Genomic DNA, 72089 nt, shown 5'->3' on the forward strand with positions numbered 1-72089 from the left:
ATGAGAGATGTTATTTTTAAAGCAATTTATCAATTATTTCTCAATAATAAACTAAATTTTTTAATTTGAGCTTTTTCATCTTCACTATATCAGGATTAGGTTTAGAGTTCTTTGTTACTTAAAGAAAGGAAAAAGATAATGAGAGCAAAAATGAGGGGAAGAATGGCTTAAGTGGTTTATCTCAAATGTACAAATTCTTTTAGACTCAGAAAAACATTACTCATAGCTAGGGTATTTAATTCCAGCATTCACATTTTTATAGTAATGCTGAGATTAAAATTCTAACATGTATATGGAAAGTAAATAAATTTGTTTATAGTATGTGTATAATGGTTAAATAAAATCGTTCATGTTGATATCATATACACACAGTGCTATCTATGTACATTTGTAGCTAAACAGATGATAGACATACAGCTATGTAGCTAGTTATCTTCATATCATTTTGAAGATTATTCTGCAAAAGGAGAAAGCTAAGAATAATTGTGTAACATAGGAATTTTGAAGTGAATGTGTGAATAAAGGTGATATTTGGGTGTTAAAACTGAAGAACAAGCTGACAATAGACTCCTGGTAAGGTTAATATTAAAAAATGAATGCATAGGCCCTCGCTGGTTTGGCCTGCGGACTGAAGGGTCCCAGGTTCGATTCCAGTCAATGGCTCATGTCAGGGTTTCAGGCTTGATTCCCAAGAATTTTGTTTGATAGTATAAGTGCAGGAGGCAGCCAATCAATGATTTTCTCTCAGCATTGATCTTTCTATTTCTCCCTTTCCCATCCTCTCTGAAATCATTAAAAATATGTTTTTAAAAAAGAATAAATGCAAAAAGAGATCCATAGAGCTTCAGGATTAACCCTTCTACTTATAAACCACTCTAATCCTTCATATATTTACCTGTAATGTGTAATAAACTAAAGTATCTTCTCTAGAATGTAAAAATCGAGGCAAGAGTTATTTTGTTTTATACAGTGTTGCAGCCCAGAACTAGAACAAAGCCTTGTACATAAGAAGTGTTGAATGCACATTACTGAATAAATGAATAAAAATCAATGAATCAGTCCATCAATGGATGCCTTTCACAAAAGGATTGAGTTGATCTTTGCTAATCACTTGGTACTGTGCCTGCCATATAAGCACACCCACTAAATATAATTTCTGTTATAATTCTTACTAAGATCGTTAATAATGTAGTTTCTAGGTCTATATTATAATCAACCTAGGCTTTATAAAATTGGAGCTCCCGCCCTTTGCAAAACTTAATGTATTTTCCCTTAAAATTGGCCATGGGTTATATTCGAGATGATGCTAATGTAAATGCAGAATTTTGTTTGCTAGTATAAGTTACAAGTGCAGAGGCAATGTGAACAAATGTCTGAAGAAAACGAAGGGGTAAGATCTTCATAAAAAAAGTAGCTATCCTATTGTAAACATAAAGTGATAAATCTATACAAATTACGTCTGCACAGTCCTTTCTAAATAGTCTAGTTTGTCATACAATCAGTAATGATTCTTAAGCCAGTGGCAATCTGATAAATAGGTCAGTGCAACAAGAACAATTTGGTGCAAAGGAAGTAAAACATTTTTCAGCTTTTCAAGCGATTTGACATCTTATGTTAAAATTATGAACAACAAATGCATATTTATCAATAAGTGAACCTAAAAATCAAGTGAATAAATCTGAATTTAAAAAAAAGAATATTTTAAACTATTTTTTTGTTTTGTTTTTAAAGGGAACATCTTTAAAAAACATGATATGTATTACAAAATGTAAATGAGTAAGAGCTACATAAGCAATAATTATTATATTTCAGTGGATATTTTGTATTGAAATGTTCCTGTGCTTCACTCTTTCTATTGATTTGATAAAGACTTCTCCAAACAACCCTTATTGTCTTTCTTTTCTGAAACCCTGTAACACTTTTAGCCCCTACCACCCATATTCATCTTTTTTTTTAAATATATTTTATTGATTTTACACAGAGAGGAATTGAGAGGGACAGAGAGTTAGAAACATCGATGAGAGAGAAACATCGACCGGCCGCCTCTTGCACACCCCCCACAGGGGATGTGCCCGCAACCAAGGTACATGCCCTTGACCGTAATCGAACCCGGGACCTTTCAGTCCACAGGCTGACGCTCTATCCTAGGGGTGTCGAACTCAATCAGAGAAGGGGCCAAAATCTAAAATCCAGCCTAAATCGCGGGCCGAATGGTTTACTGAACAGTCATAAACTGACAATGTCATAAACTGACAGCGGAGTGCAGTGATGACAGCACGGTGCTGGCCACATTGCAAGGCCTGGCGGGCTGGATTTGGCCCGCGGGCCTTGTGTTTGACACATGTGCTCTATCCACTGAGCCAAACCGGTCCCGGCCCATATTCATCTTAATAGTGTTAAGTTATATTCATGTTTTAAATAATGACAGGAGGTTTTATTAATATAAGTAGGCACTGGCAGGCTGATGGTAAGAATTGCTGATTTAATGCACTAAAGACCATCATACCAACAACCCTGTGTTAGCAGGGCGCTCAGCCTAATTTTTCCTAAAGCACATAAACTTTAAATTTGATCATCTCTTAGAATTACAATGAGGCTTGCAAACTTAATGTGAGAATCCCATTTCAACTGCACTCAGTATTTTCAATTCAGAAGTAATTGATTTTTCATCTTCACTTGGAAGCATAAAGCATGAGAGAAAATAGATGTATTGCCATAAAACCAAGGAAGTGTATGGGAACATATTGAAAAGCTTGATAGGAATTAAGATAAAAACTTTGAAGCATTAGTAACTGCTTTGATTATGAAGGGCATCGTTTGGTATTTTATTGTTTCTTTTTTACTGTGGGTACAATTCTCAACACGGCTTCATTCTTTCTGTGGCATTTCCTGTACTAGAGCTATTAATTGATTAATTAAATATCTATCCAATAGTGAGTTATTAAGCAATGATTATTTCAAATCCCTGTGATAGCTTCTTGGCAGAGGTGACAGGATTCATCAAAATGAATGACATATGCTCTCCAGGCGAAAGAGCTGTTGTTCTAAGGGACAAGCAGACACATATGATAATACAGGATGACATATGGATTCTTATATAATCATATATTTACTTTCCAGTTTGATCTTACTAATGAATTTTGATTATTACCTAACACTTTTTATTATAGACAACAGATTGAATCAAATACCAATATTCTGGGCTATTTTATACTAATTCCTACATATTTTAAGATATGTAAATCTGTCTTATTTTCCAGTTTTAGTCTGAGCTCTGATTTCAAATATCTCTTTTTGATTTTATATCTGTTATCAATCTCCATTTGTATTGATTGACTTCTATATCTATTTTTACATTTGAACTATTATGCCGTTGTTAGATTATATAATCTGAGTAAAAATTGTTTAAAATAGGGGGAAAAAATCCTTGAGGTTAGTCAGAACAAATTGTTGAATATGAATGAATGGAATTGTATTTGGAAATATTATATTGTGAAAGCAGTCAGTTTCTGAAAAATATAATACTATACTTAATTTTTTATGAGTAAACTAGGTATCCAAAAGCTTAGCTCAATGAGAAGGGAATATAAAAGATAATGTGTGAAATACAATTTGTACTCTTTAAATTAAAAGTCACCTAAAGTTTAAAAAAACAAAGCTGTTTTACAACTTCATGAAAGCATAAATGCACTAGGGAGAATAAAAACTGACTTCCTTCAAAGGAAAGGAGAGAAGAAAATAAATGAGAATGTCACAAAAAGTGGAAATTGGGTTAGGTCTCATGGTAAAAGTCAGAGAAATGCTCAATTGTGTATCAAAAGAGAAGGTGTAGAATATAAGAAATAGAACAGTAATAGGATAGCATTTTTTAGTTATGTAATACCAACAAATCATGGATGGATAGTGTATTATCCCAATAAAATAAAAAAGTATAGGTAGCACAACACTTAAATATTTTTATTACTTTCTCACTTTATCATGATTTGCATTTTAATTAAATATCCTGAAAAACTATTAACCAGTATGTAAGATTGGAAATAGTGAATTAGGAAGAAACATGTATTAGATTTACTATCAACCTAACTCCAATTCTGCCCTGCTTCATTGAATTCAGTATTCTTTTTTCCACTTATATATATCTTCTTCATTCAGCCATATTTTTTTGGAAACTAGTTCACTGTGCAATATAAGCTTTAAGTAAATCCTCTAAAAGCTTTAAATACAATTAAATATAAATTTGAAAAGAAAAATTGCTCATTTGTTAAGAGGAAGAATCTAGAGGATAGGAAGAAAAATGAACAAATTTCCCAAAGTGTATATTTATTCCCAAATAGAAAAATACAGAATTTCTTTAAACCAGTCAGATTGATTGACATTGCTTCCCTCCTAAGAAGTCAACACCTGTCCTTTCATCTAAGATGGGCAGCTGTGACACTGGATTACCCCTTTTGGACCTCTGTCAACTTGGTAATGGATTGCTGACCTTCAATTCACTCTGAATATCTCCAACTCTCATGTTCACTGAGAGCAGATATGTGGCTTCCAATCAACCTTGTTGACTCTCCTCTGACCTGCTATGTATGTAGTGCCAGTGCTCTGACATTACTCATCACACTGTTGAGTGTGTTGCTTCCATTCTTGTAGAACCTGGCTGGCACAACCTTTGTACATGTACTGGCAGAGCACCAAGGTCACAGCATGGTGACCTTGCTATCTATCAACTCAGGACACCTGACTTAAAAAATAATAATAATACCTGTGCAATAATTGAAGCAGAGCAGGAAAATGTTGAAGTAACACTGTAACATGCAGACACAGGGTTTAGAATCTTCATTACAGTAAAACAAGAAGCAACAAGGGACCTAGATAAAATGATTTGTGCAAACAGAAAAAAAAAAATTAGGATCTTATTTGTCACTTTCTCTTCTTAATTATCCTATATAATAAAAGCCTAATATACTAAGTGTCCAGTCTTCTGTTCAACCAATCAAAGCATAATATGCTAATGGTATTCTAAGGCTGCTCAACTGGTCGCTATGATGTGCACTGACCCCTAGGGAGCAGACGCTCCAACTGGTAGGTTAGCTTGCTGCTGGGGTCTGGTCCATTGGGACTGAGTGAGATTGGCCTGACACACCCTGGAGCCCTCCTGCAGTCCCTCCCTGACTGGCCAAGCCCCCGCAGTCCTCCCTGGCCCTGATGGTGCACCTCACTGGCCTGTGTCCTCTCACAATCTGGGACCCCTCAGGAGATGTCAGAGAGCTGGTTTCAGCCCAATCCCACAGGCCAGGCCGAGGGACCCCTCTAATACACAAATTAATGGGGGTCTCTTGTTTTCTTATGTTGCTCTAGTACTTTTCAACTAGTTTGCTTTTGGTGCTATTCCCTTCTGATCTATGATTTTATACTCTCCTTCTACTTCATTTTGAAGATACTTCTAAGAAGGCTCTCACTTTGATCCACTTTCTCTCATTTATTTAATTCTCAACTCTACCACTATACTTACCCCCAACAATGGTTCCCAGGTTATGCCAAATGATACTCAAAATTCCTGTGAATATTATCTGGAAATTCTACTTTTTTCTAAATTGAAGGTTTTATATTCAGGTTTGAACTCCATTACCACCCATCTTAGAAAATGCGCACTGCCTAATTATTTTGTTCACTAGATTATATATTTTACAGAAGTCTTATAGCTATTTTAGATGTTTACATTACATCTGGTATAATAAAACTCTGCACAGGTCATTTTGTGTGGCTCATAATGGGTTTGAGTTTGTGTTCCTTATTATAGCTGCTTTTTTTCATTATTAGGATAACTTTTTTGTTGTTGTTGTATTCCTTTTGAAAATTTCTCCATTCACCATCACAGGGCTCACATTCCTTCACAGAACCAAACAAAAGCAAGAGTGACTGCTCATTGTAGACTTGTGTTCTGTAGAATGTCCAGCACTATGTATTTTTCATACAGCCAGACAAGATCCGATTTACATTCTCCCTGGTTTCTATAATTTCATGACAAGCAAAACATCTTTAACTAAAAGCTCCTGGAGTATAAGATAGTATTTGACACATTTTTAACAACAATAACGAAATATACACAGGCATTTGAAAACATTTGATAATATTTAAACAATGTGTATTTTGCCCGGTTTCCTACTCATGGGTTGTTAATTAAATTCCATCTTAAAATGCCAACATTTTTATTGTATTCAAAGTCCTGTTAATTGCACTGTTACTCAATAATTAACACATACATTTATTTTATGTAAATGAAAATCTCACAAAAATACAATTATTCTTTTTAAATGTTGCTTTAATGCATGCCTGCATGTATTTTTTATTATAAAAGATAGATATTTTTAAATTTTGCTGATATTTGAACATACAATTAAGAATGGCAGTAAATAATTTTTTTTTAAATTTTAAGAGGATGTTAAAATCAATTCTGTATGACATCCATGAAACAAAATTGGTGGAAATACACAAATCATCCCTATATTTAAATCCAATATAATTACCACCCCCCAAACTTTTGAATCTCAATTCACAAATATTTTATAGATGGGTTCATAAAAATTTAAACTTGGAATATATTTTCCAGCACCTTCAGTTCGACACTTATTTTAAAAATATTATTTCACAGAGGAAATAAGAGACAGAGAGATATAGAAACATTAGTGATGATAGAGAATCCTTGATTGGCTGCCTTCTCCTTGCCATACACTGGGGATTGAGCCCACAACCCAAGCATGTGCCCTGACCCGGAATCACACATTGACCTCCTGATTCATAGGTCAACGCTCAACCACTGAGCTATGCCGGCTGGGTAACACTTATTTTTTTAGGTAAGGACTTACATTCAGAGAGATTAAATAACTTGGCAGTAGTCACACAGTTAAAAGGCCGGGTTTCCTAATGTCCACTCCATTAAGAAACACTGCCATTTTACCTTTTAAAATATGAATCAATTAATAGTTCTTAACTGATTTCACATAAAGCAATCAATGAATAAATAGACAAATAGCCTTTAGGCTGCTATTTATTTACTTTTCAAACAGGTTGTAATCAGTTTCGACACTTTCTGATACTTTAATAAATTTGGAGAAATAATAAGGATATTCTGGCATTAAAAATACATCACATCTTATTTCATTCTCCATTTTGATCCAATATTGACTTGAACCAACAGCAATTTTGTAATAGATCATTTGTTTAGTAAGAGCCACTGTTTAATTTATTATAAGTTTTAATGCTATCATGTTGCCCTTATAGGGGAAAAATTTAAACAGATGTTCTAATGAGTTTCTGCTTCTATATAAATAAAGTGTTTTGATTAGTTGATCTTTTAGTATAAATAAAAAAATGTATAAAATTAATAGCAATATTACAGAAATGCAGATGTCCCTCAATCTGGCCTGTTGCCCCTCTCCTCCCAGCCACTGCCCCACCCCAGGCCTTCACCACACTGTTGTTTGTATCCATTGGCTATGCATATTGTTTATAAGTTCTTTGATTAATCTCTTCTTCACCCCACTCCTTTCAGATATATGTCAATCTGTCAAAATATTAAAATTATCTCTTGCCATTAAGTTGCACCATTTCAGCATATACACTGCTTGGAAATACACAAGTACATGTTTAATCATTGGCAATAAGATTTCAGGTATGTGGCTATCAGTTGTCTCATGGTCAGTTGAAGTCCATTAAGTAAATTGAAATATTTATTTTAGATAGCTCATAATACCAATTATTCATTCATTGTGATTGGAACTAGTTAACTACAAATGTAAGTTATCATAAGTTGAATGTGTATCTTATTGTTGTCTTCTTTTATTCTTGCTCTATAAGTTTACCTTCCCTTTTATCAATGTTATAAATCTAAAAGTAGGCAGGGGATTTTTTATAAACTCCATATATCAAATAAGATTATAATTTTCCTCTAGTTTTCTCTGCACTACTTAAGAGCCTTTGTGCCTTATTATGGGTGCTTCCTGAAAGATGAGCATTGTGACTGGGGTATTATAGGTACTTAAATACCCACTGAATTGCTTAGACAGCCAGGAAAACATGGGCTGCATTTTATAAATAATGTAGTACCTGCCCAAGTTGATCATTTATGAGTTATGAATAGAGAAGTTGTACTCCTTTGTAGAGGCTATGAATTTAATTATGCAATTCAGGAGAGTTTAGTATTTCTTAAACATGTTCATTGTTTTAAAATATGTGCTGATGTAAATAGTCCTATTTTCTGGCTTAGCCAACATAATAGTACTGTGAATACTAAAACATATCAAGAAAACATTTCTGGAAAACCCCATTTCTTATTCAGCAGTTAATGGTTATATCTGAGGAATCGTGGCAAAGAGTGCATTAGAACACATTTAAATAAATCATTCAACAGTGACTTAATTTTTAATAAACTTTTTATAAGTTAAATATAATACAGAATTATTCAAAATCATGTGTACAAGTTGATGATGAATTACTATAGAATTGACATAACCATGAATCCTCTAGATCTGGAAATCAAACATTAACAAAATCTTATCACCTGCTCTTTCACCTTTTCCCAATCACTCTTCCTGAGATAGAGACTATCCTGATTTTAAAATGCCTACATTAGTTTTCCCTCTCTCTAAACTTATAAAGTTATGTTTTATTTCAATATTTTATTTGTGAGATCATTATAGCTTTGTGCATTGCTGTATTTTATTCATTTTCATGTAGCATATTTTTCTAAAATATAAATATACCAGAAGTTATTTTTTAATTATGCTGTCATTGGATAATAGGGTTATTTCTTATTTTTTTTTTTTTGATATTACCATTATTTCATCTTTGACCATTTTGAACATGTATTTTGGTGAATATACCTGCATGCACTAATTAGGTTTATACCAGGTGTGGATTTGTGGGACACATGCTTTGGATGAGGTCATCTTTAGTATCCACTACCTACAAATGCTCCAAAGCAGTGGTTTTAGTTGACAATCCAAAAAGAATTGTATAAAACTTCTTATCACTCCACATCCTTAACAACATGTAGTATGATCAATCTTTTAAAATGTTAGCCATTTTGTTGCCTGTGTAGGAGTATAGTATTATATAAGCTGTAAATTTTACTGAAATTATATACACATATCTACATTTTCTCAGGTAATAGAGATGCTTGTAGTTTACAAATTAGAGATTAATTTTAGTTATTTTTTAAAAAATGCCAAAATGCTTTTTAAGGATATTTGGAGAATGGTTAGAACTAGGAGGCAGAATGGATATTTCTAAAACATTCCCCACTGAAAAATAAGAACACCTAAAGTATCCTTGTGTCCAATCTCAGAATTTGAATAGTAAATGCTCAGTAAGGAAAGACCAAAACCAGGAAGGGGCTATTAAACACACACACAAATCACCGTAATTCAAGCAAGTCAGAATGAAAAATCAGAGAATCCAACCAAGGAAAGAAATAATTGCAGGTAAACATATGTCAGTAAACAAGGGTTTAATTTAAAAAAAAATAAGAAAAAAAATAGAAAGGAGTAAGAAGAGAGCACTAAGAAAATAAAGGCCTAGAACCCAAGACAGAATTTTGGTACCCGAGGGTCAGAGTAGCAGTCAATATAAATAATATGTCAACCTTTGACCCTGAACTAACTACCACTGAACTTCTTTCATGTTTAAGGATGAAAGTGGAAATGTTGATAAGACATTGATCATACCGGAGCTAAGGATACTAAGGAAAGGAATCTGGCAATAGGGTTTCTCAGCCACTAATCAAAGTGCAGGAAAGAAGAGCCACGTTGTGGATTCACACAACTTTAGAGGTTGACAATGGTTTAATCATGGAGGCAGAACTCATTTCTTCTTCAAATTTATAGAACCCAAAGTTTCTCCCTCAGCTTCTTCTTCTTCATCATCAACAGAATGAGTCAATTAGAAGGTTCAACTTTGCAGAAAGCCCTTTGCTAAGTTCCATTTTAAGAATATTGAGTTGCCCTTGAAAGTTTTCTAATAACATAGAAATGTTATCTCATTCATGGGGATTATAGCAGTAAATGACTTTTAAAAGGCCATAACAAAATAAACAATGGCAGGTAAGAAACGGCTTTATTCTCACATGCCCACTGGGGTATATTTGAAATCCTTTTATAGCAAGATACTTGGCTCAGAAAATGAAACAAAACGGAATGTTTATGTTTCAAAAATTTCTATAGCATCTCTCAAGTCAGTTCTTAAAAGCCTCCTTTAGAAACTCAGGGATAATTTTTAAGTTTGGAAGGTTTAAATCTGTACTTTTTTCATTTTAGTCTTTTGACTATTACCTCTGGATAAAGAATGTGATGACACCAGATTGTTTTCATTGTCTAAACATAAAAACAAAATCTAATGTCTACAGAATACAATGTCATTCACAGCGAATAGTCCCATTTATACACCAGTGTGCATTATTATAATGACAACCATATAGATTTAAAATGCCTTTCCTTAAAATTATGGTTATGATAGAATCCCCACACCTAACAAAGTAGCTAAAAATCATAACACTGGCAATATGAAGTGCAGATGGGCAGCTGGAACACTCGTATTATCACTGGAAATGCAAAATAGAGGAACCATTTTGGAAAATAGTTTTGCAGTTTCTTATAAAATTAAGCAACAATTACATTTCCCAAAATAACATTTCTGAATGTTTACCTGAAGGGAAAGCATATGTCTATTTTTTAAAGTGTCATTAAAAGTTAATTTAAAATTATTACAGACTGGAAATAGCCCATATATCCATCAGTTGATGAATTGATAAGCAAACTTTAAAATTCATAATATAGAATAAAAATAATTAAAAATTTATTTGTATTTTTTTTCCTCATTGGTAAATCATGCATTTTTACTTCTACTTTTCTATGAATTACTTTCTGGTATCTGAGTTATTTTAAATTTATAAAAAATGTGTGAATATAGTTTTGTCACATCTGCAGAGATAAGTGTACTAGAATAGATGAGGCTTAATTATTCCGTTATGCCCTTAAATTAAGTTATTAAATGAAATGGGTAGGTGGGAAGATTGGTGTCTTTGTTTTAGCTCCAAAAGTACAAGCTAATTTGTCAAAGTCCAACTGAGTATGAGATAAAAATAGACAATGAGGTCGAATATCCCATTAATGAGATGTACAGAGTTAAGATTAACAAACATTATTAAATCAAGAATTTAGTTAAGACAGTCAAGAATTAATATAATGACCATTATATTTTATTCTCTTCTTTGACTCTTAGCAAATTTCAAAATTAATCTTCATATAAAGCATAGCTTATTCTTTGACTTTGTCACTAGATAAGATAGTAATCAGATGTAGACTTAAATGTTTAACTGTATTTAAAGACAGACCATTTGATTAGTCATAGATGTTGTTTTTTTATTGTCTTATCTAGTTAAAATAACTTGCTCAGGGTAAAATACTTGGAATAATCTAATATTCCTCTGTTTTTGTCATCCCCACGTTCGGTCTCAAATTCCTGTTGGCTCTATTCAAACTTTTCTATCAATAGAATACGATTACTTGTTTACACATTTACCACGATCATCACTCTGCCACCATCCACCATTGACCATTATATAGACTCCAACATAGTATTCCTGCTTTCACCTTTGCCATCCACAGACTATCCCCAACCTGACAGCCAGAGAATACTTTTAACATGTATAGTCATGTGATTTTCCAACTCAACACTAATGGCTTCTCATCTCAAAATGGAAGCCAATGTCCTTGCAGAGGTCTAAAAAGTCCAATGACCTCATTATTTCTTGGGCTCACCCTCACCCTCCATTATTTCTCTCCAGTCATTCAATCTTTTGACTGTTTCTGAAACATTCCAGTAGTTTTATAGCTCAGAAGTTTTCTATTAACCTTGATTGTTTTCCTTAGCATATACAGGGGTTGACAAAAGTAGGTTTATAGTTGTAACACAAATAAATAATATAATAAATAATACCATATAAGCTCTATTTCAGACACTCACTACTGTAAATCTACTTTTGCCCACCCCATAGGCACACAGTTTCCTTCCTGTCCACATTCAGACTGGACAGGAAGGAAACTGTGTTCATGTCACTTTATCCATAGATTAATACCCTAGTTGAAATTTAACCCACTCTCCACTAACACACTAGTAATGCTATTCCACTTTGACTTATTTGTTCTCCCTGGTACTTATTATCTAAAATACTGTGTGTTTTTACTTATTTATTAGCTCTCCTACTAGAATGTATTCTTTAAGATAACTAGATTTTCTTGTATGTTTTGTTTACCATATCCTAAGAGGTAAAACATTAGCTGCTACAAATAGACAGATGCTTATTTTACATTTTTGAATGTGTTTATAAACATAAATCTAACTAATGTGATTATTATTTTTAATTATAAAACTAAAAACAATTTCATATATAATAAATAGTCCTTAGTCTATACCTTTTTATATTACCTACAGTATCTACTTAAACCTATATAAGTAATGTAAACTAGAGTTCAGGGTATCTTAGTAATAACTGTGCTATGAAAAGCCATGTAAAAGAAGAGAATAAAGTTAAAATGAAAGTGAGCCAAGTAATTATTCCAGTCAATTAGTTGGTCTATATCAAATGCATGAATTATCTGCTAATGCAATTCTCTTCATTATGCTCATCATTAGAATTTTCTTTAATCCTAATGGGGGCTGGCCCAATATTCTCTTCTCCCTACATCCTTTTACGCAGTCTCCCCATGTTCATGCCTGGAAGGTCACCAAGCTAATTGCCTGATGAGTATTTAAAGAAGTTAATTCCATCTTATAATTTATCTGATTTTTAAAGTTATTTGGCCAAGGTTACGACATTAGCATAACCTCAAACCAAGAACATGTTTCTGGACAGGATAACACTTCCCTAGTCAGTAGTTCAACCAAATCATGCATTTTGATGTAATTGCATGAAAATCCAGCTGCATTTATCTAAACTGGAAAGTACAACATATGCTTTCCCAGTCATTTTTATGTTAGGCTTGTAACACTTCCCAAGACATTGTGATGTTACAAGGGTAGTTGATAAATACATATCATAACTTTGAGGGTTTTTTTTTAGTCTTAATTTACATTAACAGCTCTATATGTGTAGTGTTATTTTGGTTTGTTTTGCAAAACAAACCAAAATAACACTACACATATATAGCTGTGTATATATATATATATATATATATATATATATATATACACAGCTATATATAAAATAACACTCTCTCCCTTTTTACCTTCTAAATACAATTTGTTGAATACATATTAACTCATTTAATTCTCACACCAATGCTTGAAACATAAATTGTTTCATCCTCAGCGTATAGAGTAGTGCTCCAAGATTCTGAGTCTCATAGCAATTATTGTTAGGAATCTGGAATCAAAAATCATGACTTAGGTACCTTTACTCTTCTACACATGTTGCAAAGTCATACATGTAATCAAATCAAGAGCAGAAGATCAGTGAATCATATAGTGTATATTAATAAAGAAAAATGAAGAAATTGAAAATTTGCCGAGACTGGTTTGGCTCAATGGATAGAGCGTCGGCTTGGGGACTGAAGGGACCCGGGTTTGATTCCGGTCAAAGGCATGTACCTTGGTTGCGGGCATATCCCCAGTAGGGGGTGTGCAAGAGGCAGCTGATCAATGACTCTCTCTCATTGATGTTTCTAGCTCTCTATCTCTCTCCCTTCCTCTCTGTACAAAATCAATAAAATATATTAAAAAAAAAAAAAAGAAATTGAAAATTTAAGAGTGCATACTCGAAGGACAGTGATGCTAATTCAGTTCACTGCTGCCTTTCGGGATAGTAAACTCAGAAAAGGATTTTCCATATTAAGCCAGATTATAGATTTTTAAATATTCTGCACTTATTTATAAATGATGTGGCATATTTCTGACTGTATTCAGTTTAATTATGAAGTGTTGAGTTGAAAAGTTGCACTATACCATATTCTTCTTACTAACTTTAATTAAGTAGCTGATAATATTATTCTTAAAGCTGTCAGTTTCCAAGGAACCATTATCATCATAACTCATTACATTCTATCCTCTTGAGATCCTTCAGATAAGTGGTTTCCAAACTGAGTTCCACTTCACTCAGGCTCCACAGAAATGGCTGATGACTCACTGCAGGGAATGAGAGAAAACTGAGTAGTCGGGTTGGTGAACCCTTGACCCACTTCATCTAGTGTAGATTTTCTGTCTTGGAAAATATGACTTAAGAAATATTCTGCTGGTAAGAAGAAAACAAATTGGAAAATTAATGTCGAGTGCTGTGATTATCAGAACTCTACAATGACCACCAAAGTGTTAATTCATACTAGAATAAAAATAACTAAAGACATTGGGGACTTAGTTTTCTATTTTGAAATTTGTCATTACATGACCCCAGTGAGTTTAATGAGGAGCCTGGTTGTATCTCTTTGGCTACTTTTCCTACAATACAATTTAATGGGCTCAGAATTTCTGACATGTAGAGGATGCTTGGTTCCATTTTATTCAGTTGACTTAGCCTCTGTGTGAGGCAAAGCTGGAGTTTTCTCAGTAAGAATACTCTCTTCCTAGGAGTATGACTTAGCTAAGCTTGCTTCAGGATAGTTTCTGATCATGTGGCAAATTGTATTACGGGTCCTAATATTTATGTTTCCCACAAAAAATTTGTGTATCCTTGATGTCCCACCTTATGCTTTACTTTTAAGACCAAACACTGCTCTGTGTCCTATATAATGATACAAAATCCCCTTGCCTTGTCTGCTTCTCCATGGTTAAAAAGCGTGTATTGTTTTTCTTAGCTTGAAACACTATCGTTTCTAATTTTGCTTCATTTATACTTTTAATAAAGTTGACAATTATTTTTGTAATTTTCTATTTACCCAAGAAAATAATTAGTTATTTTAAGATCTAAATAAATGTTAAGAATCACATTCTATATTTTAATTATTCTGTAATTTTTGAATTGACATGTCGCAGTAATGTAATAAAGGGTTAGGTTTGCATTGCAATTGAAAGCAAAAAACGAAGGAAAACATTACATGTTTTGGTCAGATAAGTGACAAGATAAAGATATTTAAAAAGTGATATCATAGAAGTGACTTAAGAATGTTTTCAACATGGAGAAAAGACTGGGATAGATTCCTCCTTTTTTACCATTAAAAAATAGAATTGATCAAATTTTCCCCATTTTTTTTTCTTTTAGGACAAATTGATATTTCTACGTCATATCCTAATTGATCCTATGACTAATTTAAAACACTACACTCAGAAACTGCCCTGCCTCTCTTTATCTCTTCTGTATTTATTTCATTTGCGACTATCAGGACAATTGCATTTCCTATTCACATTCTTAGTTTCTATATCTCACCCTTTTCTAATAGTTTTCTCCAATCATCTTTTACTATAGCTTGCTGATGCTGCACGTCTGAACACCCTTTGGCCTCATCTGAGCTTTATGGAACCTGATTCTTTATATTTGATCCATATCCCTTCACTCTTACAGGAGAGAGACACACAGATTTATTATCTTTTTTAAAAAAATTTCTTGATTGATAAAGATATCACATATTTGTCCTCATCCCCCCATTCCCATCCCAAACCCCTCCCCACACATGCCCCTACCCCCCTGTTGTCCATGACCTCTAGTTAGGTTTATATGTATACATACAAGTCCTTTGGTTAATCTCTCCTCCTTAGAGATGCAGATTTAGTAACTTGCTCCATGGCAAAAAGAAAGGCATAATCTGCTGGACTTGGATATCACAATGAAATTTAAACATCCCACTCATAATTTCTGTTAAGACCTATTCTCTTTATTAAGGAGTTATCATTTTCTTTTTGTTCACCTTGGCCGATTTATCTCATTTTATCAAAGAACTTTTCTGTCTCCAAAAGCTATTTTATCACTAACAGTCATTGTGACTTGTATGATGATATTGAAAAATATTGTTCAAACTCCCCACTTTTAGCTGTCTGTCCATTAACCATCACTCATAGTCTAATTGCTGTGAAGAACTATCAAGCAGACCTTGGGAACATGTCTACACTATTGCAACTCTATTAGAATGAAATTGAAAAATACCAACTCCACACCTTCTCTGGCCATGACAATGTTTTCCTATAGCAATTCACTTCATAGATTTCTACCCTTCAAACGCCAGTCCACAATGAATGTACCTTCTACCAAGCCACTTTTGTGCAACAAAACATCAATGTTTAATCAGTACCCAGGTGATATTGAGTGAGAGACACACAAAAAGAGCAATAGGGCACCTGACAATACGTCAAGAGAATTACCTATTATATGCTGATTGAAATTGAGTTTTCAGAAATAAAATATGATTTCCAAATGCCACCTGGCATTCCATCTGACACATTCATACCACCTGTTTCCAATGAAAATTGAACGAGTACCTGCTACGGATGGGCAAAAATTATAAAGTCAAACAAACCTACTGCCTTCTATCTTCAATTGCCTTGAAAATGCTGTTATCTTCCTTAATTCCATGCTATTCCTAATTCCTCTAGACCCTGAACTGCTTTCTGTTTATATCTGCCATATAATTCATTAAATAGATTTTTAGAGTTAATTACCTCTAATATGGACACACTAATTAACTCTAGAAATTTAGCCATAAACATCTACCGAGTTTGAAGCCATTTTTCAAGAATGCTCACCCTTCCCCTTATTCCAACTTGTTTGTCATCATCTGTGAAGTTTTTGTCTGTTTGTTTTAGCTGAGTTTCAAATGTTTGGCTCTATGACTCTGACATTAACCTCACACTTAGAAATTCAGAATTGTTCCTCTTAGGTCTCACTGGTATCTAAATTTTAATTTTTCCCAATTAATCCCAGCTTTGCATTTGGATCTGTTGTAGTTTTTGAAAAGCAGAATATGTCTCTCTTGTTCGGAATCATATTTGGGGAAGAAAAGAGAGGCAGTATCATAAATGATTGAGTCATTCATGGACTATAGCAAGAATAAATAGAATGATCACCCTAAAGGTGATACTGTCCCTTCAGCCACCTGTATGAGTGACAGACAAAATATTTTATTTATGGTGTCTCTAGGAATGTGCTATTTAATTTCTATATTCTGAACTGTTTTTACTAAGTTTGATATTTTTACTTTAAAACTGCTTGTCTTTTTCAGCTGTTTACAGGAGTGCATGAGGAGAGACGAGAATTTGGAAAATATGTAATGCCCTTTTTCATGATTCCCTGGGAACTTTTTAAAAGAGGACTTTGATAAAGATTTTGATGTTGAAAGTAATCAGTCTGCTGAGGCAGATGAAGGAGAATTAAATTACAGCAGTATATTCAGCCAACTTGTGCTCTCATCTATGCTGACTAGATTTGATGTTGAAGAGATCAAATTATTTAGAATGCAATATCAGTAAGTCAGTTTTTATGTTTTGCAAATATAAGCATGCATGCTTACATACAAAAATCATAAATGACAATTATAGTCTATCTATAGAATAAATGATATTATAGAACTAAAGGGACATTATTGTCTATTTTTATTTTTTTTTATCTATTTCTCTTTTCCCTAGGAATGCTGAAAGCAACTGACAAAATATACAAATTCATAGAGAGTAGATAAAAATTTGCTAATTACTTGAATCTCCCAGGTGTGAGATCAGCCTTATCCTCTTTTTTCCTAAGTTAAAAATTGATTAAGTTGAATAGTTCTCAAAGAGTGGTTTTACCTAAATAATTAAAGCAACGATTTTCAAAGTACTTACCTCCAGGTTAATGCCTGCCCTATAAGCTTAGGGATACCTGTGTCTTATTTTGTAGATAAATGTTTAGAGCAGAAATCCATTAAGACTAATCAAACCTGAGGCATTGTTGCAGGACATTAATTTACCTGAGCCTATTAATTGTTGTCTGTTTTCACTCTATATTTACTTAAACAGGAGTCTGGAAACTGAGATAAAAACCATTGCGAAATGCATATAAAATGGCAAAATATCATATATATATATATATATATATATATATATATATATATATATATATATTAAAGTCAAATATTAGAAATTTAACTCAAATATAATGTAGATTTACTTGCAGGAAATTGTTTAAAAGAATTATGTTATGATCCTAGGGATTAATAGTTTTTTGTAATCTGAAAAATGTACATTTGCTCCAAATATTTAATGAGGTTTTAGCCAGTTGCTTCATATGGCAACAATGTAAATGCCACCCAAAGGAAAGTGTTGTACATGAAATCCGGCAATTCTCTGCAGCACCCATTTGCATGCTAAATATTTAATTTAAAAGCCAACCCTTCCCAAATACATGAAGAGCAAGTGTGTGCCTATACATGATTCATTTATGTTTATGTAGCTTTCTATCTAGAAAATATTAACCATTGGTATACTACCAAGAACCATTGAATCTAATTCCAGTTCTTGACTTTCTTCTTTGAGCACTTAAAGCTCTGTAAGGATTGTATTTCGTGGATTTTATTCTTCTGAGACTTTCTAAAAAAGTAAAGAAGCTCTAGCCAGTTTTCTCAGTGGTTAGAATGTTAAGCTGCAGACCAAAGGACAGAGGGTTTGATTCCTGGTCCAGGGCATGGACCTCAGTTACAGGTTCCCCAGTCCCAGCAGGAGTTGCATGCAAGAGTCAACCAATCAATGTGTCTCTGTCATGTGGATGTTTCTCTCTCTCTCTCTCTCTCTCTCTCTCTCTCTCTCTCTCTCTCTCTCTCTCTCTCTTCTCTCTCATCCCCCCCTTCACTCTCTCTATAAATAAATAGAAAAAATATCCTCAGGTGAGGATAAAAATGTAAAATGAAATAAGAACAAAATTTTAAATGAAATATAAAATATTTAATTTACCAATTAACATATGATCTCATTGAATATTTTGTAAATCTGTCATACATCATGACATTTTATATTGTTTTCCTGTTATGAAATGTTTAACCATCCTAGAAATTATTTATCTATAACTCAGCAATTATCCAAACTATGCTAAAATATGAAAATAATATGAAAAGAGAAGTATGGTGAGATTCTCCAGAAGATGATACAATATTGAAATAAGTCATCATTTTTTCAGTATCCTTAATTTTTTCAATATGTTGTCAAAAAGTCCACCTAAGCTTTCCAAATACAGGTAGAAAGGCACTCTGGAGAGATTACTTGTGGTATTAATTAAATTTTTTTGGCTTCATTAAACATAGTTAAGGATTCAGATTTTAAATTTTCTTGCATAATAGCAAAGAGAAGAAATTTTATAGAGGAAGATTTATCATAGTTATTAGAAAAATTAGAAGAAAAATACAAAACAACAGAGAATAGTACCCTAGCCTCCAAAAAAGAAGAAATTGATTATACACCCCTATGTTCATAGCAGCACAATCTACAATAGCTAGGATTTGGAAACAGCCTAGGTGCCTGTCAGCAGATGATTGGATAAAAAAAAAACCATGGTACATCTACACAATGGAAAACTATGCTGCCATAAAAAAAGAAGGAACTCTCATCATTTGCAGCAACCTGGATGGAATTGGAGAACATAATACTGAGTGAAATAAGCCAGTTAATGAAAGAGAAACACCACAGGACCTAACTCATTTATTGATAATAAAGAAAATTATAAACTGATGAACCAAAAGATAGATACAGAGACAGTAAAGCATAAACAGACTCTCAAATTATAGTGGGGAGGGTAGGGAGATCTGAGGGAGATAAGAGATCAACCGAAGGACTTGTATACAAGCATATAAGTACAACCAATGGACACAAAATTCTGGGGAGGGAGGATATATATGAAGGGGGGGCAATGGTAAGATGAATACAATAATAATTTAATAAAAAATAAGGAAGAAAAAATTGATTATATAAGCACAATCTCAGAGTATGTCTTTATGTGATACTACTATTTTAATTGAATTTTTAGTATTAAGGATTAGTAAATGAACAATGCATTTATAAGAAAAAATTTTTTTTCACCCATTTACTCATGAATAGGAAAAAGTGCATACTATTTGCAAAATTAGTCAGGATCATTCTATTGTGCCAAAATGTTTTTTGACAAATGTATATTTTATGATAACCAAAATGTAGTTGGTACTGTTCATAAATGGATAAATGCTATAGGGGGTGGGTGCAACAATGATTGGAAGTAAACAGATGGTGTAGAAATGAAAAATAATAGGATTGATTATTAAAACTGGTTTTGGAATAGCTGAGCAATTATGGAGCAAAAAGCTGGCCATATTTTCTACAGCAAATTTTTGAGCCATTAAAGTGTTTAGTTGTATTGCATTTGGATGGTGTAAGTGCAAGAAGAACCCTAAGCAATGATAAGCTGGGGCATGTTAGAGCTGTATTGGAAACCTGTAATCAGTAGTTACAAGATGGCTATATAGTAGGGCTATGAATGAGAGTTGATTAGCCGTGAGTTGCAGTCCAAGGATGCTGCCCACCCAGGGGTCTTCAAACTACGGCCCGCAGGCCACATGCGGCCCGCAGAGGAGTCTGATCCGGCCCGCCAGGTTTTTTGGGCAGTGAGTGCAGCCGAGGTGTTACAGTAGGAATTAGTAGTTCATATAGTCCGGCCCTCCAGCTCTCTGAGGGACCGTGATCTGGCCCCCACTTTAAAAAGTTTGAGGACCCCTGATCACGGAATTATGAGTATAACTTATGTTTAGTACATTTACATTTATATAAAATGTTCTAGTAAATTTGCTTTCCATTATTGATTTAACATTACTTTTTAAAATTATTAATAAAAATGACTTAAAATTATTAAATTATAGTTGGCATGCAATACAATATTAGTTTTAGATGTACAACATAGTGTCTCCATGCCACTGGTTCTATTTTATTCATCAGTTTATTTTGTTCATTAGATTCCATGCATAGGAGTGATCAAGTGAAACTTGTCTTTCTCTGATTGGCTTATTTCACTTACAAAATAATCTCCAGGTCCTTCATGCCGTCTCAAATGGTGAAAGATCCTTCTTTTTTTATAGGTGCATAGAATTCCATTGTGCAAATGTACCACTGCTTTTCTTATCTACTCATCCACTGATGGGCACTTGAACTATTTCTAGATCTTAACTATTATAAGTAACACTGCTAAGCACATAGGGGTAAATCGTTTTACTCAGATTTTGCAAACATATAAATGGATAAAATACATTTCACAGCTATATGAGTGCCATAGATAAATATCTGTGTCCTTTCAAAATGTATATGTTAAAATCTAATCCCCAAAGTATTGAAAGTGGGGTTTTAGGTGATGAGTATGTAATGAAGCTCTCATGAAGGGGATCAATGCCCTTATGAAATGAACACCAGGGAGACCCCGACTCCTGCCACTCAAGGTTACGGCAAAAGTTTGACTAACTTTGAACCAGAAAGGGAGCTCTCACCAAACACCAAATCTGCTGGCACCTTTATCTTGGATTTCCAGCCTGCAGAACTATGTAAGTTTAATTTCTGTTGTTTATAAGCCACCTAGCTTATACTACTTTATTACAATATAGCAAACAGACTAAAATAGAGTGAGATCCATATTTCATTATCCTTGATAATCCTGAATAATTACTTACCTTTCCCTGTCCTTGTCATCCCTTTGTGCGCCGTTACTGATTGAATGAATAATTAATGAATGAATAAGATTTCCGGTCAGCACAGTCTGTAACAATATGTGTTTGTATGACTATTTGGAGCCACATGCATGGTAAGAACAGTTTAACATGGAGTCACACAGGCCTTCTTTTCATATAATTTATTAAATTATTCTTCTACTTATGTCTCTCTGTAAAAGTAGTATGTAAATGACATGGGGAAAAAATCAGACTATTTTCTGTGTAGCTTTTCTTTGAACCAAATATTTAAACCTATATGTGTATATATATATTCACACACCCATATATATAATTGTAATAACTTTTTGCAAATTCTTCATATCATCAGGAAACACTATGAGTTTTAAGTTTTCAAATATGGAAATATGATTGTGATTTTTCCTTAGAAATTTTTATTGGCTTCTCTTGCTCATATGGTAGTGTTAACATTTTTTTCCCCAATGGGGTAGGGATCTATACCTAATCTTTAAGTTCATAGGAGCAATTTCCTGTGCCTGTGCCACTAATGGATTTAACTTTCAGAATATGCAATGCTTTTCTCCATATTTTTGCATGTTTAAATCGCATTGTTTTGCATGCTCTTTTCCATTTTTCTACTGGTGAATATCCCAATATGAAAACTTCTTTGAGTATTTCTAACTTGTAAAGCTTTTGCTAATATTTCAGAAAAAAAATTTCAGAGATTTTGTGCCATCAGATATCTTGTATGTGACTCTGCTGTGGCAATGATAACAACTAGTATATTTGATATTTCGTCTGTTTGTTCCAGGTCTATGACTGACTTCCTAGTGAGCATTTATGAATATATTTAATTCACTTTTGTATAACCCATGTTAACTCTGACAAAGATTTTTTTCTTTGGGAATGCATCTTTTGTTATAATCTACTTCGCTTCATAGAAGTACCTATTTTAATGAATTATTAAGGAAATTTAAATATAGAATAGAAATATTTTTAAAGAAACAATTTTATTTGATTCAATATATTTAATTTGCTACTTTATCTTTTTCATCTCTTGTCACATATGTGTCTGCGGTTTACTCTTTAAAAAGTAAAAATCAGATTTTCTTTCACTCATCTTTTAAACAAATCGCTTGCTCATTAAAGTTTTTGTTTCTGGGGGTGGAATTTAGTTGTATATGTGAAAAGTGAGATATTCACTTTACCTGATAAATGTCAAGGTAGATAGTGAAAAGGAAAGAAGTAAAGGCTTCACGTTTTCCTTTTACCTTCTTTGCTTTTGCTTTCTTACCTTTTCCTGGATTAATCACTTCAAGGTCAATGGTGCTGTCATTACTCCTTGGGGCAAAACTTCTAACTGAAGTCAATTAATGAATCGGCTGAGAGAGCAGTAGCTTTACTAATTATTATAATGTTTAATCAGAAGAAAAAACAGCTTTAACCCTATAGCATTTGGTCTGGGGCAGAATTCCTGCAAACATACCAATCTCTGGAAGTTTCTGAATCAAAGAACTCTTCACTTGAATTAATAAGATAATTAAATCAGAGAAGAATATCAGAGAAAAAGAAACAAAGTGCTTTGGTGATAGGTTTCATAACTGACAGGCAATATCCTTCCTGAAGCTGGCAGAAGGCAGGAAACCGTCCCTTAAGTGTCTATTATGCTCCAGGGTTAGATGATACAATTTTTCTCTTCAAACTCCCCAGCTATCCCTTAAAGACAAAGCTGATAATCCCGATGACAGGTGTAGTAGATTTAAAACAAAACAACACACAACCAAACAACAACAAAAACTCATGCTATTATTAGTATGTGAAATTCATTTTAAAGGAATCTTAACATTACTTATGAACTAGTAAATAGTTATATAATGTCATGCCTTCTAGGAATCATATGTTCAACCATTTCCAATTAACTGATAAGCTCAAGCATCACATCCTCTATTATCTATAATAATAAAAGCATGATATGCTAATTAGACTGAATGAACTTCTGGACAACCTTTCAAATGACCGAACTAAGACTCCCATTGGCATCAGGCAGGCCAAGGCAGGTGTGATGCGAATATTTTCTCCAGAGGAGTTATTTCTATGAGATAAGTATCTAGATGGCATAGAGTTAGTTTTATGCATTGGATCAACCTGAGTTTACCAAGAAACAGAAGCAGAATGTGTGTGTGTGTGTGTTTGTGTGTGTGTGTGTGTGTGTGTGTGTGTGTGTGTGTGTGTGTGAACAAAGAGAGAGAGAGAGAGAGGTCTATGTGCAGAGGAGCTTCAGTAAGAACAGGCATAATTCTTCCAGCAAAACATTGTGTTGTTTCTTTTGTTCACCTTAGATTTTCAATAAATGGCTTGCCAAGAGAAATAAATTACCTTATTCAATCCAAATCAAGGTAAATAAGAATAAAAGAATGCACAAACACTACGGAAAAAAAGGAGTGAAGGTAACAATAAATGGCATATAATGACCATTTATTGAAAAAAAATGCTGTCCTGGTCAGATAAAAAATATGACCCAATATATTGGCATGAGTCAGGGAAATAAAGGAATAAGCAAATTGAACCCAGCCTCCCAGGTTCCATGATAGTTTGAGCCAATTTCTTGAAATAAATCTCCCCTCTCTCTCTTTATATGCATAAAACATGTCAACTACCCCTCACCACTATAACAAAGCATCATGTCCATGGAAAACCATGGACAGCAAGCAAATTCCAATGCTATTTACATCTCAGATCATAGAAAAGTGAGAAAAAAAATCCATAGTTATTTATTAAGTTGTAAAAACCTGACATGACTAAGATAATGAAAACTATCTCTTGACCAACTAACATGTAATATAATTTTTAATATCTAAATGAATTATTAACAATCAGGATCTAATAGGTCATAAATAGGAATATACAAGGAGAATTTATACCAAGAACAAAAAGACTATGAATCATAATTGGCAAAAAAAAAAATGTTGTCTTGTGATTCTAATTGTATGTATTGACAAAATTTGACATTTTTAAGACAAGGAGACTAGAATATAGACAAAATAAAGGGCAAAAATAAGCATTTTATATCAATAAGGAAATTATTCCTTTTCGAGTAGCATTTGGAAAAACTAGATAGCCATTTGGAGGACAAAGGTGATATCTATCTTGCTTCTTAGAGAAATAAACTCAGGAGAGATAAAAGTTTTAAACATTAAAGATAAAATCCCAGAAAGATTAGAAAATATGTGAGTACTTTTATGTAACCTACCAGTGGGAGAAGATTTGCTGAAGGTGTCTCCAAACCCATACACAAAAGGGGTATTATTAATTAATGTACATAAACATGGACATTTATATACATATGTACATATAAGTATTCAAATACAAATAATTTTTAGAAAAAACACAGATCTATGTTTTAAAACTTTTTATGGAAAAACAGCAGAAATAATTAAAAAATCAAAAACAGAAAGTTATCTTTACTAATTGACTTTCTTAAAACATGAGAACATATATTTATACTTGTACATGTTTTATACATTATAATTTTCAAAATATAACATATCAATATATAATGCCATCATGTATCAGCATATGGTTATACTCTATTTAATATTAAGGGAATCTACATAGTCTTTAAAAATTTTAAACTTAGATATTAAAAAGTTATTTTTTCAGATTTATAAAAAGTTCTCTCTCATAAATATTGCCTATTAAAATTTACTTGAGCAATAACTTCATCTAGTAATGAAACAGTCCATTTTTTAAAAAATTTCCATGTAAGAAAACATTTATACAAATATTTGTCTTTAAGTATGTTATAATTTCTTCAACATATGCATTTAGAAGTATCAAAAGCTAGTTATTTTGTCTTGATGACTGACATAATATTTTTACTTTATAAAAAACAGTTCTATTTAACTCATCTTCGCAAGAGATTGATAATTTAGCACTGATAAGATATTATGAACGGTGAACAAAATCTTCTGATTAAAGTGCTATCCTGTGAACCTGATTTTGTTGTAATAAAATAAAAATGCTGATAGCTCTTAAAGTATTTAATAAAATTTTAAATGATTAATATTCTAAAAAATAATTTTGGTCAAATATCTTTGAAGCAACAAAGAACAACCTGAAACAGCTCTTAAATTGTGTTTTTCTTTTGTTGCTCTTCTCACATGGAGATTTTCTTTTAATAACAAATCTTGATCATTAATCACAAACTATCTTTGTTTACTCATCAAAAAAAAATAGTATGGAAAACAAATGTGAGTATTCCTTGGCAAAATTCATCCTTTAGTCAATATTGGTATGTGTTAATTGGAAATATAAATATAAAATAGACTTCTAAATTGAAAGTTCATCTTTTTTTAATGTTTCACTGACAGGAATCATCTGTAGAGTAAAATATATTCAGGCTTAACCTAATCAAATAAATATATTTACAAAAATAAAATTTAATGGTAAGAGTTTCACATTGACATTGTAGAATACAATATACTTTCATCTATTAGGAATATTATTTTTACATGGTTAGTATTCAATCTTCATCATACATTTTTGGATTGGGTTAATTGGACTTTCCTCACCATGCTAAAAACAACAGCAATAACAGCAAACAACAGCTCAGCTGGCCTGGCTCTGTGGTTGAGCATTGACTATGTACTAGGAGGTAACGGGTTCAATTCTTGGTCAGAGCACATGCCTGGGTTGCAGGCTTGATTTCCAGGGGGGAGGGGGGGGGGAGCATGCAGGAGGCAGCCCATCAATGATGTTTCTCTCTCATCAATGTTTCTATCTCTCCCTCTCCCTTCCTCTCTGAAATCAATGTAAATACATTTTTTACAATGCACAAGGCTTACAAACTTAAAAATTATAGGTTAAAAACTGACTTCTTACATAAATATAATATATAAAATAACTTATGTGTCAATATTAATGAGCATATATTATATTTATAAGATTGTTTAAGCAACAACCAGAAATAAAAATCTAAATCCCAAGTTGTCTCTGGATCTCCTAGCAAGTGATAACATAATCCCATTTTACCTAAAACTATAGTTTTCACAGAAAACAACTACATTTTTCATACATCGAAATCACAAAAGTAGAAGCTTTGGAAAAAGTTTATCCAATTTCCAATGGATATGGGGATTAAAGCAACAGAAGTTTACATTGGTCAGGGTACCAAAAGTAATAGGTATAACTTTTATTTTTCAAATATATGTTGTTTTTATTGATTTCAGAGAGAAAGGGAGAGGAGAGAGAGAGATAAACATGAATGATGAGAGAGAATAATTGATTGGCTGTCTCCTTCATGCTCTGTACTGGGGATTGAACTTGCAACTGGGTTATATGCACTTGATCAGAATCAAACCTGAGACCCTTCAATCTGCAGGTCAATGCTCTTTCTATGAGCCCAAAACTGGCTAGGGTAGTATAACTTTTGTTTGTTTGTGGAATTCAGCTGACTTGGAGTTTTACTGTGCCTATGTTAGGTCCCTCCTTAATGATAATAATATATGTAAATTATTTCAAGAGAACATAGAAACCATAAAATGAATTCAATCAAATATTTATCTACAGGTCAAATCTGGTTTCTTACTTTATGATTTAGTACATAGTTAAAAATATCATTGAAAAAAAGAATAACATCAATTTCTTATACATACACTCTCAATATAAAGATGGTATTTACTAAAAATGATGAAGTTGAGTTTCCAGTAGAGATGATTGTTTTACCCCAAAGCAATATATTTTATGGGCACTCTTCCTTTTTGAAATTTGTTGAATCGTTTTCTGCATCTAATGATAAAATCATATAATTTCTCTTCTTTAGCCTTTTGATGTGATGAATTCCATCCACTGATTTTGAATGTGGAAGCAGCTTTGCATACTTGTAATAACTGTTTGGTTATGGTGTATATTTTCTTACATTATTGGATTCTATCTGCTAATATTTTGTTTAGGACTTCTGTATTTATGTTCATAAGAGATACTGATCTGTAATTTTCCTTCTGTATAAAGCATTTGTTTCGTTTTGGTATTAGTGTAATTATAAACTCAGAGAATGAGTTCAAAACTGTTCCCTCTACTTTCTGAAAGAAATTATAAAAATTTGGTATCATTTTCTTAAATGTTCAGTGAAACATCTGCAACGGGTTCTTTTAAACTTTTTAAGTTATTAATGTTGATTCAATTTCTTTCATAGATATAGGTGTATTTAGATTATTAATTTTTCTTCATGTGAGTTTTGGTTGATCGTGCCTTTCAAAAAATTGGTCTAACTTATCAAATATATTAGCATGTATTTATTTATAACATTTCTCTATTATTTTAAAGTCCATGAAATCAGTATTAAGGATTGTTGTTTTATGTTATATTAGTGATTTGTGTATTTTCTCTCCCTCCCCCCCTCTCTCTTTTTTTTTTTTTTTTTACTTTTCCTCCCTTTTGGTTTCTATATAAAATTTTATTGATTTTTAAAAATTATTTCGTTTTTTCTATTTACTTTTTCCTATTTTTAAATGTATGTATAGTTGCTTACAATCATATATTGGTTATTTTAGTTTCAGGTGTACAATATAGATATTTAACATTTTTATACCTTACAATTTCATAATTCCACTAATTCTAGTAATCATCTGACACCACATAAACTTATCACAATATTATTCACTGTACTCCTTTTTTTTTCCTTTTTCCCATTCCCCCACCCATCTCCTGTTTCTATGTCTGTTTTTTGTCGTTATTGTTTTGCATGTGTCTGTGTGTTTTTGTTTCTCTGTTTGTTTTTTTGTCTATTTGACCTACTTTGCTCATATTTTAGCTTTCTAAGTTGGAAATTTAGATTATTGATTTTAGATCTCTCTTGTTTTATTATATACATATTAACTGCTGTAAATTTGCTTCTGAACGCTACTTTTGTTGAATCTCACACATTTAGAAAAGTTTTATTTTCATTATTATCTCCTACAGAGTACTTTAAAATCCATCTTGATATTTCTTCATTAACCCATGTGTTACTTAGAAATGTGTTGTTTAATCTCCAGATATTTTCATATTTTCTATATATCTTTCTGTTACTGGTTTTTAGTTTAATTTTATTGTGATCTTGTAGCAGACATTGTATGACTTTTATTATTTTAAATTTAAGGTTTTTTTTATGGCTCAGGACTGGTCTATTTTGATGAATTATCCATGTGAACTTTAGAAGAATGTGTATTCTGCTGCTGTTGGATAAAGTATTATATAAATGTCAATTAGATTCTGTTGATAGATAGTGTTGCTCAGTTCAATAATACTCTTACTAAATTTCTGCCTGTTGTAATGTCAATTACTGATAGAGGGGTGTTGAAGTCTCCAGTATAATAGTTGATTTGTCTTTTTCTCCTGCAGTTTTATCAGTTTTTTTGCACATATTTTGATTCTTAGTTTTGGGGTACTTAGCACATTAAGGTTGATCATGACTTCAATAAAGGGTCTGTGGAGAATTGACCTACTTTATTATGTAGCACCCTTCTTTATCCCTGATTATTTTCCTCGCTCTGAAATATGCTTTATCTGCCATTAACGTAGCCTTTTATGCTTACTCTTGATTAGTGTTAGCATGGTATATCTTTCTCAATCCCTTTACTTTTCATCTCTGCGATTATATTCGAAGTGGTTTCTACGGAAAGGTAGGATTTAGTGAATCACATTTTAAAGTATTGAAGTAAGATATACGTAAGAAAAACACACATAAATGCATTTTTGTAATTTGAATATATTCCTATAATCTCTACCTAGATCAAAAATAAAATATTATTAACACATCTAATGTGTTCCCTCATTAATGTATGAGTTACATACAATTAAAAAAAATATCTCATTGTTTTTATAGTGAGGAAGGGAGAAGGAGAGAGAGTTAGAAACATCTATGATAGAGAAACATCGACCAGCTGCTTCCTGCACACCCCCTGCTGGGGATGTGCCCGAAACCAAAGTACATGCTCTTGACTGGAATCGAACCTGGGACTTTCAGTCCACAGGCCAACGCTGTATCCACTGAGCCAAACCAGCCAGAGCTATATACAATTTTTGGCATCTGTTTATTTTATATTTGCAGTAAAATATGATTTTATATTTTATGAAGATTATTCTATAATAACTTTGGAGTTTTTTTTTTAAAGATATGCCCAATGGTACCTGAGCCATGTAAATTCTGTGCTTTGAGAAGAGTGGTTATTTGCAGCTGCCTCTCGAGCATGTCTTTTTCTGGTTACCAGAGATAAATCCAAACCAGTGAGCACACTTTGCTGGACTTCCATTTATCTAGTGAGTTGTGTTTTTTTCTCTCTGTCTAAACCAATTTTGTGTTTTGGGTTTGTTTTTGGTTGCCAATAAGTTATTCCTCTTTGGAGAGAGCAATAATTTAAAATTCAGTTTTTTGGTTTGACCATTTCAATATCTCTATAAATAAATTAATGGATAATAGAAATCTATGATCTGTTTGGAAGAGATGACAGATAATCTAATTTGTTGGTCTTTTAAAAATCTTTGTGCCCCCTCCCCCACCACACACACACACACACACACACACACACACACACACACACCTCATAGTAGCACTGTGTGTCCACCATACAGGATAATGTGAAGGCTTTTAGATGTACGGATCAGTGAATATATATATTCCATAGATCCCTATTCAATCTATTCCAATGGATCCTTTTTAACATTTCCAGGTTTCTATTTCTCAGCTTCTAGGTGATGGTATCCTGCTGCTGTCAGAGGCCTTCCAGGGACCACAGGAGCTACTTTAGACTCATACAGAGGAAACCCCAAATGCGTGAGAGTTTATGGATCCTTGTTCCTCCCACTGCCAATGACTGTCAGGTTAGAAACTGAGAGCTGAGCTTACTTGCCTTTAGGATCTGACTTCACTGTGTCTTTCTCAAAATGGCACTCCTGCTTGGCTCTCTTGTTCTGCTATTTCACTCCCTTATATTTTCTCCCAGGAGCCTCTCCTTTATAAATCACTGGCATATTAATTTTCATATCAGGGTCTGCTTTTGGGAAATTTGATCTATTAGAATCTCATTGTTCCACCATAGACATTCAAGATTCAAAGCCAGACATATAGAAAGAAACTAGAGGAGATAGATGATTATGATGTATATGATGACTAGATAGATAGATGATAATCTAGCTTTGCCAGTTAGCGTGGTTTATCAGAATAGACCATAAGTCCCTTAGCAATAGTAAATACTTTATACATTAAGTGAATACCTACCAATGACAAGATTAATAGTGACAAAAAATACAGTTTTAAACTCAGGAAAGAAATATTCAAACTAAGTTCGTATTTTATATAACCATCACTTTCAGCACCTTTGGAGCCAGAAGGCCTAGACTGAAATCAAGTCTGCTTTATACGAGCTATGTGACCTCAGATAATTGCATATTATTGTGCCTAGTCTTCTCCTGTATAAAGTAGTTATAGTAATAGTACTGAAACAGGATGAAAAATAAACGAGTTGAAATACGTGAAATGCTCAAAACACTGCCTGGTACATAGTAAGTGCTACAAAAATTTAACTATATCACAACTAGTAGGCCAGTTAAGATTCTTCAGATCATGCTCTTTATTTTAAATGAGTCAATTATGTAAGATTTGTAAAGTCACACTGTTACTGTCAAAATTAGAACTACAGCCCAACTTTCCCAACTGAAGGTCTGACATCTTTGCATTCATTCATTCATCAAATAACTACTTACTTATTTTCAAGTTTATCTGTATTATTGAAAGTATTAGAGATGTCCCGGTTTTCCCCCCATTAATCCCCTTCAGGCAGCCCCTACCCACCCACCCCCATGTCACCCAACTAAGTTTTTAATTTAATAGTCCCTGGCTAAAATTCTGAATTTGATTTGAACATCGATTATCAGTAATTATTTTTACTTTTTCTAATTGTATTTGTTTCACATGCTATACCAACCTTTACAAACATTAAGTTTAAACATTTGGACAAGCGTAAATATAAAAATGGAATGTTTCTACTGGATTTTACAATTGATATTTTTGAGTCAGTATGTTGGAACATTTCTTCACATATCAGTATTAGGATACTTTGTGTCTTCTACGGCCTGTAAAAGTCTTAACAACTTGGTATGGCTATTTTACTGGCCTAGACATACTTCAGTGACCGAAATCAATGCCCATTTGTCACCACTTCTTTTCACTTGACCTTCCCACTTCCCATTGTCACATTGTTTGATTGTATAGCTAAGCATCAAAACACTTCTCCCTCAATGTTCTTGGCTAGATTATCCAACCCTGACTTCTTTGTGTTAAAAGAATCTTTAAAGTCCAATAGTCCACCAGTGGATTATGTCACACGTTGTGAGGTTTTTAGGAGTGTGTTAACTAATGCCTAGAAAAGCATTGCTATTTTACTTTCTTCAAAGATATATAACCACAGTGTATATTCAAACTATCATGTGAATAAGAAATTTAACATATTATATTTTATATTAATGGAAATAATTATAGGTGGGCACACTAAAATCCCTGTGAGCTGAATCATAAAAAATGTGATATTCGAATAGGCTCTGCAAAAAAATATTTTATTAGATATTTCTGATAAAAGGTTTACATTTTTAAATAAGATGGTAGTATACAGTAGAATAAATATAAAGCATATCTGGATCCCTCGGTGTTCTTTGGGGCCTGCCTCTCTTACTTTCTAATCCAACCATATAACTCTTGCTGAATCAATTATTATACTGCTGGAATCAGTGATTATTTCAAAGGTAAGCATTCCATGTAAGTGGGTTGAGCTATGCTCTCTCTGCATTATACAGATTATCAATCTAAGAGAATGCAAACCGTTTAACTTCTGAATGAAATAAGGAAATATATGCATCATAGCAGATAGATATGATGCCATATTATGTCAAAGGAGCAGGAATATTGAGGACTATACACCTATGTGGTGACACAGAGAACTTTTTAGCATGAGCTGAACAACAAAGCTTCTCATTCACATAGACTATCAGATCTATGCTGCTCCTGAAGAATATCAAATCTAGGAGCAAAATATACAAATATTAAATCCTGGGTATGGCACCATCCCTCAAGGATACCAACCAGCCACTCAGTGCAACTTGGTCACTTTGAGCACTATCAATTATCAAGGGCAATAATTCCTCCTTACTGAGAGAGATAATCTGGAGTCCAGGTCTGGGTTTGTATTCACCTCCTGCAACACATCAGTCAGCAGCACAATTGGAGGGCTTACCCATCATTTCCTTTCTAAGATAGAATCCATTTCCTTGGACGAAGATGTTCATTTTGAAGAGCGTGTCACAGTGGACATATGAGTTAGGTACCTATAGTGTCATAGAGCATGAACTATAAACTGCTTATCTGATTATATGTTGGAATGGCCTCTTAAAGGCTATGATCGATCTGTGTACCAGCCCAGTGAATTTGCCTTTTAGTCTTGAGAGACTGTCCTTCCATTTTGAGTCTAATCTTTGACCCAAAGGACATTTCACAATGCCATGTCCCTAGATTAGAAGAAATGGTTCCAGAAATAAAAGGGAATGGAAGAAGGAGTGGTGTTCTTGCCATCACTCTCAATGACTTACTTGGGAAATTCATGGCTCCCATCTTGCAGTGTTAATATAGTCCCTTAGAAACACAAAAATCTCCCCATTCCCTAAAATTGGTCTTTAAAGTTATGCTGCCCACTCATTTTGGCCTGTACATAGAATTCAGCAGATGAAAAAAAAAAGTTATAATAATACGTGAGGAATTAGCCTTGATTATTATGAGAATAAAGAGTTTGCTGCTATATAATGGAGGGAGAGGTGTGTATGTTTGGAGCTCTGGGATATTCTGTGATGTATTTGTGTCATTGACAATAGCAATAGGTCATTGAACCAACTGAACCTCATAAGGGCATGGCAACAGGAGCTCGGACACTATAGGAATAAAAGTGAATCCCATTGCAAAATACACTGTAGACAAACAGAAGGGTTGGCTTAAAGAGAACAAAATTAAGAATAAATGGACAAGCCCTAACTGGTTTGGCTTAGTGAACAGAGCATCAGCCTGTGGACTGAAGGGCCCCAGGTTTAATTCCAGTCAAGGGCATGTACCTTGGTTGCAGGCACATCCCCAGTAAAGAGTGTGCAGAGGCAGCTGATCAATATTTCTCTCTCATCAATGTTTCTAACTCCTTATCCCTCTCCCTTTCTTTCTATAAAAAATCAATAATATATATATATATATATATATATATATATATATATATATATTTTTTTTTTTAATTAAAAAAAGAATGAGTGGACAAGGAGATGATATCAAACATGGTATCAGGACTAATATGCTACAAAACCTACTAATGAGTGTAGATGCCTCGTTTATGAAGGTGTGTTTTGGTGTTGTAGGAACTTGATTTTATTTTTAAAATATTGGGATTGGTCATGTAATGTCTTGACTTAAGGGTGGCAATATACTTCCCACTCTTTAACTTTGACTTGGCTTTAAGGCTTGCTTGGAATAGTGGGAAGTTAATTGTCATACGTTTACTTGCTAGGACTTGGCCCCTTAAAATCTACCATCATGTGAAAATAACATCACTGAGTCAGCTGCTGCCACTTCAGCCTGGAGCATAGAGTTATGCAGCCTAAGCCCCAATCCCAGATAAGGAGCCAAGCCCAGAGGAGCTTCGGTTTGAGCAGAAGAGCTTAGCCAAACTTAGCATAGGTAAGCCAACCCCAGGCAAGCCTGCATCCTGCCGAATGAAAATAAGTGAGTATTGCTGTGTTTATTATTTAGAAGTATCTGGCTGAATATTTAGAAATACCTGGAAGGATAGAGAAAGATAAAGAGAGGAATAAGGGAAATTTAGAGGTAATAAGAGAGATTGGGAGATTTAGTAAAAGCTTTCTGTTAGCTACCCAAACAATGTTCTTTCTTCTTACTAACAGAATCAAATTGTTTTAGGTATCTATCTCCAGGGAAAGTGAATGATGAACTTCCAAGGTAGTTCAGGTGTTTATAATTACTAGTTATTTGCATCGGTTTGTTGATTGAAGTTTGTTGACTTTATTTATTATTATTTTGTTTGTTTTTCTTTGGCTTTACACATAGAAGAAGCCACTAATATTTAGAGCATGTCAAGGCCTACATTTGCTTTTGTCACAACCTCGAAAGAGTGAAGGCAAGTTTCAGACCAAAATCTTTCAATACACATAGAATATATATTAATAATCAAGGCATATAGGCACACTAATTTAATCTGCTTTGTAACCTCAGGAAGTCCCACCTCTCTCAATCTGTTGCTTTAGCCCAGTGATGTACTATTAAGCCAGCTCAGTGAATGAGTGAATGAATGAACAAACACCTACTTACATACTAAAACCAAAAATTAATTCTAGCACCAGCTGATTTGAATGATGTAAATACGCGTATCCTGACCAATTTTAAGCAACCAATATGTCTCTGAATGCAGCACTGGAAAGAGATGCTTTCAAGCTGGTACAAACTGGTAAGATCAGTTTAGTCTTTAAACTCACTCTTCATGAAACTTTTGCACAAGGCAACAAGATGATTCTGGAGGCTGAGTTTATTCATTCTTATAGCAGGCACTGGATATCTACTCTCTTCTAAATCCTCTGTGTGGACACAGGGATGGTTCTGAGGAGACCTTGCACAGAATTTTGAATGGTAAGAAGTGAAGGGCTTACTAAGTTCTTATACTCCCTCCATGCAAATTCAGCCAGTGTCTCTACAACATTTCATCTATTCCTCACACTTTCACCAATTCATTTATTTAAACAAATTAAATTAATAATATCAGTTTTGCTGATATTTTACAAGCTATCGATTTATTCCATAATAGTATATTTTGCACTCTTATTTCATTCATTAGTAACATCGCTGGAGCTGCTCAATGACAAATATAGCTGAATCATGGAATATGGACAACAGCTTGAATAACAATTTCAGATGCTAGAAACTGCCAAACCCCTAGGTATAGATTAAAACACACACAAACACTAGCACACATAAGACTATAATTTACATAATACATAACAGTGACCTTCTTTATTTTTAAAATTTTTAATATATTTTTATTGATTTTGGAGAGGAAGGGAATGGGAGAGAGAGAAACATCAACAATGAGAGAGAATCATTGATTGGCTGCCTCCTGCATGCCCCCTACTGGGGATCAAGCCCACAACTCTGGGCATGTGCCCTTGACTGGAATCAAACCCGAGACCCTTCAGTCAGCAGACTGATGCTCTATCCACTCAGCCACATTGGCTAAAGCAACAGTGACTTTCGTTAGATGTGGGATGAATTTGATAGCCTAAGTCAAGGACAATCATTTCCCTTAATAGTGATTGGTATTTGGAATCACAATTTGATTCGTATTGGGCCAATGAGGAGAGATCTGATATTAGATGTCCTTTCTCTTAAAAAGAAACACATGGAAGATAGGTATCTCATTTTCTGTTTTATATTACCCCATGAGATGGGATGCCAGAAACTATAATAGGCATATTGTGCCTATGATGGAAGCTAAATTAAGGGGACGCTAACATGCTGTGGACTGCACACGGAAACATGGAAAGAATTTGTGTACTTAATGATGCCATCAACGAAGAATTAGAAGTCCTAGTAGCTTTCCTAATTTACATTTTTTAATGTGAGACAATACATTTACATAATTTAAAGCCATATTTAGTTTACGTTTTTGTAACGTATAAGAAGACATTCTACCTGATATGAATTTGTGTCTGTAACTAAAGAGCCTTATTTGCATAATTTCTCAGAGTTCAAGATAGGAAGCAAACTTTTAAAAAAGTCTTTCTAAAGAATGGCTAGAAATAAGTACAGCAATTTCTACTATCTTACATTTCAAAATCTAAGCTGGCATATGTCTGTAATCACATCTACATAGATGAGATGAATATTAATAATGTAAAAAAAATGTCAGGTGTATCTTAAAAGATACCTTTTGGCTTTATCTCTGACATCTGTGGGTGGAGTAATTGATTTTTTTCCCCTCACTGTAGTTAATATTATTCTGTACTCGAGAAAAGTATTGTTAGATGTCTGAGATATGCAATTTTTATAGGTATGATAAGTAATTTGTTTTGTAATATATTGTCACCTTTGAAAAATTACTAGAATGAAATATGTATTCATTTGTTTAATATTCCCATGTTCTTTGATTTTGTTTTTGGAAACAAAAGAGAGTAATACTTTTCTTTATAGTTTACTCTTAGAGATGTTGGGAAGGATTAAATCACAACTTTAAAAAATCACATATTTGCCACAATATATCAAATATACTTTAAATCTGTTTATTTTAGTGTTAGTTCATTTTGATATCTTTTGGTAAAGTTCTTCCTTGTGATAAAGAATGGCAAATTGCACTCTTAAAAACTGTAAGATTAGAGCAAAGGATGGTTAACAGAAATGAATGGGGAAAATTCGCTTCACAGATAGAGATCTGCAATAACATCTGAGAATGTAAAGCTTAACCAGATTTTGTTCCCAGAAAAGAGAGATAAATGTTTCAAACAGATGAGAAGCGCTGCTGTGGCTGCCACAACATAGCATAAAGACTGATGCAAACTTTTAAAATTCATAGTTCTGGGTCTTTCCACATTCCAATCCCATACCTGCCACAACCAACAACAAAAAAAGAAACATACTTTGAAAGAAGGGTACCAGGAGACATCAAGAATATAATTTCTTCTAATTCCCTGTGGAAAATAGTATCAAACAATGCCCCAATGATTCCTCCTCTCTGTGCATCCATGCCATTTCTCACATCAAAGAAGTAGAGGTCATTCCCTCTGCCCTAATTCTGGGTATACCTTGTGATAGGCCTTTGCAATTAAATGTATCACAAGTAGCATGAATGGATTTTCAAGCCAGCCTTCAAAAGACTGTCTTTTTCCACATCGTGCCTCTTAGAGCTAGCCCACTCTGTGAGAAGCCAAGGGACACACAGGGGACAAGTGGTTAGGAACAGAGGTGTTTCATTTGACAGCCTCAGCTAAGAACCCAGCTGACTGCACCAACTATACCCCATTCATTGGATGTTCTGGACAAGTCAGCCCCGTAGTTGACTGCAGCCCTTGACACCAAGAGAAATAGTAAAATTGCTCCTATTTAGTTCACTAAATTATGTAGCTTGTTTGTTTGTTTGTGTGTATATATATATATATATATATATATATATATATATATATATATATAATTTCAAAAAGAAAAGGAAGGAAGAGAGACAGAAACATCAATGATGAGAAAGAATCATTGATCCGCTGCCTCCTACATGTCTCCTACTGGGGATTGAGCCTGCAACCCATATATGTGCTCTCACTGGGATTGAATGGTGAGCTCCTTGTTCATAGGTCCATGCTCAAATACTGAGCCATGCTGGCCGGCCCAGCTGTAGTAGTTATTTAAACAACAAGTCATTGAGAAAGTCTTCAAGTCCACATCCTGCAAGGATTCATCAGTTTGGACTTTGAGAATTGTCAGGTACTTAACATTTGCATTGACCTCTCTTTTATGTTGATACTATCTGAAGACTTTAGTAAAGTTAGATAAAAGAAATAGGTTGGCTATTTGTAAGACACTGTGCAAGGAACTTGGTAATAGAGTGATAAATGACAAAGATATTTAGCTTAATATCTTGTAATGCTATGGGAAATTCAATACTGTAAACATGGAGTGCTCTATGAACGAGTTACCTTTGTAGCTGATAGGGAGTGCAGAGCTTAAGAAGGAAATTGCAAAAAAAAAAAAAAAAGATGAATTTCATATATTAAATTAAATAGAATTAAAATTAAGAGAAAAATTTATTCTCTGTTTGAAAAGCCTTCATTAAGCATTATGTTTAGTATATTTTCAATATATTTATGCATATTTTAATGCAGTTGATGTAGTAAAACTGAAAGCTGGAGACGTAAGCAGGGACTAGATCTTGAATGGCATTTCACCTCAGTGAGTTTGGGTTCTTTACACAGATACCAAATAGCCACTTTAATATTTCAAGAAGGTATGGTCATATGTCAGGCTAAGGAAAAAACAATGTTTGGTAAAAGTAAAAGCTATTTACAGTACTTCCACTTGTGCTCACAAGAGAATGTCAGCATCTGGAATTTCTTTCCTGGCATAACTTCTTATAAAACCTGGCAGAATATATTTAAAAAACAGTTTGAGGCTATCGGGCAATGACCAGCACAGAACAGTAATCACTAGGAGAAGGAACACAGGAGCTGAGCTCTACCATTGTCCCAACTTTCTTCATGAAGGCAGTTTTCGGTATGTAATATAGAGAAGAACATGAAATGCTCACTGAGCTGAGGAGACAAATATCTGAGTTCAAGGAGGCTGAAGGGACTAGAATATTTACAGACCAAATCCATAGAAGAAGGAGCTATGCAGAGAAAGCATTTCAAAAATTTGTATAGGGTTACCTCTGAGTTATACATGACAATCTATAGGTACATAGACAAACAATTCACGAGACTGGGCAAAAATTTCCAAGGGGAAAAAAATAAGAGATCTATAAGGCAATTCTTAGTACTCAAGAAGAGCTGGGAATTGTTCAAAATCTTTTTAGTCAGAAAATAGAGAATTGGTTGCTTATATGTCACATTTGTTGTAGACTATAGGATGGATGAGAGGTAAAAATGATTTATCAGTCTTTAAAAATAGCAAAATTATCATTCAGCAATTAAAAAATTAATATATTCTGTATCAAAAACAATAAGTGAAGAAGCAGAACAATATGACCTATAAAGAATAGAAAAATCTATGGATAGAATCAAACCCAGATATGTGAGAGGTGATAGTATAGGCCACATGTGTCAAACACAAGGCCCGCGGGCCAAATCCAGCCCGCCAGGCCTTGCAATGTGGCCCGCACCGCGCTGTCATCACTGCACTCCGCTGTCAGTTTATGACATTGTCAGTTTATGACTGTTCAGTAAACCATTCGGCCCGCGATTTAGGCTGGATTTTAGATTTTGGCCCCTTCTCTGATTGAGTTCGACACCCCTAGATAGGCCGATAAAAGTATGCTAGTAAGTATAATTTTTATTATATAAAGAACTCTTTAAGATATAATCAGTTGATTTAAGGAAAATATTAGAAAGACTCTGAACTTCAAATTAGTAAATAGCAAAATAGATCAATATAACTCAAATGACGAGAGGATAAATGGAAGTATAGTATTGCAAATCTTTAATATACAAGAAAAAAGAGGCAAATTAAAAATCACAAATATGAAATGTGGTTGCAAATTTTAACACCCCTCTCAAAGTAATTGATAAGAGAAGTGAACATAAGAAAAATCAGTGAAACTTAGAATATTTCACTAATATTATCAAACAAATTGATCAAATTTACAATTGTAAAGTACTAAACCCAACAATAGCAGAATAAACACTATTCAGGTACATAAAATATCCCGAGCCATAAATTAAGTTTTAAAAAACTACAGAGATTGAATTTATGCGGAATATATAATCTTATTACAGTTAAATTTAATAAGATACTATTAACAAAATAATATTATAAAAACTTTCAAGTATTTAAAAAGTAAACAATATAATTAGAATCATCCATTAGAAAAAGGAAAACACATGATGAATTAAAAAATTTTATGGAATAAAAAGGCAACAAAACGTCAAATCTGTGGAAGAAAGATAAATCTCTACTTAGATTTAAATGCTTACATATGAAAAATAGCTAGAATTTAAAATATTATAGAAAACAAGAAAAATTAAGCATAATTTAAATAGAAAGAAGAAATAAAAAAAGAAAATGAAAAAAATGAAGTCTTAAAAACATATGTGTGCTACCATGCCTTATCCATCTTTTTGTTCATTCCAGAAACTATTGTAGATATCCCCTCTTTTTATGAATGCATCTTCTTATGAGTGAATATAAATAAGTGCCTGTGAACAGTAAGCTAACAGTTAGACATAGCTATCTAGACTCTGAGCCTAAAATTGGTTTGAATTCATTAAAATTATCTACAACTAATAGTGGAATTATTACCAATAATAACAAAATGAAAACAATGCAGAAAAATAACTATTCAAGGACTTTGACACCTATCTGAAATGCTAAAATAAAATAAAAAATGATTTGTTGATAGCTTTTCAATTCCCAAGTATTCAATCTTTCATTTTAGTGATAAAATTCTAAAGTAAACATGACCAAATAAATCATTATAGAAGTGTGAGAGTACTTTCTATGGGTAGGTTTGATGTCTCTGAAAAGTAATGAATGGCTTTTGATATATCTTTTTCATTTCTCTTTCTTTCTGTAGAAAATATTCACCTGTGAACCCAGTAAAAGGAAATCAAATCAAGACAAAAGGTACAAACACCCCTATATGTTACCCTATATGTTTTCCTAGGTGTTTCTCTAGAGAAAAAAAAAATCACTTTTATTAATGAAAGTAAGTTGTATCTTTGGCAGAAATATAAATAAGTATAGATGTTAAAACACAGCAATATTTTATATTATTTATGTAAAGTAACTAAATAATAAAAATAAAACTAATTTCATTCTTTGCAAAAATTTAGTTGTCATAGATACATTGTATGGATGAATGATCTCATGATTTTTTGGTTGGGAATTAAGTAGTTATGTTTATTTGAAGAATTTTTATAAATGTATCTTTGTAGTGGCTTTCAAAATCATTATACAAAATAATTAACCTCCGGACTCACATTCTGCTGTAAACATTTCTATAGCATTTCTTAGTATCTATAACTATGATCATTAATGTACAAAACTAAATGTAGAACTCTTTAAGTTACAACACAAAGAACTTTATTTAAAAGCAATATTCAATTTTTCTAGTTATCCTAGACAGATTTAAAATAAATAAATGAAAATAATAGATCATTTAAAAAAATACTTTATTGTTGAAAGTATTACATATGTCTCCTTTTTTCCCCATTAACCTCTTCCCTCCTGCTCCTACCCCCAGCACAAGCTCTTATCCCTCTACTGTCTGTGTCCATTGGTTATACTTATATGCATGCATATAAGTATATGCATGTCCTTTGTTTGCTCTTTTAACCCTTCCTTACACACTCCCCATCTTCCCTCTGTGGTTTGATGGTCTATTGGATACTTCTATGTCTCTGCATCTATTTTTGTTCATCAGTTTCACTCGTTCATTATATTCCACTAATGAGTGAGATCATGTGTTACTTATCTTTCTTGAACTGACTTATTTTGCTTAGCATAATGCTCTCCAGGTTCATCCATGCTGTTGCAAATGGTAAGTTTTTTTTTTCGTTTTTTTTTACACCAGTATAGAATTCCAGTACGTATATTTACCAGTTTTTTAGTCCACTCATCTGCTGATGCGTGTTTAGGCTGTTTCTAAATATCAGCTATGTAAATTGTACTGCTATGAAAATAGGGGTGCATATTTTCTTCCTGATTGGTGTTTCTGATTCTTGGAATATATTCCTAGAAGTGGGATGACTGAGTCAAATGGGAACTCCATTTTTAATTTTTTGAGGAAACCCCATACTGTTTTCTACATTGGCTGCACCAGTCTGCATTCCTACCAGCAGTGTATGAGGGTTTAATGGATCCTTTTTTTAATACATCAGAAACTGAAAGAAAAAAAAAGTGACCACATTCAAAAGTAATTGTTATATTCTTATAAATAAACCCCTCATGCCAGGCCAAATAAGTTGTATCAAGTCTCATTTTCAAGAAGAAGGAATTTATCCATATGTGTTCAGGAAGAAATTTGTGACTTAGAATTGCATTAAAATAGTTGCTGGTAAGAAAAGTGCCATGAATACTTAAAATGCAAATTTAAATATAGCAAAGAGAATTTTAGTGAAGGAGTGGAACAAATTAAGGGAAAGCTCCCGGATATTGGATTCAATGTGTTAGGTGCAAAGTAAAACTGTTTATGTCAAGAAATAATGTAGCCAATGATTTTTCTTGATACATATATTAAAAATGGAAATGACAACAGATATACCCAAACCAAATTTTTATAAAAGAAATCAAGTTCAAAGGAATGTTTTAGCTCTGGTTACATTTAGTCTGTTTTCTAACCCCATTGATAACAGATTCGAGTAATTTATCATAGTTATAACCAATCTAAAACAGATACCTTGTCTCTCATATTCATCATTGGTTTCTTAAACAAGGCCTTGCACATGGTAGTGTGCATAAGTCTTTGTTGAGTCAAAAATGTTCTGAACACTCACCACAGTAAAAATATTAAAATATTATTATGTAATGCCAAAGTGTAAAATACATCATTTTAAGTGATTTGTGAAATAGTAATGACACAAACTAAAAACCATACTAAACATTTGTTTCAATGGTTAATTTTCAGCTATACAAATCACTTTCATTATTTCAGATAATAATAAAGTTATTCAGATCACTTCTATGGTTATATTAATTTTGTTAAATAAAGTTAATCACTCAAGCATTATTCAATCCCTGAATTACTTCTGCTAATGGACAATGAAAACATATACAGTAAAGTTTCCGTAGACCAAAAAATGTCAAAAGTCTTTAGAAGATGTTACACATGGGAAAAACTGGATATAAATTAATTTTATAATTTTAAAAAGAAAATATATAATTTTATAGTTTTAAAAATCATTCTTTAGTAGTGCAGTTGGCGCCACTCAAAATAAAACAAATTACACAGATTGGACCACAAATACTAAACTGTACATGGGTGGGTGAATGATGTTTAAGCAATCCATATATATAAAAGCCTAACAATGGTCGACCAGTCACTATGACGTCCACTGACCACCAGGGGGCAGATGCTCAATACAGGAGTTTCCCTCTGGTGGTCAGTTTTGCACTCCCACAGCCAACCTCCCACAGCTAGCCAACCTTCCATGATTCCTACCCTCAGCTGGCCTGCCCTGATTGACTCGGATCAGACTGGGCAAGACACCCCCAATTGGCCTCAATCGCCAAGCCAAGGGACTCCAGGCATGCACAAATTTGTGCACCAGGCCTCTAGTAACAAGGGAATAAGAATACAAGATTTCTGCAATGGTATCTTTTTTGTTTTGTGGTGTTTTGTTTGATTATTTATTTTCCCTTCCGCTAAAAATGGTAAAACAAAATCCAAGAGAAAATATCAACAAAACTGTTAATAAAATGTGTTTGTTATTATGAATTATAAGCTATAAATAGAATGGGTCAAATCATGATAAGCATAAAAATCTGTTTTAAAATGAAAATATGCCAAAGAAAGAGATGAGGTGAAGGGCTTCTCATCTCCATGAGAGCTGGTGCATGCAGAAACAGACAGTTGGTCCAAAGGAGAAAACCTAATACAATCAAGAGGCCTTTTAAGAGATAAGAATCATTCTTTTATAAAACTAAAAATCTAAATGTCATAATAGTTTGAATTAAAAACAAATATAGTCTTTCTAGAGAATCAGGTAAAATTTAGCATATAAGATAGGAAAAACAATTTAAAAAATACATGGTAATAATAGTAGGGCACTCTTATGTTTAAAATTGTCTTGGTTACAATTAGATGGCTATCAGAGCATCTTCTAATTTTAAATTGGTTTTCATATGTCATAATATCTAATTATTTACAAATGCCAAACCCTGACCTTTCATATATTCTGATGTATCATTCATTCAATAATAACATTAATATATTTTTAGATTTTAAGCTTTTATAGGATAAATATTAAGTATCCAACTTGAGCATCTGGGTTCAGTGCTACCTGAAACCCTAAAAAGCCCTGGCTTTTATTAATTTTCATTTTCTTTGGTTTAAGCTAGTTTGAGTTGGGTTTCTATCACATGAGAGCCCTGACTGGTACACACAGATGAATATTCAGTTGCTCTGTTATGGCTTCTGCTCCTCAACATGTTGCTTCTTCTACTTGGAAGACAATGCCTTTCCTCCCTCTTGTTTGTCTCTCCAACTTGCTAAGGTGTAACTCAGATACTCTCTCCTCTGAAATACCTATCCAATCAATTTCATAGTAAGAAGTATTTTGAAAGCTTTTATATATGATCATAAATCTTAATGCCCTTGCCTCTCTTTATCTGTTTAACAGTAGTGTCTATAGTAACCAATAATAGAATGGAGATTTAATCTTCTATTTATATATTTAAAATATGACTCAGAGTACTAATACACTATAATACTATATTTTGGTAGAAACCTTTAAGTGAAGAGTGATTCTTCATGAAATTTACTTACCCCAAAAAGATATGTAGTCTCCTAAAGTGGAAATGCATGCAAACCTAAGCACTTTTTATTGGCTTCTTAACTCTTGCTTTTCTTTCCTGCTTTCTATGCCCTAAATACCAAGCACTTAGTTGGTAATTAGTACTTTTACAAGAAAATTGCTTCATTGCTTCAGGTCAGTGATCAGCAATAATTAAAGTAGCTGAAACACTAAGAAATTAGGCTAGTAAATAGAAAGGCATGGTAACTCTCTCCAATTTTTAAGTTGTTAATTAAAATATGCAAAGACATGTGCAAAAGAAAATAAACCATTTAATCAATGCCCATAATTCCATATTTTTGTGGTATGTAATAATCATAGCTTAAGTTAACCTTTATTTATTATGTTTGATGTTTTATAACAAGATCTAATTTAAACAAATGATAGAGGGATGAATTTTGCTTAGGCTGAATTTTGCTTCACCAAAGAAGATATCAAATAACTAACAATTAAAAATGAATCACATTTACTAGGTAATCTAAACAGTGGTTGAACATTCCACGCAGAGACAAAAGTAGCTAGAATTAAAGATGTTTAGAGTTTAAGGTAGAAGGTCAACTTGGGAATCATCCAGTTGCTATATTTGGGGAAATTTATTCTGGAGAAAAAATAATTGAAGAAAATAGTTAGATTGCATTAAAGATATTTTATTCATATTTTTCTCCTCATTTATTCATCCTTTCAAAAGTATTTATTTTTGGTAGGCATTGTATGAGTCTTTGATACAATAGTGAAGAAAAAAAAAAGAATCAGACTCTTTCCTGTGAGAGTCAAGTATTGATTAATAATTACATAACTATATATGCCACAAAGGAGACAATTTGGAACTATGTTTTATATAACATGGATTTTATGACATAGATTGACTTGACATATTTTATAACCATGGACTAAAATTTAAGATATAGAATGCTAACAAAATGATGTGGCAGTTTAATAAATTGTGATTAAATATTTTGTACATGTGACAATTCTTTGAAAAAACAAACTGTAGTACTCTGTTCAATATTCAAAAGTACTGTAATGAATTGTCACTGATGAGTTATCTTTTATATAAAATATTTTAAAAGAATAAAGTCGCTAAAACTGGTTTGGCTCAGTAGAGAGAGCGTCAGCCTGAGAACTAAAAGGTCCCAGGTTCAATTCCAGTCAAGGGCATGTTCCTTGGTTGCAGGTGCATCCCCAATAGGGGGTGTGCAGGAGGCAGATGATCGGTGTTACTTTCTCATAGATGTTTCTGATTCTATCTCTCTACCTTTCTCTCTGTAAAAAGTCAATAAAGTGTATTTAAAAATTAAAAAAAGAATAAAACCTGAAAAGATATTAAATCAGTCTTTTAAGTCACTTGTTTTGTTAGTTTTCTAATTTAAATAGAGAACATATCTACAGAGAAATATAGTCAATTCCAGTATTTTCTTTATTTACATTTTTTTTTACTTAGAAATAATCTGAATAGGAATTGCTAAAATAAGAAATATTCAACATTAATTGATATCCACATTAAATTCACAAATTGATACCTTCATATAGATCCTGTGTATGAGGTTAGCCTTTTGAACAGATCTGACATCTAAAGTTCAATAATGGCCCATGATTCTATTTATATGTTTAGTTGCAAATAGGTGTGTTACTATAATCCAGCTCTTCAGAAAAAAGCTAATTAAAGTTGAAAAGTCCCAATACAGCATGTGCCAATTTCTGTGGTATCAATAGTCCCATAATGGCCAATTTTAATCTATCAGATGCTGCCATCGAAACTTGGAGATGGGGAAAATGTGGTCAATTAGCACTTACACGCCAGAATGAGCTGGGACCAGAACAATGCTTTCACCTTTTATGATACATCTTAACCTAGTAGATCAATTAATTTTTAAATCTATTACAAAAAATTATATTTGGAAACATTTTTTAAATTATATAGAAAAGGAATGTACAGTATAGAACTCTATCCAAGCTTTTTCTTTTTCTTTTCAATGCTTCACCCCATTTGCAAGAGACAAACTTTTTTCATAAAAAGGTGAGTTTGTGATTGTTTTTATCTGCAAAAAAAAAACAAAAACCAACAAACAAAAAACACAAATAATACTGAAAAATAGTGCTCACATAAAAAGGTTACAGAGTTTTGGCAAGCCACATAATTCTTTCTGGCTTTCTTCCCATGGAGGATAATATTGAGCTACATGTTAATTTTTCTTGGCATCAATTCTGTTGATTTCAGCTTTGGCAATACTGTCTGGTAGTGTTATGAAAATGTCACTACTCCATGTAACTTGTGCCTTCTTGTATGGAAATTATTTCTAGTAATAATGATACAGACAATTAAATAGAATAAAAAGAAATATCACCAATACCATGACATATTTTCCCATGGCCTTATAAGTCAAAGATGAAGAATATCAATGGTAAAGCAGCAAGGAAGTAGTCTCCTGAAGGCAGCAGATCTCATCATCATTTAGCATAACTTAGCAGTGCATGCTGGGAGAGGGTTCAGAAGAATTCAAAATCACTTTCCTTCAGAATCTAGTGACAAATAAGAGGGTAAGGATAATTTGAAACCCACATTTATAAACCCAAGGAATGGCACATTAAGCAGAATCTACATGCAAAGAAAAATGCAATAACATAAATGGGAAGTAAAAATACTGCTTGAGAGATGAAAAAGATGAGTTGGAATTGTTCTTATTGATTATATTTAAGTTTATATTTAAGTATATATTTAAGTTTAAAAAATATCATGGTAAAGGGGGGATGGTGGGAATAAATTAACAAAGAACTTATATACACATATATGAATAGCCCATGGACACGGGCAATAATGTAGTGAAGGCCTGGGAGGGGGGTGGAGGGTGTGAGCAGGATAATATCTGTAATACTTTCAAAACTAAAGATAAATTTTAAAAATATAGCATGGTCATGGAAAAATTCCTTTGCTCAGAGGTTAAAGTGGGCAGAGAATTGGGACATGGTAGGAAGGGAATATTTCTCAAAGATAGAAACAAAAAGAGTAGGTTATATTGAACTTTTTCCAAAAGAAAATAAGCATAGGAGATTTTCAGGCTGCTGAAGGATAAATCAAATGAAGAAAGGACAGTGCCAGTAATCTTCTAGTTTGTGAAACCTTAGGCATTTTCTCCCTTGCTAAGTGATCTTTCTCACACTGGTTTTTATCTTTGAGCTATAAACTTCATGTCATTGCTTTTTATCTGAAACTGGTTGATTGTCTGACTAGCTTAAAAAATCTTAATCTATTTTATCTCCTTCTTCTTTCCCCCCTATACCCCTCCTCCCTGCTATCTAAACTAGAAATCTGTTCTTGAAATTTGTTTTTAAACTTAATTTCTTACTATTGATCAGTTTGGTTGCCTAATGTGTGACTTAAAATTTGCTCCTTATGTAGAGTTCATCCAGGAAAAAAAAAAAAAAAAAATATATATATATATATATATATATATATATATATATATATCAGTAGAAAGTCAGCAAAGCTTCTCCACCATATCTGATCAGAATCAAAAGAAGAAAAAGAAGATACAAGTGGATCTGAATCAAATCACAGCCAAATAGATGCAAGCTCATTTACAGGTATGTCATTATATTTCGAGAGCTGTTTGGCATCTTAAGTGTCCTTTCATTTTTTAAAATCTTTGATTTTGCAAATCAAAGTACATTTTTAAACAATTTTTTTATTGATTTCAGAAAGGAAGGCAGAAGGAGAGAGAGACAGAAACATCAATGATGAGAAATAATCATAGATTGGCTGCCTTCTGTATGCCTCCCATTGGGGATCAAGCCAGCAACCCAAGCATGTGCCCTGACTGAAAATCAAACCCATGAGCTCCTGGTTCATAGGTCAACACTCAACCACTGAGCCACACCAGGTGGGATTAAAGTACATTTTTTTGCAACACAAAATTAAACCATTTAATTTTCTTTTTCTTTCATAATGCCATTAATATCAGGATTCCCTTTAACTATTTTTAATTCTTCAGTAGAGAATGTATATAAAATTTTCAAGATATATTGCACAGGACATATATAATAAAAGCCTACTATGCTAAATGCCTGTCCATTCAACCAATCAAAGTATAATATGCTAATGATATGCTAAAACCCTTCAGCTGCTCACTATGATGTGAGCTGACCATTAGGGTGCAGATGCTCCAACTGATAGGTTAGCTTGCTGCTGGGATCTGGCTGATCAGGACTGGGCAAATCAGGCCAGCATGCCCTGAAGCCCTCCAGCTGTCCCTTACTGGCTAGCCAACCTCCTGCATCCCTCCCCAGCCTCAATAGTGCACCATTGGGGTCTCTCAGCCTGGCCTGCACCCTCTCATAACCTGGTATCTATCATGGAATGTCAGAGAGCAGGTTTCGACCCAATCCCACAGGCCAGGCCTAGGAACCCCACTGGTGCATGAATTCATGCACTGGGCCTCTAGTTTAGTATAATTAAAAGGGAACTTACACAAATTGTCTAGATCAGTCAAGAACTATGAAATGTTTTAGATTTTACTCTATTTGCAAGTCAACAAGTTAGTATGCCACACTTTCATGGATGCTGGTAGAAGACATGAGTCTTCTGGGTCAGAGAAAGAGACAATTTATCTATCACAACAATGACCTTACTTGTTGCATTATAACTTTTCATTTGTCCTCTGACCATCAAATTCTATAGGACCACTCAAAGAGGGCCAGAGGATACTTGCACATACAGCAAGTTTTACCACAGGAGAGAAACCCTGAGATTAGAAAACCCATACTTTTATAATGGTAGTAACATTGCCTGCTCTTTGTCCTGGAGGGATACGGTATCTATAGACCAAGTCTGTTCACTCTCATTGAAAAAAATAGTCTGGAGCAAAGTTAAATCAATGTCTCTGCTCCAAGAGATGCAGAAACACAAAAAGCTCTTAGAGAATTGTGTGCCATCTCAAAAGCGGGAAAGAAATACACAGAGTCAATTTCAGTGATACAAAGGAAAGTTGCTTTGATGTTAACTTCACCTCTGTAAAATGTGTAATTATGTACTTAATGGTCTTCAATATATTATTTATTTATTTATTTTTATAATGACAATGCCAGAAGATGTATACACAGAATGAGAGAATGAGAGAGAATTAGCAATTATTATAGTTCTGTGGGAAGAATTACATCATCTTTTCAAAAATACAGTTAACAGATATTTTGTATACATTTTCTACTGAAGAGTTAATATGTTGACTAGCACCTGAATGGCTGAAGTAAGACCTAGGTAGGCAGGAGAGAGACTTCATTATTATAGATTTTGTTTTTGAAGGAGTATGCCTCACAATGTCACCCCTCAGGAGAGAGTGCCAGGTTGTGACTGCTATAAGGAAATAGGCCTACAAGGTAGAAGTAAGCTTTTCTTTTGAGATAATGGATGACAGTCCAGAGAATGTAAGAGAAAACCTGAGCAGCATCTTGCTTAGGATGTATTGAGAATCTTATAATGGTAAGTCACTTCTTTATGTGCTTGGAATGCTAAAAATACTTTTGAAATGTTCCATTACATTTCATTTACCTGAAGAAGGGTGAAAACAAGGAATTTTAACTCTGCTGAAGCCAGATCAACAAAAGGCACATATCAGGGTAGTGTTGGCACTCATTATAATCAAATTTACTAAGAACAAGTGAATATCAGATATTGATCTTTCACAGGTCAGGACTAGGAATTTCACAACCTAATGTCAAATGCAGATATTCAATTTTTTTTAATTAATAAAGGCAGAATTTTCTTAAAAGAAGTGAACAGTAATAATGTATAAATAACAACAGCAAAATGAAATTATTCTAAGGCATTTTGCCTAAAATGTCTACACAACTACTAGTAAGTAGATGTTTACCTAAACTTACCTAAGTTTTCATAAATTAAAATCAATGATACTAACTTGATTTTTCTAGGCCATTCAGATCATTATGAGATAATATAATGAGCACTCTGTTAAGGTTATTTTTGTAATGGTGGTTAATTGACTTACTATAACTTACTATAACAAGTATATTTTAGGCATTTACTCTTCCTCTAAAAATTTATCATTTCAGAGAATTGATAAATTCTATAGATTTTAAAAATCTCGCTTATAGAGTATTTCTTTTTTACTTAATATTTAACAAATAGTAGAAACACAATGGTTTTATACTTCTTTTCCAGGTTATTACCTATTTTGTTATAGGGCACCAAGAAAAGTTTACCCGGGTTGTTTAATTTCTAGCAACATGGCTTGTATTTCTAAACCTTGGCAGAGTTCCATGCCTGGCCTTATTCCTACTAAATTGAAATCTCCAAGAGAGGGCCCTGGGAACCTGAATTTTTAGCAAGTACACTAGCTGGTTTTGATCCTTAGAACAAGTTTGGAAACTGGCTCAGAGCCACTAAGTTTGTGGCTCCATCTACATGAATGAAATGAAAAGGATTGGGTTTCAAATCCACGTAATTTAAATACGGAAATCCATTTACTAAGCTCTGCCCCCTGGTAGATGTGTTGTTAAATACTTTAAAATGTCTTATCATGGTTACTACTGGCACACACCATAGGAGGCAGGGCAGTGCTATTACAGCCATCTAATTGCTTGCGAATGAGCTCAGTGGAGCTAAGTAATTTGTCTAAGGTGAAAGTGCAGTAATGGGTGTTTGAAACCAGTTCTGCTGCAACTGGAGTCTAGGCTCCTAAATTACTGTCTTCATTCCTAACTTAATTCTTTAAATTTAAACTATAAATATTGTCCACCTTTGCTTCTTAGTCCAAGTGCATCCAGACATGATCATTGAAAGGAGCAGCTCCTTAATCAGGCTACTGTCCCTGCCGACGCCACATCCTAAATGTTAGGGACACAAAGAAATGCCAAAGAATGCCTCGTCCTCAAAAGCATGCTGCTGCTGTTATGTGCATCGGTAGCATAAGAGGTCTGCAGGCTAGCAGCATTTTAAACTTTCCTCTTATTTACTTGTGGAAAGAAAAGAGAACCCATTCTGGCAGTATGAGGTTTCTTAATGGAAAACCCCAAATTTATTTTCCTTGCTTTACCAATAACATTAGCATAATTGCAGCATACAAATGTATGCGTTCTTTGCATACAGCTCTGCTAATATTTCCTTGTGTTTTAATGGTGCTCCAACTTCTAACTACAGGCGGAGTCCAGGGGGTGGCTTTAAATGAACCATTCTTATCAATGGGAGTGGTGAATGTGGCTTGAGGGCTCTTGGTACACAGCGGAGAGGAACTAAATATGGCAAAAATAAGCAAACGCTGCACAGATGCTCATAGCTGCCTTCTTGGTTTCCAACTTATTAAACGGTCTTTCTGCAAACCTATCGATCGTCACTCATGCAGGCTCTCTATCGAGGGTGCTTCAATAGAGGCTGCCTATTCCGAGTTAATGAGAAAAGTCCTAATTAAGCTAGCCATATGTTCGATTGCACTTATAAATGGAAAAAATAGCCCCTTTTTGTGGCTGCTCCCGCCATCGCTGCCATCCCCTGCTGCTTCGGGTGTCACTGGAGCAGTTACTGCCTCCGCTGCCTCCTCTGCAGTCCAGCATGTTCATTCCGGGCCCGCGCTCTGTTTCATGAGATATTCTTGGCACACACGGCCGAGTGCCTGAAACGCTTGTTTATGAAAATATCTTTCTGGAGATCTATGTCTGTATTGAATGCAACTATGTCTTCAATTTTGCCCCAGGGATATAGATCTAGCAATGCTGCCAAGACATATTCAAGCGTTTAATCTATTCCGGAGCACACGGGGAGCCCGGAGTCAGGGCTGCCCTACATAGCCCCGTCCCTGTGGCCGTGGTATTTAGGTTCCTTCGGGGCCCTTTCTTCCCGTGCAGGTGCAACACATTTGTTTGAACTTACATCGACACTGGGAGCCAGATAAATACTCCAAGTGTAAAAGCTGCACTACTGTGAGCCTAAGACTGCTCAGAGGAACATATTTTTCTTATCCAGCTACCAGTGCCTAAACATTGGCAATCTGTTAAAGGAAAACTGTAATTTCAGGTGGTATTAGACCAGTACTTAATAGTCTTATATTACTTGTTTATTCATATAATAAGCATACATAGTGTACTTATTATGATCTCTATATTTCCTTGGGAATAAAAAGAATAATTGGCATCTATTTGTAAGAATAAAAAAGCCATTGTGATAAGTAGGTGTTGTGCATTTAATGCATGGGTTCTAAGACACTGAACCTATATAACTATATTAAACACATATATACACAAATATATATATACATACATTACATATACATATATACGTATACACACACACATACACATACATACATGGCGCATGTGCGAGTGTGTGTGTGTGTGTGTGTCTATTCTCTAATAAGAGGCTAATATGCAAATCGACCAAACTGCAGAAAGACCAGTCACTATGATGCACACTGACCACCAGGGGTCAGACGCTCAACGCAGAAGCTGCCCTTTGGTGGTCAGTGCACTCCCACAAGGGGAGCCCTGCTCAGCCAGAAGCAGGACTCAAGACTGGTGAGCATAGATGGTGGCACTCCCCCGCCTCTGCCATGTCACTAAGGAGCAGAGAGCTGAGCTATAAGGAGCAGCAAGTAGTGAGCAAGGGGTCCCAAACTGTGATATTCACAGGCTGGGCTGAAGGGACCATCTCTCTCTGAGTGCACAAATTACTAATTTCATGTACTGGTCATATATATTTGAGCCCTGATGCATGAAATCCGCAAGGGGCTCGACCCTCACAGCCACAGCTGCCTCAGCCCCTCACAGCCTTTGCTTCCTCCTCCGGAAGGTGGTCCAGACAGTCATCTGGAAGGTAGACCAGATGGTGGTTCCGCTGTTTGGTCTAATTAGCATATTAGCTCTTTATTATATAGGAATACATATTCTTATGTATTATATAGGAATATATATATATATATATATATATATATATGGATATATATATATATCCTTCCTTTGATTGCCATGTATAAATATAGATGTAACCCGCCATTCTCTGGAACATTATTTCAATTCATTGATGTTCTGCTTCCTTGCAATTGTTGACAGATTGGCTCAAATAAAATCACAAAAAATCTTTACAGGTTTGAATTTTTTTTGTGTTTTTTTTCTACGTTAACAGTAGCAGTCATGATGGCTAGTCCAAACATGACATTGGATCTGGTCAGGGAAATGTCTGTGGGGACTCATACAAATGGTACAGGCCTAGGTGAGTGCCCCCGCATTTCTAGCGAATAATGTCACTGTACGTAGGCTGAACCAACACAAAATAAAATGTACATGGCATTCCTACTAAGCATATTTATCTCTAACCTGACTTTATTGGGAATTTTACTCTATTCTTTTTTTTTAATATATTTTATTGATATTTTACAGAGAGGAAGGGAGAGAGATAGAGAGTTAGAAACATCGATGAGAGAGAGAGCCTCTTGCACACCCCCTACTGGGGATGTGCCCGCAACCAATGTACATGCCCTTGACCGGAATCGAACCCCTCAGTCCGCAGACCGACGCTCTACCACTGAGCCAAACCGGCTTTGGCAACACTATTCTTGATATTTTAGAAATAATTATATAAATATTAAATAATATATATCTAATTTCCTTACTAGAGAAAATAGAATATATAAAGGTATCTAATTAGTTTAAAACCAATATAAACCTAATTTTTTTCTCTTTGAAATAGGTGGACCTATAAATGCCATAGGTTTAGAAATGCATTATTTGACCTAATAATGTCACAGTTTGCAACATAACCACATTTTTTCCTGCCAATATATTAAGTGTAATTACTCTGAAATTCAAAGGTGTGCAGAAACTTTAATGAGCATAACCTAATCAAGTTTTGAAATGCTTTGCTAGAGTTGACCTTTAAACATGTATTCTAATCAATAATGAAGTTTTTCTTTTGCACCTTGTAATAGTACTCTGAATGGTATTTTAGGGTAATAAAAAGTGCACGTGAATAAATAAGCTTTCAAACATTGAAAAACATTTTTAGATTATATTGTTAATATAAAGAATAATCTTAAATGTAAATTATATTTATGATAAATAATAAATTTTAGTTGTTTTTTAAAACTGACTTTAATTTAATAAAGATTTTTAGTGTATAGTTTTTTCCTAAGCAAATAATGAATTTGCAGTTCTGGTAGGAAATTCCAATTTAAAATGATCACTTTCAAAATGATAATTCTAATTTTTATATTTAACTAATTGTAAGAAACATGATTGAAATGGTAGGTCAAAATGAAGAGAAAACTAACTTTAAAAATATTAGCTTCAGTAATATCAACATTTAATGTATATATAATTTTACATGTAGTAGTAAAATATAATCAACTGTAATTTTGTTCTCTTGAGATAATCACCTTCATTATAGTGGTATAAATATTTTAACTATATTTTGTTTATATTGGCTGATTTGTTGCCCAAAGTGAGATTATTTCCTGACCAGTACTGTTTTATCCTTATACCACGTAGGTGGGTCTCCATAAGTCACAACAGAAATCCTGCCTCATTTGCAGTCTGTCTACAGTTGGGATTCAATTCTTCCAGGCAATGCTAATGTTTGTAAATGTTCTTAAGAATTACTTAGAACTTTCAACAATTCAGAATTTTCTCTGAGTTTGTATCTGTTTCTGCTATGGTTTCCTTAGAGATTCTTCATGTAGCTGTAAAATATGTTTCACATTTAGAATTGTTTCTTTGGAAGAATTACAAAATTAACTTCCTGACCATTTGTTTGGCATCATGAGTCAAAAATATTCCCTCAAATAAATATTAAGGCAGAAAGAGAGTTTACAGAGAAGTAAATGACACAAGATCCAGAGTACAATGAAATCAGGAGATTATAATGTGTAGCAGTCCCTGGCTGAGAGCAAGTACAGTAAGCAGAGTTCATAATGTCCATTGGATAAGAATGTACAATATACAGTGCTGAGCTGATTTTCTTTAATAGTGTATGAGAACACTATTAGAATAATGGAAATAGTATCATAATGTATACGCATATGTGAATATATACATCTACAGTAGGTTTATAACTGTAATACAAATAAATAATACAGTACTTAACAAATAATGATACAAGAATAAACTTCTGTGTACTCACAACTGTAAACCTACTATTGCCCATCCCTGTATGTATATTTGTATAATTTTTAACTTTTTGAACTTTATTTTATTTGTTTTTTGTTTGTTTCTTTGACTTTTCAGTCTTTACTGATTAAGGTATTACATATTTGTCCTCATCCCTTCATTTTTAATTTTGGTCTGCATAGATGCCTTAAAGACCTGGAACTCTTTATTCATTGTCATATAATTATCACCTAGCCTTTTATATCCTAAGCACTCTTACATTACTATGTATTGAATAAAATGAATCAAATAATGGATTGGTGAGGACAATTAAGAGGTAAGACAATTAGAAGAATTAGATTTCTGTCAGAAAAGTTTAGTTGTCTGATCCTTGGGAAGTATGTACTTTTAGTGGCATTGAGAATGAAAATAAGAAGTAAAATCAGCAAACATTTCAGAGGTAGAATTAGCATAAGTAAGTGGCTAATTGGAAATTTCCCATACATTCCTAATATTTTGAAATTAAAATAGCTTTATCTCCTTTACTGTTTATATTTCTAGCTAATATTTTTAATCAGTATGCAATACTACCTGGAACAATGGTGAGGCCATTGGTTTGAAATGATGGCTACAAAAAGAAATATATTTCTGGTGGAATAAGCTACTTGCCTTGATACGAATATATTGATTTTCAATCACTTGCAACGTATGTGATTGAAGATTCTTGCTCAGGTGTTGGAAATAAATAATGGACACCTTTACACTGAGAATTAATCTTTGGAGGCATTAACTGATTTGTAAGAATAAAAGAAAGAACAAAGAATGAGGGAAGTCACAGTTCAATGATTTCTTCATATAGCTATACATTTTTTAATGGAGTAACTGCTATATAACTAACACAGGATTGGTAGCTCAATACTCAAAGATGGTGAAATTATAGGCATACCCCTCAAAAACTTTTGTGTGAGAAAGGAAGCAAAAAATTAAAATAGTACAAAAGAATCTGTGAAAATCATAGTCCAACTATATTGTTAATGTAACAAAGGAATTTTCTTGACAAATCCAATAAATCTACATAACAAAGGGTTGGCAAACTTTTTTATTTAAAAAACTGGTTAGTAAATATTTACAAGTTGGTAATATGGTCTCAGTCTCAACTACTGTACTCTATCAATGTAGTATCAAAGCAGTCAGAAACAATAATTGGTGTTGCTGTGTTTCAATAAAACTTTATTTATACAATGAGATGGTTTTGGTCAGTAGGCTATAGTATGCTAACCCTTAATATAGGCATTGATAAATGGGCTGCATCTGAAGAAATTAGTAGGAATTTCCTTATATATAAAAATCAAGTCAGATATAATATTTTTTCTCTCCTATTCTGGTAAATTCCATGTAAGTATAGACATTGTTTACTTATTGCTCTATATTCAATGAAAACAATGATTTACACAGAATAGATGTTCAGTAATTATTTGTTAAAGAAAAATAAATTTCTCATAATAAATGCTTAGCAAATATTTGTTAAATGAATATACATGTTAACTTTGAGGTTTGTGTTTTTTCCTGTCATTCAATTTTATTTGCAGAGTATTTCTTCTAGCTTACTCTTCAAAATTTTTTTAAATATATTTTATTGATTTTTTATAGAGAGAAAGGGAGAGAGAGAGAGCTAGAAACGTCGATGAGAGAGAAACATCGACCAGCTGCCTCTTGCACACCCCCCACCGGGGATGTGCCCACAACCAACGTACATGCCCCTGACCGGAATCGAACCTGGGACCTTTCAGTCCGCAGACCGATGCTCTACCACTGAGCCAAACCGGCTTCGGCATTACTCTTCAAATTTTTAATCAGAAATAAGGATTGAATTTTTTAAAAATATATTTTATTGATTTTTTACAGAGAGGGAGAGAAAGGGATAGAGAGTTAGAAATATCCATGAGAGAGACACATCGAAAAGCTGCCTCTTGCACACCCTCTACTGAGGATGTGCCCGCAACCAAGGTACATGCCCTTGACCAGAGTCGAATCCGGGATTTTTCAGTCCGCAGGCCAATGCTCTATCCACTGAGCCAAACCAGTTTTGGCAAGGATTGACTTTTATCAATATGTTTTCTGTGTCTATTAAGAAGATAACTTTCTTTATCATTAAAAATTTTAAGATAAACTATTCCTACATTTTCAGATGAATTACTTTTAGGTATGTGTTTTTTGTTTTGTTTTGTTTTGTTTTGTTTTGTCTACAAACCCTTTGCCTCTTTCTACCAAAAAGTGGGAGTCTATACCTCACCCCTTGAATATGACAGGCTTGTGACTGCTTTGACCATTGGAGTACAGCTGAAGTGCCAGTATGAGATTTTTAAGACTAGGCCATAAAAGGCCATTTAGCTTTCACCTTGGCTACAAGGACACTTACTTTTGGATTCTTGAGTTGCAGTGTGAGAAGTTCAACCACACTAAGATCACTTTCTGAGAGAGGCCAGGTGGAGGTGCCTCAATAAACAATTTCAACAGCACTGCAGCTGACAGCATTAGTGGCCAGCCATGTTGGCAAAGTCTTTCATAGCCAGCCCTTTGGGACCTGAGATGACAGCAGCCCCTGGAGGCACTCAGCTGCAACCATATGAGAGATCTGAAAGAGAACTGTCTAGCAGAGCTCTTCCTAAAATTCTAACCCACAAAACGAAGAACAAAATACAGCTGATGCTTTAAGAAACGTAGTTTTGGTGTACTTAGTTTATTCAGTACTTCGTTGGGCCACCTTTTGCCTTCAATACCATGGCGATTCTTCTTGGCATTGACTCAAAGGTGATGCGAGGAATCTGACACCATGCCTGATGAATAGCACTGTCCAGTTCTGTGAGATTTGATGGTTTTGGAACCACCTGCCTGATGGCTCTTTTAACTTCGTCCCACAAATGCTCAATTGGATTGAGATCTGGTGATTGTGGGGGCCACCTAAGCAAGGTAAAGTCTCATTCATGTTCTTGAAACCACTCCTGCACAATATGAGCACCGTGGCATGGTGCATTGTCTTGTTGGAAGAAGCCATCTCCATTGGATATGCCATCAACATGATAGGATGAACTTGATCAGCAATGATACTGAGGTATGTTGTGCTGTTCAGATGTTTTTCCACACAAATTAAAAGGCCCAAATCATGTCAGGAAAACATTCCCCAAACCATAACACTGCCCCCACCAGCTTAAAGGGTTGTACTCATGTAGGTGGGGTGCATGCTTTCACACTGTTTCCGGGAAATTCTCACTCTGCCATCTATATGATGCGACTGGAAACATGATTCATTGGACCACAAGACCTTTTTCCAGTGATCAACTGTCCTATCTTTGTGTTCCTGTGCGAATTGAAGACATTTTATCTTGGAAACTGGAGACAGCAAAGGTGTCCGAACAGGCCTTAGGCTTCCATATCCCATAGGATGCAGTGTATGGCTAATTTACCTACAAACATCAGGTGGTCATAATAATATGGCCACTAGGTGTAGAAATATGGGATGTTTATTGTCTGAAATAGTCCAACATTTTAAACCTTTCAAAAAATATATTTTTATTGATTTCAGAGAGAAAGAGAGATAGAAACATCAATAATGAGAGAGTATCATTGATTGGCTGTCTCCTGCATGCCTCCTACTGGTGGGAGGGAATCAAGCCCACAACCCTAGCATATGCCCTTGTCCAGAATCAATCCTGGGACCCTTTAGTCCATAGGCTGATGCTCTATCCACTGAGCCAAGCTGGCTAGGGCTCATCTTTACTTTTCAATTCTTCATTTCAGCATATAATCATGATACAATTTTTTTCAAGGTTAAAAACAAAATCATTGTTGATCACATTTTCCCTTTTCCTATCCTCTATTTTTTTTCTTCCAAAACTCCTTAAAAGAGCCGTTTATATTGCTGTCTCATATTTTTCTCCTTTCATTCTTTTTTAAGCCTATTTCAATCAAACTTTTACCCTACCTGCCCTAATAAAAGTCAAAAATCAGATTCACAGTGTTAAATACAAAAGTCAGTGATTCATCCTAGCCTTGAGTTACCTATTGGTAGATATATAAAACATCACTCTCCTCCCCCTTCATTGAAACACTTTTGTTATTGGCTTCAGGATACCATATACTCATAGTTTTCTTTCATCTCTGGTTCTTCATTAGTATCCTCTCTCTCTCTCTCTCTCTCTCTCTCTCTCTCTCTCTCTCTCTCTCTCTCTCTCTCTCTCTGTATGTGTGTGTTATGCAGTGTATCCAAAAGTGGTTATAACAATAAGTCATTTTATTTAGATTCTAGTGACTTTCTAATGTTTCTCTATCTAAAATACTTTTTTCCTCTAACCTCATTAGCTACTTTCTACCTATAAATGAAATTTTATACTTTGTATTGTCAGGGCCTACTGTTTATAAAATACCAATTTTTCTTTGGTTAATTATATATTATTTTCTCTTTATATGAATGAGATATTTATCACTGAAATTTTACAAGTCAGATTACCTACTATTACTCACTTCACACTGCAAACACAGGTGGTTTACCTATACTCCTTTTCAATAACTATAATTTTGTGACAAATATTTCATGTACCCTGTAGTTTAACCTGAGATTTCCAATAATAGCCCATTGAATATACATCTCAGACCATATGGTAATAGCCACACAATCATTGTAATCTTAAGACGATGAGCTTGTACTTTATATGTGATCTCAATTGCCAACAATGCATAAGTAACCATAATTTTTATATTTATATTATAAAGTTTGTATTTATACTAAAGTAGAATCCAAAAGCCAAGCTAATTCCAATAGACAACTATATTATAGCTAACAACTATGTAATTAAATTAATTTTACCTCCTTAAAATATTAACATACACATGCTTAAGAAAATATGTTTCATTTTAAATCAGTAAAAAATTACTTATAGAATAAACCAAAGAAAGATGAAATATATAATTATTTTCCCTGAATGGTTTGAACTTCATATATACATTAAGATTTCCCAACATTCTCAGATTTCAGTATCCCAGCTACATATACTATTGCTGAATCACTTGCTGTCAGAGATACTTTTATATACTTGGGAAAACTTTATTAGTATTTGTTCAGTGTCCCATTATCTATGTCTAATTAAGATATTGACAACTATTTTGTTAAAAACTTTATTTATTCACTATAAATTGGTTAATAAAAATATACTTGAAAAATAAAAATGGTAATCAAGTGGACTTTTCAGCCATTAAAAGATATAGATTATTTATATGTGAAGACAATTATTAAAGTGTTATTAATACTAATGAGTTAAATTATATGTACACATGCTTAATTATTTTTCTTATACCTAGTGTAAATGTGACGTTTATGGTCTCTAATTATAAATTTTAAAATCATTGACTTTTCCACTTCCATCATTTAGCTATATCTTAACTTTTGTATAGCCAGAAATACCTGAGATATAGCCTTGTCATGATCACGTGTAGAACTGATTTATTAGTATTGTTAAAAATGTATATTTTTCTTCATTAGTATTTTATAATAATTAGTAAGAACTATTATAATTAGAGGAGGTTTAATTTCCTAAGAGATTAGGAATTATGCCTGCATATTAACTATTATATAATCTTTTAGGATATTTGTCTAATTTATCATTTAAATATACTGTTATGCCCCCTTTCTAATTAGTTTTTGTGTAACATCCATCAATATAATTTAGATGGTAGAATTCCCTTTCATCTTCTAATTTTATATGAAGCTATAAATGAACACTTTTCCTATTATTAAAATCATACAGATATAAATACTATATCATACTTTTTGAATGATTTTTATTTATAACATAAATTAATTCTAATAGTATCAATCATCATATAATTATAAAAAGATTTATAGTGTTGATAAAGTTGTTGTTTGCTTTAAATAAAATGGTCATAGTTATACTGGAGGATGATCCCTTATCTAGCTTCTTTGCTATTTTCTATCACATTGTTCTTGAAAGTATAATGATTAAGAGCATAAATTCTGAACTGAGAAAGTCAGAATTCCAATACTATTTTAGGCTAGCTGGGTTACCTTAAACAACTTAATCTCCTGGTGCTTACTTATAAAATGGACCATATAATGTTTCCAACCTCTCAATGTGATGGTGAGAATTAGAGAAATTAGTGCTTTTAATTTTTTGAAGGAATTCCACACTGTTTTCCAACAATCTGCATTCCCACCAGCAGTATATTAGAGTTTCCTTTTCTCCACATTCTGGCCAACACTTGTCATTTGTTGATTTGTTGATGATAGCCATTCTGATAGGTGTAAGGTGATAACCTCATTGTCATTTTAATTTACATTTCTCTGATAATCAGTGATATTGAACATTTTTCATAAGTCTCTTTGGCCATCTGTATGTCCACTTTGGAGAAGTGTCTATTTAGGTTCTTTGTCCATTTTTTAATTGGATTGTTTGTCTCCCTTTTGTTAAGTTGTATGAGTTCCTTATATATTTTGGATATTAGTCCCTTATCAGATGTATCTTTGGTAAATATGTTCTTCCATACAGTGGGATCCCTTTTTATTTTGTTGATGGTTTCTTTTTCTGTGCAGAAAACTTTTATTTTGATGTAGTTCCATTTGTTTATTTTCTCCTTAGTTTTCTTTGCCCTAGCAGATGTATCCACAAACATATTGCTATGAAAGATGTCTGATATTTTGCTGTCCATGTTTTCTTCTAAGATTTTTATGAATAAGTATTTTGTTTATTTTGAATTTATTCTTATGTATAGTGTAAGTTGGTGGTCTAGTTTCATTTTTAGCATTTACCTGTCCAATTTTCCCAACACCATTTTTAAAGTGACCTTCTTTATTTATTTTGTACTAGTATACTCTGCCTCCTTTGTCAAATATTAATTGAGCAAAATGTTTTGGGTCAATTTCTGGCTGCTCTGTTCTGTTCTATTGATCTATATACCTGCTCTTGTGCTACTATATATGGAACCCGCTATTCTCAAAGTGTATTCAATTAATGATGTTTTGAGTACAGTGGCTTTGTAGTATAATTTGATATCTGGTATTGTGATTCCCTACAGCTTTGTTCTTTCTCAAGATTGCTGAAGCTATTTGGGTCCTTGTTTGGTTCCATATAAGTTTTTGTAGTGTTTTTTCTAAATCTGTGAAATTTGCCATTGGTATTTTAATAGAAATTGTATTGAATCTAGAGGGGTGTTTTTTTTGGGTAGTATGGACATTTTAATGATGTTGATTATACCAATCTATGAACATGGTATATTCTTCCTACTTGTTTGTAGCTACTTTTGTCTCTCAATGTCCTGTAGTTTTCTGAGTATAGGGTTGTTGTTGCGTTTTTGTTTGTTTGTTTGTTTGTTTTTTCCTCTTTGGTTAAGTTTACTGCTAATTATCTTAATATTTTTGTTGCAATGAATAATGAATGGGATTGTGTTATTGTTTATACTCCAATTTTCTCTTGGAGAGTGCACTATTGGTGTATAAAAATGCCATCAATTTCAGGGTATTGATTTTGTAACCTGCTACATTATCAAATTAATTAATTAAATTTAGTAGTTTTGATTGCATTTCTAGGAATATATCCTAAGAAACTCAAAACACCAATCAGAGAGAATATATGCACCCCCATGTTCATAGCAGCACAATTTACTATAGCTCATATTTGGAAACAACCCAAGTGCCCATTGGCAGATAAATGAATAAAAAATCTGTGGTACATTTACACAATGATATACAATGCAGCTATAAAAAATAAGAAACTCTTCCTATTAATAAAAGCAAGGAGGGACCTGGAGAGCATTATGCTAAGTGAAAACAGCCAGTCAGAGAAATTCAAGTTACCATATGAATTCGCTTATATTTAGAATCTAATTAACAACAACAACAACAACAACAATAACAACAAAAATAAGCAAAATAGAAATAGATTCAGAAATCAGAGAAAAGACTGAAAGCTGTTAGAGGGGAGGAGGTTTGGGGGTCTGGATGAAAAAGGTGAAGGGATTAAGAAAGAAAAGAAAAAAACAACACATGATCTCATTCATATGTAGAATGTAATGAACAAAGTAAGTTAATGAACAAAATAGGTCCAGAGACATAGAAGCATAGAACAGACTAACAAATATCAGAAGGAAGGTGGTGGTGTGTGGATAGGGGGTGATTAACTCTCATATGCATACTAGAGGCATGGTGCACAAATTTGTGCACAGGTGGGGTCCTTCTCAGTGGACTGCAGGGATTGGGCTGAAACCGAAACCTGCAGTCCAATACCACCTGCAGCTCCTACCTGCTGCTCCCGCTCATCCCAGCACCACTGCACCAGCCATCAGTTCTAATCGGGAGAGGCTCATGCTGCTGCAGCAGTGCTCACCAATCATGAGCCCTGTACCTAGTGCCCTCCCAAGGGGAGTGGCCTGTGGAATCGGGCTGAAACCAGCTCCCCGACATCCCCCTAGGGGTCCTGGGCTGTGAAAGAGTTCAGGTCAGGTTGAGGGCACAATCAGGCCAAGGATGGGCCATGGGAGGGCTCCAGAGTGTGTCTGGCACATCTCACTCAGTCCTGATTGGCCAGACCCCAGCAGCAAGCTTACCTACTGGTTGGAGCATCTTCCCCCTGGTGGTCAGTGCATGTCATAATGAGCAATTGAGCAGCCTTAGCATAACATTAGCATATTACTGTTAGATTGGTTGTTCTGTCATTTAGTCTATTTGCATATAACCTTTTTATTATATAGGATACTGGAGGCCCGGTGCAAAAAATTCATGCATGATGGTGTGTGTCCCTCAGCCCAGCCTGCATCCTCTCTAGTCTGGGACCCCTCGAGGAATGTCCAACTGCCTGTTTAGGCCCGATCCCAGAATCAGGCCAAAACTGTCAACTGGACATCCCTCTCACAGTCTAGGACTGCTGGCTCCCAACTACTTGCCTGGCTGCCTTCCTGATTACTCCTAACCACTTCTGTCTGCCAGCCTGATCATCCCAAACCACTCTCCTGCCAGCCTGATTGATGCCTAACTGCTCCCCTGCCAGCCTGTTTTTCCCTAACTGCCCTCTCCTACAGGCCTGGTTACCCTTAACTGCACTCCCCTGTAGGCCTGGTCACCCCTAACTGCCCTCCCTTGCTGGCATGGTCCTTCCCAACTGCCCTTCCCTGCTGACTACATTGTGGTGGCCATTTTGTGTCCACATAGGGGCAGCCATCTTTGACTACATGGGGCAGACATCTTGAGTGTTGGGGTGATGGTCAATTTGCATATTACTCTTTTATTAGATAGGATAAGAGCATGGGTAGGAGCCAGCTGCTTTGTCCTGAAGGGTGCCCCAGATCAGGGTGGGGATTCCCTTGGGGTGTGGGATGGTTTGTAGGCTGGCTATGCGCCCCCGTGATCCAAGTGGAGGCCCTGGTATTGGATTTATTTATCTTCTATAATTGAAACTTTGTAGCCTTGAGTGGAGGTCTTGGACAGCCAGGGTGTGTGGAAAGTTTGGCTTCTTCCATCACTGGGGGCAACCCAAGCCTCCTGTTTGCTCCATGGCTGCAGCCATCTTGGTTGGGTTAATTTGCAAACTTGCTCCTGATTAACTGGTGGGCATGGCTTGTGGGTGTAGCAGAGTGGTGGTTAATTTGCATATTGCTGTTTTATTAGATAGAATGGATAGCCTATGGACACAGACAATAGAGTGATGAAGGCCTGGAAGGGCAGGTGTGGGGTGGAGGGGGGCATTTGAAAAAAGAAAGAAAAACAAAAGGGACACCTCTAATACTTCAATAATGAAGATACATTTTTTTTTAAAAAAAGCAGTTAACGCTTATAGAATACTTATACTTGTAACAATGCTTATTGAATGCTATTTTTATTATTAAACATACTAAATGCTTAATCATTACTCACTGCCCCTATTACTAGTTATGTTGTTGCTATTATTCTTATATTAATTTTAAACACAGGAGAATATTTCAGAAACACATTTTTTTTTTATTCAAATATATGGAACCCACTATTCTCCAAGCATATACAATAAATTTTAGTGTTACTTTCTCTTAAATTCCCAAATTTAAAAATAGGAGAGCATAGAATAGTTGTTGGCAAGATTGCTGGGACTGACTTTAAATCAGTCTCTTTAAAAAAATAACTAGAAAAATATCTCCTTTTTGGAATTATAAATTTTATCGACCCTTTCAATATAATTTTGTGGCAATGTCCTCTAATTTCTTAAACAGTTTTGAAATGTAATTCACCCATATAATTTGTACAATTCAATAAATGTTACTATATTCACAGAGTTTTACATCATTACTGCAGTCCATTTTAAAGCATTTTTATCACTCCAATAAGAAATTCTATACCTATTTACAGTCACTTCTAATACCATGCCCAACCCTCAACAGCCACAAACCTACTTTCTGTTTTTATACATTTGTCTTTTTCATATTTCATATACATAATTCATATAATGTAAGACTGGTTTAGTTTACTTAGCATTTTTTTTGAGGTTCATCAATTTTGTAGCATTTAGCACTATTTTAGTACTTTTTATTGCCAACTACTATTCTATTGTGTGGATAACATACATTTTGTATATCCATTCATCAGGTGATGGACATTTAAATTGTTTACAATTTTTATTTGTTAGGAATAATGCCTCTCTGAACATAATGTGCAATTTTTTTCTTACTATAAATGTTTTCTGTTTTTTGTACAGCTAAGTGTAGAATTCCTGGATTATATGGCACTTCTACGTTTAGCATTTTGAGAAATTTCCAGTGTGGAACACCATTCTACATACCCTTTAACAATACATAAGGATTCCAATTTCTCCACATCCTCACAAACATTTGTCAATATCTGTTCTTTTTATTTATTTTTTATTAAAGCTCTCCTATTGGGTGTGAAATAGCATATATTTTTGGTTTTGAATTACATACTCTGAAATAATAATTATGTTGAATATATCTTTATGTGTTTGCTATTGGCAAGGTATGCATGTTAATATCTATAGAAATCCTTTGCCTATTTTTAACATTGAGTTATTTGTCTTTTTATTATTGAATTTTTAGTGTTCTGAATATAAGTTCTTCATCAAATATGACTTGCTAATATAATAACTCACCATATTTCACCTTTCAGTTTCTTGATGTTTTCCTTTGAAGCACAAACATATTCCCATTTAAGGAAGTTATATATATATATATATATATATATATATATATATATATATATACACACATACACATATATAGAAATATATAGAAATATATATATTTCTTTTTATCACTTACTAGAGACCCGGTGTACAGATTTGTGCACCAGTGGGGTCTCACGACCTGGCCTGCACGCTCTTGAAATCCAGAACTCCTTGGAGGACGTCAGACTGCTGGTTTTGGCCCAATTCCCACAGGCCAGGCCAAGGGACCCCACCAGTGCACTAATCCATGCACCAGGCCTCTAGTATGCATATAAAATCTTTGGTTAATCTCCCCCCCCCCCCCCCCCCCGCATCTCCCCTCTTCCCTCTGAGATTCATCATCTTCCCCATGTTTCCATGCCTGTGTGTTGAGTGTCTGTCCCCTGGTGGTCAGTGCACATCATAGCTACTGGTTGAATGGTCAAACAGTCAGACACTTAGCACATTATTCATATATATATATATATATATATATATATATATATATATATATATATTTGTTTGGTGTCAGATTTAAGAAACCATTGCCTATTCCAAGGTCATGAAAATATACTACATTTTGTCCTAAAATTTTTATTTTTTCTTACATGAATTATTTTTTTTATTTGGTTTAATATGAGACTCAAACCTAATTTGTTTTTTGTATGTGAATATTAAGTTGCCCTAGTGCCTTTTAATGAAAAGCCTATTTTCATATACATATACATATAACTTTATCAACATGTAAGTTTTGCTCCTACAGTCTGCCTTTCAGCCATTAAGGTGTCATGTTTATAATTTTATTATTCTCTTTGAATGAGCAATAACAATACTAGCAATATTTTGTAATAACCAGTGCAAATTATATTTACTAATTATAAATATATAGGAAGAGATTGATCAACTGATTAAAATAGTCCTTTCGCCAAAACCGGTTTAGCTCAGTGGATAGAGCGTCAGTCTGTGGACTGAAAGGTCCCAGGTTCGATTCTGGTCAAAGTCATGTACATTGGCTGCGGGTATATCCCCGTGGGGGGGGGGGGGGTGCAGGAGGCAGCTGGTTGATGTTTCTCTCTCATCGATGTTTCTAGCCCTCTATCCCTCTCCCTTCCTCTCTGTAAAAAATTAATAAAAAATATATTTAAAATAGTCCTTTCAATGCAGTTTTTATACTTTCATTGAATAATCCATTCATTGCCAAAATAAACAAACAGATGCTATACTGCAGCAGAGACAGAAATAAATTCAAATAGTATTTAGGACCTTAGTATTTAGTGTAGAGGAACAAAAGGTAAATTTGGAAAAAATTCTTCATAGTCACAGAAAAATTTTAGTATATGCATTTTGATGATAAAAAGTCACAGCAGAATAAAATAGGCTGCATGGGCCAAGCCCCTTGCACGAATTTTGGGCATTGGGCCATGTATGAATATATATCTGTAATATATTAAATGTAAAATTATGCTCCTTTGCTAAAAAGAGAATTATAGTCCTGGCCTGTGTAACTCAGTGATTAGAATGTTAGCCCTTGCACCTAAGGGTCCTGAGTTTGATTCCGGGTCAAGGGCACATACCTGTCCCTGGGTTGTGGGTTCGTTCCCAGACCCCTGGTCAGGGCACAACCAGTAGATATATCTCTCTCATATCTATGTTTCTCTCTCTCTTTCTTTCTCAGCCTCTATCCCTTCCATTCTCCTCTCTCTGAAAAACAGTGGAAAAATAACTTCTGGTAAGGGTTAACAAAAAAAAAAATTATAAACATATTAATTTAATTTCAGTCTATTCCAACATTTGACTATTGCTCATGGTCTTTTTAAGAAACATGGATCCAAGAATGGAGTGAAATAGAAGAAATACCAAGAAAATTTACTAGTTGAAGAAGAGACAGATAAGTAGCACAAAATTTAGCAAATGCAAAGAAGGTGAATACTAAGTTCTAGGAGAGTAAAGAACTATTCACAGATTATTGTATTTCTTTTCCACAGAAAAATTTGTTTCTCTGTTTGTAAATTATACTGTTGGTATAGCTCTTTATTATATGTATTGTATGATTATATATTTATTTTACCTTTAATTGGATATAAGTATTATTTTGAGGTGTGTTAAATTTTGTAACTTTTAAAGGCACAGTTATTAGCTAGTAGCATATCATTTTATTTTGAAAAGGCTAAATAATTTCTCCTGGTTATCATAGTTGAGAGGAAAAGTTGCTTTTAAAATATGGGCTTCAACAGAGTATATAGTTATTATTTTATATATATATATATATATATATATATATATATATATATATATATTTAAATTTTGTATGTAACTGCCTCTAATTGGTGTATTATCACTTACTCATAATTATATCTTCTGCTTAAATAAGTATAAAGCCTACTTCCTTTTTTAAAAAAATATTTTATTGATTTTTTACAGAGAGGAGGAGAGGAGAGAGGGATAGAGAGCTAGAAACGTCGATGAGAGAGAAACATTGACCAGCTGCCTCTTGCACACCCCCTACTGGGGATGTGCTCGCAACCAATGTACATGCCCTTGACCGGAATCAAACCTGGGACCTTTCAGTCCACAGACCGATGCTCTACCACTGAGCCAAACCGGTTTCGGCAAGGCTACTTCCTTTTTAATGCAAAGTTGGGTTAGTCTTCTGGAGTTGTAATTTTAACTGAGTTGTCAAATGGATGAATCATTTGTCCTAACAATAATAAAATCATTTTTGATCCCATGCCTTCATAACATTTGTGCTTCTTAACATGCTTATCAAATAATGTGATTTTAATAATATGATGTTGGAATTTGTCATTATTGATGATTGATAATTTGAGAATTTTTGTCACCTGGATGATGTCATTCCAGTTGACAGCACCAGAAGCCTATTTTTAGAGAGGTGACCTATTTCTTAATAGTACACATCTACAGCAGGAATGAAGAATGGCTTATACCACCCATAAAACAGCCTAGTGTTGTTCATGAGGCAGTGAGTTAAAAATGGTAGTGTGAGCCTTGAGGGGAGTGTTGTGGACATCAATCTTAAAGTGTGTTTGGCTTGCATTAAATATTGACTACATCATAGATTGGTCTTTCCACTCATAACTTTTGGAACTCTAGCCTCTTTAGTATTTATGTCCTTTATTGATTTAATAAAGATATTCATGGAAGAACATTTATTCTTCTGAAGTCACTATCATGCCCAACCTCCCTACTCAGCTGCAGAATAATTCAACCAGTGGTCACTGCATCATCTAGTCTAATTTCTCATCTCATGCTCCCATCTCACCTATATATATTTCAATGGACACTTCAGCTACCATTAGGAAATGTTACATTAATTACAAGTACCCTTTTACTTCAGTGAGTGTGGAATATAGATGTGAGAAATGATCAATGGATTTATGAGCCATTTCATTCCAAGAATGCTGATTAATAACTATAGCTCTATTTGTAAAACCAAAGTGCCAAAATTAAACTGTACACTAGTGACTGAAATTAATTATGTTTACTGAAGGGTGGGGAATTTAAAAGAGTAAACACCAAAGGAGATAGAAACAATAAGTAGAGACTGAGTTAAGGTGAGATAGCCTGCCCCTAATTAAAACAGAGAAAATATGATTATAAAAATTTTAGTAAGTTAATAATAAATAATAGATAATAGTTAATCCACATCCTATAATGAAAATTATAAACACAGCATTACCCAGAATGAATATATCATGCTGCAACTACACATCAAATGGTTTTCTGTCTTAGTCTGTTTTGGCTGGTGTAACAAAATACCATAAATTGGATAGTTCATAAATAACAGAAATTTATCTCTTACAGTTTTAGATGCCGAGAATGTGAAGATCCTCTCATGGAGGGAAGGAGCTCTCAGGCCTAGAAGATTTTCATAAGGGCACTACACTTCTATTTTTATAAGGCTTACACTGCCATTGTAACTCACTGCCCCATTCACAAATCTGTATACTTAGCCAGTGGGTGTGTCCCATAGAGCCAGATAGATATTTGGACTGTGTTTTCAGAACCATGGAAAGCTACTGACAGGGAATTTGGGAGGTGGAGGATTACATGATCAGAATTACATTTTGCAGATACTGGTTTAGAGGTGGATTCAAGGACATCAGTCCATAGACAATAATAGTTATGTAGGTGAGTGATGACATTACTTTGACATATGCTGGTGGGTGAAAAAAATGCCTAACAGTAGACAGAAAGCATAGGTATTAAAGATTAAAGAGTGAAAAGCTGCAGTACTTTCTCATAAATTAACCTGGAAAGTTGGAAGTCAGAGTTATCAAGAAGGATATCTTGATTCCTATGACAAGCAGCAGAATGAATTAGGAAGATAAGTACTGTCTCTCAAAATGAATAAACTACATCCTAGAATTGTGAGGCATATTATTCTAATCATAAGGCAAAATGTCAGCCACTCTTTACTTTTTAATTTACTTTTTCAATTACAATTTACATTAAATATTACAGTCAGATATATGGCAGAGTGGTTAGACAATTAAATACTTTATAAAATGTTTCCCCTGGTATTTTAAGTACCCTCTTGACACCATACACAGTTATTACAATATTAGTGACTATATTCCCTATGCTGTAGTTTATATCCCCATGACTAATCTGTACTTCTTCATCTCTTCACCTTTTCACCCAACCCCCCAATTCCCCTCCCTTCTGGTAACCATCATTCTATTGTAAATATTAGTCACTTTGATTTCCTAATACACAGTGATTTCACCACCATGTTTGTTTATTCTTAAGTACATTACATAATCGTTAACATTTCTTTGGGGTTCTTACAATTCATGTTGAGTTTAATAATGAGGAGTCTGGCTCATGGTTAAAAACTGTTGTGTGTTTTTCAAATCCAACTGTGGACAGTTCCAGAGATCTTAGCAATCAGTCCTCGCCCACG

The sequence above is a fragment of the Pipistrellus hanaki genome (assembly GCF_964339955.1).
Source record: "Pipistrellus hanaki genome assembly, chromosome: 1".
In the NCBI taxonomy this organism is placed as follows: domain Eukaryota; kingdom Metazoa; phylum Chordata; class Mammalia; order Chiroptera; family Vespertilionidae; genus Pipistrellus; species Pipistrellus hanaki.